Raw genomic sequence first — 69,101 nt, 5'->3', positions numbered from 1 at the left:
ATGTAAATGACGAGTTGATGGGTGCTGACGAGTTGATGGGTGCAGCACAGCAACATGGCACAAGTATACATATGTAACAAACCTGCACGTTATGCACATGTACCCTAGAACTTAAAGTACAATAATAATAAAAAATAAATAAATAAATAAAATAAAAAGGATCAATGTTAAAAAAAAAAAAAAAGAATTCTCTTCTTCAGGAACACTGATTATTCTCAGGTTTGGTCATTTAACATAATCCCAGACTTCTTGGAGATTTTGTTCATATTTTCTTATTCTTTTTTCTTTGTCTTTGTTGGATTCAGCTAATTCAAAGACTTTGTCTTCGAGCTCTGAATTTCTTTATTCTACTTGTCCAATTCTATTGCTGAGACTTTCTAGCACATTTTGCATTTCTAAAGGTGTGTCCAAAGTTTCCTAAATTTTTTACTGTTTTTTCTTTAAACAGTCTATTTCCTTGAATATTTCTCCCTTCACTTCCTGTATCATTTTTTGGATTTTCTTGCATTGGGCTTCATCTTTCTGGTACCTCTCTAATTAGCTTAATAACTAACCTCCTGAATTCTTTTTCAGGTAAATCAGGGATTTCTTCTTGGTTAGGATCCATTGCTGGTGAACTAGTGTGCCTTTTGGGGGGTGTTAAAGAGCCTTGTTTTTCCATATTATGAGGGTTGGTTTTCTGGTTCCTTCTTATTAGGGTAGGCTCTGTCAGAGGGAAGGTCTAGGGCTGAAGGTTGTTGTTCAGATTCTTTTGTCCCATGGGGTGTTCCTTTGATGTAGTGCTCTCCCCCTTTTCCTATGGATGTGGTTTCCTGTGAGCCAAACTGCAGTGATTGTTGTCTCTCTTCTGGGTCTAGCCACCCAGTAAGTCTACCCAGCTCTGAGCTGGTACTAGAGGTTGTCTGCACACAGTCCTGTGATGTGAACCATCTATGGGTCTCTCAGCCATGGATACCAGCACCTGTTCCAGTGGAGGGGGCAGGAGGGTAAAATGGGTTCTGTGAGCATTCTTAGCTTTGGTGGTTTAATGCACTGTTTTTGTGCTCGGTGGCCTTCTGCCAGGAGGTGGCACTTTCCAGAGAGCATCACCTGTAGTAGTATGGAGAGGAACCAGTTGTGGGAGGGGCCCTAGAACACCCAAGACTATATGCGCTTTGTCTTCAGTTACAAGGGTGGATAGGGAAGCACCATCAGGTAGGGGTGGAGCTTGGCGCATCTGAGCTCAGACTCTCCTTGGGCATGTCTTGCTGCAGCTGCTGTGGGGGATGGGGGTGAGGTTCCCAGGTCAATGGAGTTGTGTACCCAGTCATGCAGGTTGTCAGGGAAGTGGGAGAAGGCCGACAGTCACAGGCATCACCCATTTCACACACAAACCCAAGGGCCGGTCTCACTCCCACCATGCCCCTACAACAGCCCCAAATCCATTTCCAGGCAGAAAACAAGGTGGGCTTGAAAACTTGCTCCAGGCCACCCGCCTCCCAGCTACGAAAGAAAAGGACTTGGTTCCCTTCCCCTGCCTGTGGAATCTGCACACCAGATTTGCATCCTCCCCCTGGGTTCTGGCCAGGAGGCTTCTCATCCCATTCAAATTGTTTCAGTGTTCATCTAGAAACATCCTTCTCCCTATGGAGTTTTACCCCTGGCTCCTCTGGCCATCCTCTGGATAGGTCCCTATGGTGCCAGCAGGAATGGCCTGCTAGTGGGCTCAGCAAGCTCCCAGGACCTTTCTGTTGCTTCCTCTACCCCTGTATTTCACTTGGCTCTCCAATTTGACTCAGCTCCAGGTAAAGTCAGAAATTTCTCCCGCAAACAGACCTACAGCTTCTCTACTGTGGGTGTGTGTTTGGGAGAGGAGGGTCTTCCTTTCCTACTTCTGCAGTTGGGGTACTCACAGCATTTGGGGTGTCTCCTGGGTCCTGCAGGAGCATCTGCTTCCTTCAGAGGGTCTGTGGGTCCTCTCAGGATTTCTGGTTTCTTCTTGCAGTCAATCTGGAGCTAAAATTGACAATGCGAGCCTCCGCAAGCTGCTCTGTCTGGATCTGCAGTCTAGTCCTGCCTCCCATCCACCATGATGATCAATTTTATCAAAAATTACCAAATTGTATGTGACTTACTTAAAACCAAGTGAAAGGAAAATAAAGTCAAATGTTTACAAGTCAAAGTGAATTATATTAATACCAATTTATTGTATAGATTTATCAATGAAATTATAGTACTATAAGGTCTAATTTTTTTCTGCATGTGGATATTCAGTTTTCTCAGCATTATTTGTTGAAGAGACTATCCTTTACCTATTGGGTGTTCTTTGCACCTGTGTTAAAGATAAATTGAGAACAAATGCAGATTTGTTCCTGAACTCTGTATTCTGTAACTGGTCTATATGTCTGTTTTAATTATGATAGTTTTGTAGTATTTTGAAGTCAGACAGTGTGACACCTCTAGCTTTGATCTTGCTCAAGATTGCTTTGGCTAGCATGGGCATTGTCTGCTTCTGTACAAATTTTAGAACTCTTTTTCCATTTATTTCTGTGTAAAATGCCACTGCAATTTTGATAGGGATTCTATTGAATCTGTGGATTGCCTTCAATAGTATGGAAATTTTAACAATATCAGTTCTTCTAATTCATAAATACAAAATATCTTTACATTTGTTTGTGTCTTCTTTAGTTTTTTTCACGAATGTCTTATCGTTTTCAGTGTACCTAACTTTTACTTCCATTTATTCTTAAATGATTTATTCTTCTTGATGCTATAAGTGAAATTATTTTCTTGATTTCTTTTCAGATAATTTGTTATTAATATAGAGAAATGCAACTGATTTCTGTATATTGACTTTGTACCTTGCAACACTATTTAATTGATTTGTTAGTCCTAACAGTTTTTTTTGTGGAGTCTTTATGGTTTCCCATATATAAGATTATATCACCTGCAAACACAGACAATGTTATTTTTTCTGTCTCAAGTGCCTTTATTTCTTTTTCTTGCATAAGAGCTCCATTTAAATATTTAAAGATGAACAAATGCCAATCCTCCTCAAACTCATTCAAAAAATTAGAGACCTCTTTAAACTTATTTTACAAGGCTAGTATTGTCCTCATACCAAAGCCAAACAACAGTACTCCAAGGAAAGAGAATTACAAGTCAATATTCCTGATGAACACAGGTGCAAAAATCTTCAAAAAATACTAGCAAACTCAATTAAACAACACATTAAAATGATCATACACCATAGTCTAACAGGATTTTTTTGGCATGCAAGGATGATTTAACATAAACAAATCAGTAAGTGTGATACAGTATAGGAATGTATAGAAACACTACACTTCCAGTGGGCGACCTTGTTTTTTCCTGATCTTAGAGGAGAAGTTTCAACTTTAGACCCTTGAATACGATGTTACTGGCAGAGTGAGACCCTGTCTCAAAAATATGTATATATATAAAATAATAATATAATAAATAATGTAGAATTTTGTCAAATGAATTTTCTACATCTATTGAAATGATCATATAATCATTATCCTTCATTTTGTGAATATGGTGTATCACACTTACTGATTTGCTTATGTTAAATCATCCTTGCATGCCAAAAAAGTCCTGCTAGGTTATGGCATATGATCATTTTAACGTGCTGTTTAATTCAGTTTGCTAGTATTTTTTGAAGAATTTTGCATCTGTGTTCTTCAGGAATATTGGCCTGTAATTCTCTTTTATTGGAGTGCTGTTGTCTGGCTTTGGTATGAGGATAATGCTAGCCTTGTAAAATAAGTATGAAGGGGTCCCTGTTTAATTTTTTGAAAGAGTTTGAGGAGGATTGGAATTAACTCATCTTTAAATATTTGGTAAAATCCACCAGTGAAGCCTTCAGGTTTTTGTATTTTCTTTTATGGAATGTCTTTAATTACTGATTCAATATCTTTACTTGTTATTGGACTGCTTAGATTTTCTAATTTTCATGATTTGGTCTTGGTAGGTTGTATGTTCTTTGGAATTTGTTCATTTCTTTTAGGTTAACCAATTTATTGACATATAATTGTCCCTAGCAGTTTTCTTGTTCAAGAAATCCTTTATATTTCTGTGGTATTAGTTGTAATGCCTCCTTTTTCATTTATAATTTTATTTATTTGAGTCTTTCCTTTTTGTCTTAGTTATTCTAGCTAAAGGTTTGTCCATTTTGTCTATCTGTCAGAAAATCAGCACTCAGTTTTATCTATCTTATTTTTTCTGTTGTCTGTATTATTTATTTCTTCTCTGTTATTTCCTTATTTCTGGCAACTTTGGGCTTAGTTTTTCTTTTTCTGTTTCCTTGAGGTGTAATGTTACGTTGTATATTTTAGATCTTTTGCTTACTTTAATACAGGCATTTACTACTATAAATTTTCCTCTTAGAACTGCTTTTTCTGCATTCCATAAGTTTTTGTTGTTATCCCACATGTCATTTGTCTCACAATATTTTGTTAATTTACCTTTTGTTTTTTTTACCATTAGTTCTTCAGAAGTATGTTGCATAAATTTCCACATAACTGGGAATTTTCTAATTTTCTCCTATTATTTATTTCTATATGGATATCATTGTGGTCAGAAAAAATACTTGATATGATTTCAATCTTCTTATATTTGTTAAGAACTGTTTTGTGACACAATGTATAATCTATCATGAAGAAGGTCTGTATGTACTTGAAAAGAATGTTTCTACTGCTGTTACAGAAAATGATCTGTATGTATCACTTAGGAACATTTAGTATATATCGTTGATCAAGTTCACTATTTTCTAATTTTTTTTAGTTTGGATGATCCATCTTTTGTTAGAAATGAGGTACTAAAGTCCCCTGCTATTACTGTATTGCTGTATTTTTAAAATTTCTGTTATAATTTGCTTTATATATTTAGGTGCTCCCATATTGGGCACATGTATATTGACAAATGCTATATCCTCTTGATGAATTGACCCCTTTATCATTACATAATCACTTTTTTTTAATCTCTTGTGACCATTTTTGGATTAAAGTCTATTTTGTCAATATAAGTAAAGCCATCCTTCCTCTGTTGTAGATACCATTTTGCATTGAACTTTTCTCTCTTCACTTTCAGCGTGTGTATGTTCTTAAAACTAATGTGAGTATCTTGTAGAAAGTATATGTTTTTTTCTTTTAATCCACTCAGCCACTCTATGTGTTTGGATAGGAAAATTTAATCCATTTTTCTTAGGGTAATTAATGATAGGTAAGGACTTACTATCACAATTTGGTTATTCATTTTATGATTATGTTGTAGTTCTTTTGTTCTATTCTTTCTCTCTTGGTGTCTCCTTTGTGAATAGATGATTTTTTGTATTGGTATGCTTTGAATCCTTTGCCTGTTATCTTTTCTGTGTTGACTACAGGTTTTATTCTTTGTGGTTACCAGGAGACTTACATAAAATATCATATGGTTTTAACAGATAATTTTAAGCTAGTGACAACTTAACTTTGCATACAAAACTCTATACTTTAACTTCTTCTCCCTCCAAATTTCATGTTATTGATGTCACAGTTTACATCATTTGTATAGCATATCCATTAACAAATTATTGTAGCTATAGCTATTTTAACATTTTTGTTTCTTTAGCTTTTATACTAGAGTTAAAAGTGATTTGCACACTCCTATTATAATATTAGGGTAGTCTGAATTTGGTTATATATTTGTCTTTTAGTTAATTTTATGCTGCGCATATGTCTTTATGTTTTAAGTAGCATTTTTTTTTTCAACTTAAAGCACTATCTTTAGCATTTCTACTAAAGCAGGTCTAGTGGTGACAAACTCCCTCAGCTTTTGTTTGCCTGAGAAACTGTGTCATTCATTCATAAAGGATGGCTCTGCTAGGTATAGTATTCTTAGTTGGAAGGCTTTGTTTGTTTGTTTGTTTGTTCCAGAATTTTGAATGTATCATTCTACTATTTCTTGACCTGCAAAGTGTCTGCTGAGAAATCTACTAAGAGTCTTGTGGCAGGGAGAGGAAGGGGCTTTTTCTTGGATGTGATGACTCATTTTCTCTTGCTGCTTTCAAAATTTTCTCCTTGTCTTTGACTTTTGAAAATTTTATTGTAGTGTATCTCAGTGAAATTCTCTTTAAAAGATAAGACATTTGGGCTTCATGGGCCTGAATGTGCATTTGCCTTTCCATATTTGAGAAGTTTTCTGTCATTATTTTAAAATAAGTTTTGTAACTGTTTACTTTCTTTGCTACTTCCACAATGTTCATGATTTTTATATTGGTTTACTAGACAGAGTTTCACAAGAGTCATAGGTTTGCTTATTTTTATTTTTTATTATTCTGCATGGATAATTTCAAATGACTTATCTTTCAGGTCACTGATTCTTCATTTTGATTGAGTCTGATACTGAAGTTTTCTTATTAAATTTTAAGTTAAGTCATTGTATTCTCCAACTCTTGGATTTTTTTACATCTGTCTCGTTGTTGAAATTATCGTTTTGCTTATGTATTCTTTTCTTGATATCGTTTTGTTGTATGTGTGTGTTCTATTACACCTAGCTGAGTCCTTTAAAAATATTGTTTTGAATTATGTGTGAGACAATTCATAGATCTCCCTTTCCCCCTTCCAGAGTTTGGGCACTCACAGTATTTGGAGTGTCTCCCAGGTCCTGCAGAAAAAATCCGCTTCCTTCAGGGGATCTGTGGTTCCTCTCAGGTTTCCTCATGTATTCCTGCAGTTGTTCTGGAGCAAAAAAGTTCATGATGGGAGTCTCCACACAGTGCTCTGTCAGTCCAAGTTGGAGCTGCAATCTAGTCCTGCCTCCCGTATGCCATGATCTGCCGGAAGTTCTGTTTTGATCCTTTAGTGGTGTCATGTTTCCCTGTTTATTTATGACCCCTCATGTCTTTGTGCCATTTCCTGTATGTTTAAAGAAGTAGGCACCTCTTCCAGTATTTACAACTGAATTTGGCAGGGAAAACCCTCTAGTAGTCAGCCAATCCAGAGATTCCTGGCAGGCTGATTAGTGAGGCCTATGGTTGAGCTTGCTGCAGAAGATAGCCCTTGAATAAGTTTTCCTGATTCCTGGGTCGAGGGAAAAGAGGGCTTGGCCTGAGGGCAGACCTCTATCCTGAGTCTGTGGGTGCAGGCTTAGGTTCTGAGTCCATGAGGAAGTATCTGGTGCCAGAGTTCTCTGTGGTGGGCCTGGTGCCTGGATCTGCGAGGGAAGTTCTGAACCCTAAGTCTGTGGGAGCAGAGTGGGGCCTGGGTCTGTGGAACCAACCTGCCCGAAGCCTGGGTCTATGAGAACTGACCTGGAGCTGGGGCAGTCCTTGAGTCTAGATTGGGGGCCAGCACGGTACAGGGTGTGACTAAACCATGGTTCTTTAGGGGCTAGCCTGATGCTAGGGCAAGCCTAGAGCCTTGGTCTATAGGTGCAGGCTTGGAACTTGGATCCACAGAGGCTGGCTTGGTGCCAGGGTCTACAGTGAAGCTAGGGGCTCACTTCACTATCCTTCTCAATCACGGAGGGATCTCTGTGCTGTGGCTTTGTGGTCTTAGGGAAGAGGTGACATGAATAATGTGAAACTGTGCTTCCTACCCTCTTCAATGTGTGTCTTCTCATTTCCGTGCTCCACCCAGGTGCTGTAGTCACTCACTGGAATTCTTTTGCTCTTTTGAAGATATTTTCATGCATGGATGCCTTTTCCAAATGATGTTACTTTGAGGGGACAAGTGCAAGAAACTCCTGTTTCACCATCTTGCTTACATCACTCTTTGTGTATTTTTAAGTAAACACTTTTAATTTTGAAACATTTAGATTTACAGAAAAAATGCAGTTAGTGAAGAAAACTCCTATATATACCCCACACCTAGTTATCTTACTATTAACATCTTACATTAGTGTAATTATTTGGTTACACTTAATAAACAAATGTTGATAAATTATCTTTCGGTAGAGTTTATATTTTATTCAGATTTCCTTAGTTTTTACCTAATTTTTTTTTTTTTCAGGATCCAATTCAGTATACCACAATGCATTTATTCATCATATTTTCTTAGGTTGTAATTTTTCAGAATTTCCTTATTTTTTATGAAAAATAAGGAAAATTTTTATGACCTTCACAGTTTTGAATACTAATGTCAGGCAATTGTAAAATGTCTCTCAGTAGACAATAATGTGATAATTTTCTCATAATTAGACTTAGGTTATGGACTTAGTGGAAGAAGACCACGGAAGTATGAAAACATTCTCATCACACCATATCAAGGGTCTATGAAAGTATGGAATCAAATACGCTTATTTTATACTTAGTGTTATAACACAACACTACTTTGCTTAATTTTTGTTAAATTTTTTCAATTTTGACAATTGAGAATTATTTCAGTTGGCTCCTGTGTCCCTTTGACTTGTCTTCATCATTCTTACTGTTTTAAGCACTTCTTCACTCTCTGCTGGTACTACAAGATGCTCCAGGCTTAACTTGTGTATTTTTTGCTCCAGTCCTAGAATTTCTCCAAGAGGCCTCTATTAATTTTATTGAAGAATGGTATTAGAAACTAACTTCTCAGAAGTAGATATGCTCATTGCTACAGTGTTACTTTTGCATCTAGGATTTCTCAACTGCAAAGGCATATATATAATTGTATACTAACAATTTCTACACACATATATCTACTTATTTCTATGTGTAACCAACTGTTTTATACTAATTTAAACAAATTTATTGGATGCTTCCAACTGTAATCCATTATCACATGGATCATTCTGGTTTTGTCTCTTGCTTATTTGCAATTTTCCACTCTGATAGTGAGAAACCTAGCTTCCAACCATCTTCTATCCATTTATTTGTTTAATTCCAGTGTATACGTAGTGGTTTCAGAATTATTAACTCCCATAGAAACAACTTTTTCAAGTCTTTAGTTGAAAATAGTCCTTATGCATATTTCCTTTCCTTTCAATCCTATAGACTACTTATTTCTAAATTAACTTAAATCAGCACCTATTCCTCACCCCATTCAGTGAAGTTGTTTCTAACATTTGCAGTAGAGTTAGAATCTTTCTTCATATTCTGCTTTCCATCCTGGAAACTCATAATTAAATTTTTAAAATGTGCATAATTCAAGTTCAGTCTTTATGCTCTAAAGTTGGTTTTCAGAGGTATATTATTTACGTATGCACCATTACAGTGTAATACAGAATAGTTTCACCACCCTAAATAATTTTTGTTTTTTTTTAAGATAGAGTCTTGCTCCATTGCCCAGGCTGGAGTGTAGTGGTGCAATCTCAGGGCATTGCAACCTTTGCCTTCTGGTTCGGATGATTCTCCTGCCTCAGCCTCCTGAGTAGCTAGGATTACAGGTGTGGGCCACCAGGCCCAGCTAATTTTTTGTATTTTTAGTAGAGAGAGGGTTTTACCATGTTGGCCGGGCTGGTCTTGAACTCCTGATCTCAGGTGATTCGCCCACCTTGGCCTCCCAAAGTGCTAGGATTACACATGTTAGCCACCATGCCTGGCCCCTAAAACAATTCTCATGTTCACTTATTCCACCTTCTCACCCGCTTTGAACAGTAGCAACCACTGTTACGTTTACAAAAAGTCATATAACTGAAATCATACAGCATGTACCCATTTCAGGCTGACTTTTTTATTTAATAATAGGCATTTAATATTCCTCCATGTTGTCATTGAATTAATAAGTCATCCTTTTTTTCCACTGAGGAATATGCCATTGTCTGGCTGCTGCAGTTTTTTTATCCATTCAGCTATTAAAGGACATTTTAGTTGCTTCCAGCTACTATGAATAAAGTTTCTAATAGCACTTTTGCATACTGGTTTTGTGTGAGCATACATTTTCAAATAAATTGGGTAAATATTAAAGAACACAGTTACTGGATCATAAGAGAGACGGTATTTTAGCTCTCATATATTGCAGTTCCAGAAGCAATGGATGAGATTTTCTGTTTCCCTGCATCCTCACCAGCAATTGGTTTTGTCAGGTTTTTGGATTTTAGCCATTCTAATAGGTTTAGCAGTATCTCATTATTGTTTTAGTTTGCATTTCCCAAATGGCAAATGTTTTGTATCTTTTCACATGCTTATTTGCAATATGTATATCTTCTTTAGTGTGAGTTGTCTATTCAGATCCTTTCTCATGCTTTCATTTACTTATTTCCTTATGATTAAGATTTAAGAGTTTTCTGTATCTTGTGGATACAAGCTCTTTATTAAATATGTGTTTCTCAAATAGTGTCTCTCAGCCTGAGGCTTGCCTATCTAATCCCTTAACAATGTCTTTTACAGGACATTTTTTTTATTTTAATAAAGTGTAACAACTTTTTTCTTCTATGAATTGTGCTTTTGGCATTGTGCCTGAAAATTAATTCTAAAACCCAAGATCTCAATTTTCTGATGTTTTCTTCTAGAAGTTTTATAGTTTTGAATTTTATATTTATGTCTATTACTCTTTTGAGATAATTTTTGTGAATAGTGTAATGCATGTGTCTAGGAACATTATTGATCATATGGAGTTCTAGCTGTGAAAGAAACATTTGTTGAAAACACTATCCTTTCTCAATTAGGTTGTGTTTGTGCCTTTGTCTCTTCATGTATTTTTAATCACAGATGTGAAAAATATTCTAAAACTTTTTGATATAAGAAAAATAGATCTAGACCAGTTTTATTGTTAAATAAGCAATTGTTCATCTCACCAATGGTCTTGGCATTGAACAAAAGTACATACAGTTTCTAGGTATTCATTTTTTGTTGTGTTCACTACTCCCTTGAATGTGATTTTCTATCTTTACCGTTGCTTTACTCCACATCTTTTCCACCCTGCAGTAATAAGGAGCTTCCAAAACTGCAAATCAAATATTGTCTCTCTTCCAACATCATCTGCTTCTCAGGGACAGTTTTTTTTTTTTTTTTTTCTGACAGACACTAAACTGTGTACTAAAGGAAAAATATTGAGCAAAGTAACTCAAATTACGAACAAACAGAGCTAATGGTCTGTAATGAAAAATAGAATATTAGTAAGCAATTACCACAGAGTGACAAGTTGTATAAAAGAAATGCAGGTGATTGGAAGTGCAGAAAAGGTGTACTATAGCATAGAGTGATCAGAAAGAATCTTCTGAAGTGATATTCAAGTGTTATCTTTATGTTGATTCAGAGTGATCCATGTGAAAACTTGAAATGGGAGAGGTGGAGGTAGAAATGTTGCTCTTGGAGAGAAACATCTTTTGTACTGACAAAGCATAGAATATTTTTTACCAGATAAAAATGAAAGATAAAATTAAATGTGTCAGTGGCAAGAGGTAAAGCTAAAGAGCTAGGCAGGAATGGCCCCCCAAAATATTACAGCTATTATTCCAGTGATGATGTTGGAAGAGAGACAATATTTGATTTGCAGTTTTGGAAGCTCCTTATTACTGCAGGGCGGAAAAGATGTAGAGTAAAGCAACAGTAAAGACAGAAAATCACATTCAAAGGTTGTGTGGTAATCTAGGTAGCCTGGTGTTGACGTTAAGAGTTGAAATTCAAGTAGTAATAACAGGATAAATCAACAGGACTTGTTGATTCATTGGAAATTGGGGGAAAAAGAAGAAAGCAAGATGACTTGAAGTTCTCTTAATTGCAGAATGATTGCAATATAATGCCATTGCTGTGTTAGTAAACAGCAAAATAAGTACAGATTTGGGAAGATCACAAGATAAGTCCTGGCCATGTTGAGTTTGATGTGCCTGGGACATATTAAAGTGAATATTTTCAATAGTCAGAAGGTCCTAGATCTCAGAAGAGAAGTTTTGAATTAAAGGTGTAGGCCTGGAGATTCTCAATGATGTAACTGAAATTGAAATAGCTGAGATTGTTAAGACTTGGGTAAAGAATGAAAAGACTATGGCATAGGACATAGTTCTTAGAAGTACTAGTATAGAATGAAGGGTTGAAAAAGAGGGCCTTGGTTAAAAGGTACTGGGGACAGCCAAAGAAATAGGAAGAGAAATAGAAGATTGTGATGCTTAAAAATCAAGAGAAAATAAAGTTTTAAATGCATAAGTTGACCATCAGAATTAAATTATGTTGAGAGGTCCAATTAGGTAAGACATGAAAAATGTCCACTGGTTTATTTTGCAAGAACGTTTTTAGTCACCTTGGTGAAATAAGTTTCAGTGAATTTCTGTTGGCTCAATCCTGATTACACTGGATTAAGTCATGAATGGAAAATGGATGTATTATAAAAGGGAAAGCCATCTGAGAACCAACCTAAGTTCGGCCCATAAAGACCATTTGGGAAATAAGGCAACACCAACAGAGTCTGTGTGGAGTGAGCCACAGGGCAACAGAACAGCTGGAAACCACCCCTGGGGAACCTGCATCAGCTGCCTTGAGTCCTGTGACCATTGTCAGGTTGGTCCTTTGCCCTCTCCCTTCTCCGGGCCTGCTGTCTGGAATGTAGATGTGGCCACATTGAACCACAAAGACGAGGACCACATTCAGCCTCTCTCAGACTTCAGAGAGCAGACTGTCAGAAAAGCCTTGAATCTCTCTGACCTCCAGACATTGTTTGTGTGAAAGGGAAATGAAGTTCAGTCTTGCTTAAGGTGTTATTTGGGGGGTTTCGTCACTCTGAACATAATTTAATTCTTACTAATAAACCTGCTGTCTTACAGTGCTAGCTTCACTCCTGCAGGTAAGTTTTTGTGTTTGGTGACAGAAAGCTGAAGGAGCTTTCCTTCTATAGCCTCTATCGAATATTTAGAGCAGCAATAGTGGGTGTCTTGGGTGTCTTTATATCACAAAAGGAGAGCTCTTGAGGCTGAAGGAAGAGGTAGCTGGCAAGAGTATGAAATAGTAACTGTGGAGAGTGGAGAGTGAACCAAGTAAGGGATTATTAGATTTACAATTATTACTTTGAAAATAATAGTTAATAGATTTATAATTATTGCTATTAAAATAATAGTGTTACAAGCAACACCAAGGGCCCATTCGAGACTACTAAGAATGAGTGTTTCATGATATCAGTTTAATGGTAATGGTTTTGAATTTCTTTTTTTTTTAATTAAAGAAAACATAAATGTCCAGATCAACAAATCAACACATAGAACACCCATAGAACAAGTTCCCAGGTCAAGAAATAGAATATGATGAGACCCGCTGGGCCCCTACCCACATGACACCCCTTTCGCTTTTCCAGTATTTATTTCTATCACTATAGTATAGCTCTACCTGGTTTTAAAACTTTATTGAATGGTACCATAGAGTATGTACTCTTCTGTGTCTAACCTCCTGTGTTCAATACATTTATGAGACTTACCAATTTTGTTGTCTATAGGTATACTTATTGATTTTCTTTGATGTCTGATATTTAATTATATGAATATGCCACAACTTATTAAGCTGTAGATAGACATTAGGGTTATTTACAGTTTTGACCACTTAAATATAATTATCATGGATTATGCCAGGTAATTATTGTGATATTATTGCATAAGTTTCTTAGTGTACAGATACACAAATTCCTACTGCATATATACCTAGGAGTGGAATTAGAGTTCATAGTTAGTGTAAGTACATCTTACACTTAGCAGACACGTTAAACTGTGTTCCAAAGTGCTAGTACTAATTTGGTGGTATTCCCACCACATTGCATGAGCCTTCCTATATTGCTTCACATATTCCTTCACAGGTCAACACTTGAAATAATACTCGAAAATAACAATCTTCTAAATTTGGCGATTCTAATGGGAGCATACTATCTCAATGTGCTTTCATTTATATTTGAGTTGCTACTAAAGAGATGAAATGTCTTCATGTATTTATTCACCTTTTTGATATTCTCTTTTGTGAGGTGAGTGTAAAGTGTTTTGCTGATTTTAAAAAATAGTTTGCCTTTTCTTATTGATCTATAGAAATTTTTAATATATTCTGAATATGAGCTTTTCTATTCTACTCTACATCTTTCATTCTTAATTAATAGTGTCTTTTGGTGAACAGAACTTAATTTTAATGGAGTTCAGTTAGTCAATATTTTCCTTTATGGGTGGTAATTTTAGCCCCATTTAAGCAATACTTCCCTATACCAAAATAAAGAGTATTTTCCTCTATGTTATTGCTAGGAACTTTAATGTTTTGGTGTTCTCATTTCGATCATATTAAACCTAGGTTTTTTTCTGAACAGAGTTTGAAGTTAGGAATCATATTTTCCTTTGTTTCCATGCAGCCATCCAAATGACCGACCATTATTTATAGAAAATATCTTCCTTTGATTATTTACCTCAAATCTCACCTTTATCATATATAAAAGTCCACGTATACACCTTCAGATGCCTAAATTCTCTCCTTTAATATCATTTGTTCATTTCTCTAAGCTCATGCTAATATGACAAAGTCCTAACAATTCTTTATATTGTCTTAATACCTAGTAGATCAAGGCTTCATAGCTGCTATAGTCTGAATATTTATGTCCTCTACAAAATTCTTATGTTACAGTCTAATCCCCAATGCGATGGCATTTGGAGGTGGGGCTTTTAGAAGATGATTGGGTTATGAAAGTGAACACCTCATGAATGGAATTGGTGTCCTTATAAAAGAAACCCGAGAGCTCTTTCACCATGTCTATTCAGGCAAAGACACAGTGAGAAGACAATAATCTATAAATCGGGAAGTGCACCCTCACCATCTGCCAGTGCCTTCATCTTGGATTTCCCAGCCTCCAGAATTATGGGGAGTAAATTTCTGTTGTTTATAAGCCACCCAGCCTTATGGTATCCTGTTGTAGCAGCCCATATTGACTAAGGCAATATCTCTTCTTTAAACAAATATTTGCTATTCTTTATCCTCAAGAATTTCCAGAAGAAATGTAAAATTGCTTGTCAATCACCACAAATGACCTCTTGAGATTTTTATTAGATTGCATAAATACATAAACTCATGTGTCTTCCAGTCAATGAAGATGAAAATACCCTCATTTTATTTAGATATTCTTATATTTCTCTCAACACATTAATAGTTCTCTATATAGAGATCCTGCACTTTTTCATTGGATTTATTCACGAGTGTTTGATAATTTTATTCTTTTGTAAATTTTATCTTTTTAAACGATTTTAATAGTCAATCTTTGTTGGCAGGATATGGAACTACAATTTATTTGATACATTGACCTTATATGCAACAATTTTTTCTAAATTTATATATAAATTCTGACAATTTATCTTTAGGTTTTGAATTTTCTACGTATATAATCATATCAACTGTAAATATTGTCAGTTTTATTTCAACTTTTTTGATTCTTACATATTTTATTCATTATTCTTGACTTAACGTGCTGTTAGCTAGTACCTCCAGTACAATGTTGAATGGTTCTGAAGGTTGTGGGCATTCTCTCTAAGTCCCAAACTCAGAGGCACACACCAACATTTTGCTGTTAAATGTGATATTTGATTTTGATATGTAATAGATGTCCTTCTTAATATTAAGACAGTTCTTATATTTTTGTGTTAAGAAATTTTTTAAATAATAATCACAAATAGATATTTAATTTCATTACATGTGTTAAGAAATTTTTAAAATAATAATCACAAATGGATATTTAATTTTATTACATTTTCATTAACTTCTTAAAGTGGTTCACTAAATGAGATCCAAGATTTACCATGCTAGCATTAGAAGTTGAAAGTGGTTCTAAGAGTTTGCTTGGCTGGGTAACTGAAACTTAGATTTAAAGATGGCTTATATTTAAGGAAGTTAAAATTATTAACTTCCATAGTATAATATGGAGAAAGATACCAAAGATTCAGGAAGACAGGAATGCTGTATGTATTTATTATGTGAAACATGTTTACATTCCCACTGTTTCCTGGGAGGGCTCAGAAGACACTCTATTTGCTAAGACATTACCAAGGATCAGTGAAGCATCACTAGCTTCCATAAAGCCAGCTCTGTGGGGTCAGCCTTCTGTAGTGCACCATTGTAATGGGCTCCTTTTTTGATGGGGTTGACTTCTTCAAGGCAGCACTTAAACATTTAACTAAGCCACAAAAGTACAGTAATAAGCCAATTTAATCTGTATGGATCTCTGTTTGTGGCCTATTAATCACAATGAACCTAGAAAATAAATAGGTAACTACTGATACATAGTATTACCCAATATATGCAACTGGGAAAAAACATAAAATACTTTAGATCTGGAAACTTTAGATCTAGAAACTTCATAGAGAAGTTTCTCTATGTCTCTAATCTTAGAAGAGAGAACTCTAGGCTGGAAACAGTAGCTTAGGCCTGTAATCCCAGCACTTTGGGAGGCCAAGGCAGGTGGATCACCTGAGGTCAGGAGTTCAAGACCAACCTGACCAGCATGGCGAAACCCCATCTCTACTAAAAGAAAAAAAAAATAGCTGATCGTGGTGGCACTATGCCTGTAGTCCCAGCTACTCGGGAGGCTGAGGCAGGAGAATCACTTGAACCCAGGAGGCAGAGTTTGCAGTGAGCCGAGATCGTGCCACTGCACTCTAGCCTGGACCACAGAGTGAGACATCATCTCAAAAAAAAGAATAAAAGAAGAAGAAGAGATAACTCTAAGATGCAATGGAGAGAACTGGAGAAGGTCTGGAGCAGTATGGAAAAGAGAGGGCCCCACAGAGTACAGAAGGCTGGTACATCTTGCTTGGAGAATGAGGGTATCTAGCACATGTGGTCCAATCATGTTGTCTAACTAAAAGATTGCAACTAAAAGAATGCCAGCTACAGTTTTCCCTTTAATCTTACATTTACTCCCTTGTCCCCAGTTCTATCACACCCCTGAAATTCACTGCCACAGCACACCATGCCTGTGTACGTGCATTCATGCACACAACACACACATCCGCCATTCTCAGTATGGAGCAGCAAACATAATATTCACAATTAGTAACCAAGCCCTCTGAATATAGCACAAATCCCAGGAAATTTTGAAGACTTGCTTTATCTTTTTCTTTTCTGCTTCTTAAATTGCAGTGCAGTTTCCAAAGTATAGTTTCCTGTACCCATGTTTCCTTACATCTAAAGTGTCTTTGCCCAATCTTAGCAATTACCAAGACTAATTGATGATCCAGCCCAGCCACTGGGGTCATTCCCACAGGACCTATAGGTCTCTCCAAAGAGAATGTGAGCCGACTCCTACTCTCTGAATTTAGAAGACTCTGACTCGGGATCAAAATTTTCTTTTATCCACCTCAAATAACCTCCCAACTAAATTCTGACTATTATATGACTATTTTATTTTATTTTATTTTATTTTATTTGAGATGGAGTATTGCTCTGTCGCCCAGGCTGCAGTGCAAAGGCGCGATCTCAGCTCACTGCAACCTCCGCCTCTTGGGTTCAAGCAATTCTCCTGCCTCAGCCTCCTGAGTAGCTGGGATTACAGGTGCGTGCCAGCACTCCCGGCTAATTTTTGTGTTTTTAGTAAAGACAGGGTTTCACCATGTTGGTCAGGCTGGTCTTGAACTCCTGACCTCATGAGCCGCCCACCTCAGCCTCCCAAAGTACTGAGATTACAGGCACGAGCTACTGCGCCCGGCCTGTAAGACTCTTAAATGATCTTTCATCTTGTACCTTGACAATTACGCAGTCATGATTCCTAATTTGATATCAGATCTAAGGCCTTCATGTTACTCTTCAGCTAGGGTAGTCATATCATTTACCATCCAAAAGGCACAGCTTTTGACAGTGTAATAAAAGTGTGTGCTATTAGTAATTCCGATGGGACAACTGGCATAAACTAGGACCATTCTAGTTGTGTAACATTTTTAACCAACCTAGGATTTCCAAGATGCTCCACTGATTCTCAGGATTCTAAGAGTCCAGGGACTACACAGAGCTCTGTGATGACTAGGATCCCTTACCTAAGCCACTGAGCCCTTCCTACTCTGACCCAGTTAACTCCAATCAAGTTTATTATTATAAAGAGTCACTTCATCGCCATTTCATAACATATCTGGCTCAGTTTACTTTAGGATGGGTGGAAGCTCCATACATACTGGAGTCATACCAAAACCCTTTTCCCAAAATAACTCTGCTAGAACACTGCTAAATCAAATATAGAACTCCAGACTGTTGCCCTGCCCCTCTTCTCACACATATCTCATAAATATAGTCTCAAGGCCCTAGTGTATTTTTTATGTAGTCTTGTTTTGAACTAATTTCAGCTTTTCTTTCAAATATTAGTTCTTAATTCTTCAATATCCACAGAGTATACTTACCATAGTTTGCCTCAGGAGCTCAGAATATTCCCATGCATTCTCCTAAAAATATCACTATAAGGTTTAATGGGACTTCCCTTTTCATTCCATCTGAAGTTTACAAAGCCTCAGGTTCATGCGTCAAAGATAGGGATAAATGATAATAAAAATAAGTTAACTTTTATTGAACACTACTGTATACCTGACAGTGTGATCAAGCATTTGCATGCATTATCTCACTGGATCTGCACAAAATATAAAACGGGAACTATTATTTACAGGGAAAGTGGGTGAGATCTAGGAAGCGTAAGTCACTTGCTGAAGAACATATAGATAATAAATACTGAATGGAAATTTAAGCCCAGGTTTGTAGAACTCAGAAACCACTAATTTTTTTTAGAGATGGAGTCTCACTCTGTCACCCGGGCTGGAGTGCAATGGCATGCTCTCGGCTCACTACAACCTCTGCCTCCCGGTTTCAAGCGATTCTCCTGCCTCAGCCTCCTGAGTAGCTGGGATTACAGGCATGTACCACCACACCTGGCTAATTTTTGTATTTTTAGTAGAGACAGGGTTTCTGCATGTTGTAAGACTGGTCTCGAACTCCTGACCTTATGATCTGCCTGCCTTGGGCTCCCAAAGTGCTGAGATTACAGGCGTGAGCCACTGCGCCCGGCCCAGAAACAACTTTTAACTGAGAATGTGTATGCTTAAAAATGTAAGGCTAGCTAAATGTTTATAACGTGTTTTGTTTCTTGAAAGATTTTCACAAGCATTGTTTTAAGTCATTACTTACATTCATTCAAACTGTAAATAGAGGTATAGAACCATAGGCAAACTTAGAAATTACAGACTTTATAAAAAATTGCTGCTTTTCTCATAGTTTTGTTTTCTTTCTCTAAATAATGATCTGCTGCACAAAAATAGATATGGAAGGTGGTTACTTGGTTATTCATGCTAAAAACCCGTAACAGAATTTTTAATGAGAAACACATATATTGAAATTATTAAATATCACAAATCCTGAGCTTTAACTGCAGCATAATTCTGAAACAGGAAGGAGCATTCCTGAGACAGTACATTCAGCCACAACATCCTCAGCTTTTCTTATCTGGTGGTCTCCAGCTGAAGATATTTTTCACAAAGGAATGGACACATAATATTGATGCTAACTGGGTTGCGAATGAAGAAATTGAGAGGCACAGCTTAGTTTTGATCATGAGCCCATTTTGATTTCTCATAAGAGAAAAGAAAATATGAATGTAAGTGGCCATGAGTTTTGTACAGGGCATCTAAGCAGATTGTGATATTGAGGCTTCCCTTTGCCTTTCCTGGATGTTGCCTCTAGGCCAGACATTACGATTTAAAATGACATAACATGACCTCATGAATAATTTGAGGTCTAACTTCATGAACTCCAGTTACAAAGTTACAGTGAGTTCCACAGAAGGAAAGCCAGATGTAAGTAATTTACATTTTAGTCATGTATAAAAGGAAGAGATAAAAGGAGAAGTGCCATCTGGAAGATTAAAACCAACAGTAGCCACGTAATGGGCGGTTAGTGTCCACATAGGTCACCTGCCTCTTTAAAATGTTTGACACTTCCAGTGGCCAGCAGTTATTCTCTCTCTCCAAATTGTTTACTTACTAAAACACAAACTCTGAGAAAACAAGTTGTGTTGAGATGTTTAAAAGACTTGTTTACCAGTGTCTAGAAAAGAGTTTGGGTGCAATTAATTTTGTTTTATGTGGTACTTTTCCTAGTAAACAACAACTTTTATTTGCTTGCCTCAAGATACTTAATGTTTTACCCTACCTTGAAAGCATTTTAGATCTTAGAATCCTGAAGAAATAAAATATTGATTTGCTTCTGTGACACAAGTGACTAATTATGGCAGGTTCCTTATATGTAGAATGAGTGGTTTGTATTAATTGCTTATTAAATTCTATTCCAATTCTGAAATTCACACATGCTGTGAAGACATTGTACACATATGGAAAGAGGCATTATTCATGCTGCTTCTTCCGTCATTATCACATGACAGACTCTCTTGTGTCTTTTAAACTACAACAGGGAGAGACTGATACATTCAGCAGGCCAAAGCATTGACTGGTATAACTAAGTGGAAAGCAAATATGCAAAGCTCATCTTTGGTTAGTGTGAGTTAGCAGCTTTCTCCTGCACTCTTATTTTCTTCAATTGAAATAGAATTTCTTTGTGGATATTTTTATATTGCTTCAACATTTAAAGACCCTGTACTATTTCCTTTCATTTCCTGAAGTGAGAAAAGAATTTAATCCAGGAATGAGATTGTGAGTGAAAATGTTTCTCAATACCCTGAAATATTCTCTCTTATGCAGTTTTGATCATCTGTAAAGAAAGCGTTCAAGAACACAGTAGGATACACATCGAAGGGCATGGACAGGAACAGCTCATCTAACCCAGTGAGGATTGTCTTCCAATTCTTTAGATGGCCATTTTAAAAGTTATTTCTAAAGGAAATATCTAATTTTGTATCTTCCAGTTACTTATGAAAAACTTTTAAAGTTTACATTTGGCTCTTAAGCCTCAACTTAGGACAAATTTTGAAAGTGTGATATGGAAAGCCATTCTATCATGAGCCTATGGGAGTAAAATACAGTGATCTCCTTCAACGTTAAGATGGAAAAATGTCCCCGAATCCTTAGGAGAAAAGGGCATAGCCACAAAATGTAAAGACCCTCCCCTTCGCCAGTTTAGCTCTTACGTGGATCAATTGCTCTGAAAGTTTATGTAGAAGCCTACAGACATCACAAAGAAAGTGTTTGAAAGAGTAAGTTGACCAAGTTTGAATATGTAAAAAAATGAATAAATATAATCTAAACATGATGCCAAAGGAACACAATGGAATGATCTCCAACAGATTGTATTATGCTTGAGGAAAGAGCATATTCAAATAAACATTCCTATTTTAGGTTTTGGGGGAAAATGTCTGAATTTTTAAGAAGCAAAATAATGACCAAAAGCTAATTAACAGGGCAAGAAAGCAATCAAAAAGTGAGATGGTAGAATTTGATTGTTGGAGCACTATCAATAGGTATTTTTTAAGAAGAGATGTGCAATTATTATTATAGGATAAGGCATCAGCAATCATTTTGGCAAAGGAGAAATGGGCAGGAAATATTTCTCTTATATCTGGATGCAGACAAATTTTCTTTCCTGATAATTTACTTCCAATCTTGTGGGAGAGTACAGTGTTTTACAAGGACTTGTATAAAGAATTGGACCTAGTCTCAGAACTGTGATCATGTGATATATTGAATATATTTACTTCTTAATTAAATTTTCTCATTTCAAACTGTTAATATAGAGACAGTTTATCGTTAACAAGGCAAATGACCTATAGAAGATAATGCATACATGCTTATTAGCACTATTTACAGTCCTTGATATGATATAACAGATATTTAAGAAAAAAGTGTTGGTCTACATTGGCAAAACTAAAATATCTATTAGGCACTTTTTGTAAGCAGAACAAAAGGTTTTTCCAATTTCATCTTTCTCCTTCCTTTCTTTCTTCCCTCCTTTCTTCTTTGTTTCCTTCATAGCTTAAATGCTTATAACTTTCTTTTAAAGTAATTCAATGGTTTATTTTACTAAAAAAGATTTCTCACACTTTATTTTTCACACTCTTAAGCTTATTTTTATTGTACTTTTATTGTTACAGTGATCAAGTACTTCTTTAAAATAGTTGAAATGCTTTGCTAAATTAATTTAGAACTCCTCTTACTTAAAATAAATGCCCTTTATGTTGAGAACTGTTTTAACAGCAGATAACCTTGAGGTCAGGTCATTTCCATGACATATTATACTCATGTTTATGCTAAAGGTTGAAATAAAGCCAAAATCATGCTAGCACATTGAAAACATCCTGTTAGGCATAACATTTAAAGCATATACAAGGTTTTGTTGTTTACTTTCCAAGTAATGCTTAGTATGGTTCAGGTGTATTAACTTAGATTATGTTTCTGTGTTCTGAACTCATTGTCCATGAATGTTTGAACATAAAGAGATTCCTTTTCTTAGAATGATAAACTTCAAAATCCTTTGCTAAATACAAGGAGGATACAGAGTCTGGTTGGCCTAAACATGAACAGATGTAAAATATCTCCCATGATTGTCTCCAAATCCCATATTCTGACCCTACTTACAGTGAAAAATAAATATATTTTCAGAAAATAAACAATATTGTGATGAAGTTATTGTGTCTTTAGTTTTCTGAGCTTTAAGTTATTGCTGCATTCAGCGATAGAAGATAAGTGATTTAAAATGCAACCACTATGTTAATTTTTTCCTGACTAGTAAAGGTATTAGGCAACTACAAATTCTTTATCTGTTAAATGAAAATACATACCCTACATTAGCTTCCTGATAGCACCGTTAAGATTAATTCATATTTCCAACTAATACTGAAAATTTGTGGTATAGTTGCATAGAAATAATAATGGGAATAAAAAATGTGTACTCTTCTTAGATGGTAAATGCTATTAATTTTGTTAAAAAGATTTAAATCCAGTAATAGTTGAGTCGTTAACATAATATACATTGTTGTTTCAGTTCTTAATAAAAAACAGAATGTATATCTCAAATCTTCACCAAGGCAGATAAGTAGATTTCTTCCACATTCTGAAACTTACTGTGATTTTTTGTGTCTAAAATGAGATTCTTTATTCACTTAGTCCCAGGGAACATTACATAATTATTGTGCTATGCAAACGAAAAGCAAATAAACAAAACAAAATCACGTAAAGAAGACCTTATGGTATGTAAAACCCCTCCCCCCTCCAAAATACATGGCAGATGAAGGAAAGGAAGGCAAGAGGTATAAAATTTTTTAAAAAGTAAACATAGTATGGTGGGCTTTTGTTTCGAGAAAATTCCCTTAATGCGTGACTTTTTGTACTTTTTCTCTTTTCCGTCTGCCAGCTGGAGCGATATGGCTCCTGCATGAGCTGCTTGTACTGAAGGCTGTTCAGCAAGAAATTCGTGTGAAATCGTAGCATGTGATGCTCCTGGTTGGAGCAGTTAATAACTGGTTAAGCGGCATTTCCCTAAATGGCTGTTTTCCTCGGCCCAGCCGTCTTTCCCCCATCCCATTGCTCCCAGGTCCTCAGCAATGCCCCAACTCCCTCCCGGAACCTCTCGCTCTGAGCCCCCCGCCAGCGCCGCAATCCCGCCACTGTATTGTCCTCCTCGGCACCGAGCGATCTGATCCGCCGAGCCAGAAAGACACCCGATGGGGGAGAGAAGCAAAGTGGAAAAAAACCAACGTCCCTGCTCTCCCGAAGGGAGACCCCGGCGGCGCCGCGGTGCCCTGAGCCCTCCGCGGCCGCCCGGCGCGAGCTCCCGGGCGGGGCGCTGTCCAGCGCGCACAGAGTTAAAGGCATCATCGCAGCCATTAGAGGGAAAAGTTGCGGCGCCGCGAGCCCAGCGAAGTCCTCAGCCCGCCCCACTTGCCCACTCCCCACTTCCCGAGCCGGCTCCGTGTTTAGGGAGGGCAGTGATCACGCAAGCCGGAGCGGCGGGCTGACGTTGGACGAGCTGCCAGGTAGCTGGAAGCAGGCAGCCAGGCAGCCGAGACACTTCGCAGCGATTCCAGCCTGGGCTCCGCTGGAAGCCTCGCTGAATCCCAGCCAGCTGGTTCTAACCTTCCAGAATCGCAGTCCCTTCTCCCCACAGCCAGCCCTCGCCGAGCAAGCAGCAGGATGTTTGCAGTGTCGCGCCCAGGGCTCTGAGACAGAGCCTGCCATCCACTCGCACGCCTTTCTTTCAGGGCTTTTCGGCTGTTGGCTACACTGATGTGACCCCCCCTCCCTTTTTGGAATGATGGGGATCTTTTTGGCGTATGTTGGATTTGTTTTCTTTTCCGTTTTATATGTACAACAAGGGCTTTCTTCTCAAGGTAAGTCTGTGCTCAATGGCAAATATACATTTGCTCGCGTGTGTGTGTGTGTGTTTCTTACACTCAAAAAGAATGGACAGGCAGATAGAATAAGCTTCCTAGCAAGTAACAGTGGGCTTAGGCTGTATAAATAGTGTTCTGTTTGACGATTTTCTTTAAAGTTTATTAAACTGTAGACAAGCTAGGCTGGAGAGAAAATCTAGCTGGTGCCTGACAATGAGGTGGGCTCCTCGGTGAGCACAAACACAGGGTCGATGTGGTGTGTGTGTGTGTGTGCGTGTGTGTGTGTGCTTTCTATCTGTGTGCATGCACAGGGTAGCCACTCATGCATACATAATCATCACAAACAAACACAGGGCTGGATATGGGGACTCTCCATTACCAGTCCCTCTTCCTTGGGTAGTCAGACTGAGCTTAGAGTTTCCCTTTTCTAGGTCCGTGTGACTCCTTTTGTATGTGTGTTTATCAAAGGACAGACTCCTCTGAGGACCCATAAAAAGCCACAACTTGCATGACAAGCAGCAGCAGCCTGCTGAAGCCGATTATTCAGGACTTCGTAGGCTGCAGTGGTCGTTTCAGCACCATGAACAGATCACATCTCTGCTGCCAAAAGACTGCATCACTTCTGCAAGCAGAAATGCCATACTCCTTCTGCCAGCTAGAATAGAAAAGTCCTTTTCCGATCAGAATGTCTCCTTAATAGCTTCCCTGTTTTAGGTATAAATACAGTTTCATATCACTAGAGATTATTTTTGGGATTTCATAAAATGTTGAAAAGAGACCATGTCTCTCTTTAAAACGGGGGTGAGGTGAGGGGCGGAGGAGTGCATCCACCCTAAATCATTTCTGCAGTCCTCACAGCCCTCCTCTCCGTAAGTGTGCATTGTGGTTGTGCATTGCCATTGGCCATACAAATCTTTCCAAGACTACTTTTAGGGAACCATCAGCTCTTTGCAAAGTACCCCTTAGATAAGATAAGAACAACCATGTTGGTAACAAGATAAGAGCATTGTATGTTCAAGAAATGCCTTTAGGAGGAAGGAAACATATTTTTGTGAGTTTCACCATGGTTTCATGAATCATGCAAACTAGCAGTGTCAATGTTGGTAATGAAAAGGCTGAGAAACATCTCCATAGTGACTTCTAAATAATATTTAATCTGAACTCAATCTAGATGTGTGATCATTACATCTTAGGATGTATGGCAGTTCGAAATACAGTGACTTGATGGGAACAAATAAAGGTTGATTTGGAGAGAAGGAAACATACACAGTTTATAAAGTGTGCAACTTGTTTCACTACTGCAGGCATGTTTCACTGGTGTTGCTAATAACTGTTTTGCTGTATCAGGAATGTGCATTTTGACAGATAATCATGATCTACTCTGTTACATGAAACGTCCAGTTAGTAGTAGATTGTTTAGAAACTTAGAGGCAAGAGACTCTCCTCATATATCAACTTGACAGATTGTCTAAATTGTATCTCACTAACTCTCTCAGTAAATTTTGCGGAATACTGCAATCTGACAAAAGGTATTTGGATCTACCTGCGGGCATCTTGGCTAACAGAGTTATTGGCAAGCTTGTTAACCTTTCCGTTATCTGGATTTGATCAACAACATAGTGATTTAGGTATGATACCAAAAGTTAGACAGGAAAGAGGCAAAGGAAGGGGGCTGGGGGAACCAGACGAAGCCGGGGATGTAGGAGAGGGGTTTTGTTATTTAAGTCCAGGAAAAATGCAGCGAGCTCTCAAGGAAAGAGACTCTGGCAAGAGAGGTGTGGATATTCCAAAAGGATGCCTTTCTGTTTTGCAGCAAAATTTACCGAGTTTCCGCGGAACGTGACGGCGACCGAGGGGCAGAATGTGGAGATGTCCTGCGCCTTCCAGAGCGGCTCCGCCTCGGTATATCTGGAGATCCAGTGGTGGTTCCTGCGGGGGCCGGAGGAAATGGAACCCGGGGCCGAGGGGGCCGGCGCGCAGGTAGCGGAGCCCGCCGACCCCGCGTCTCCCCTTCGCTTGCCGGGTCCTCAGGGTGTCCGGCCCGGGACTGAGGGCCGAGGTGCTGCCTGGGCACCCCTGGGGAACCGCCCGGTTCTGTGGAAGCGAGTGACCCCCAGGGCTTCCAGGGAAGGAGAGGGAATTTGTCCTGGGGACGCGAAGTTAAAACCCAGAAGGAAGTCCTGCTGCCCATTTTCTTCCTGTTAAACCGGGAAGCGCCTCCTCCTATAAGTTCTGGTTCTTAGGAAGATGCCCGCCTTGCCCCTGCCGCGCTGCCACTTCCCGGGACATCCGCAAGCCCCTTTCCAGGACGGAAGGAGGGGGAGGGGAAGCGGTGGGCGGCCTCCACCCCCCGCCCCACCCCGTCTCCCTTCTCTGGGCACCAGGCACCATCTGGGACCCCAGTCCCCGGGCTGAACAACCAGAGAACCAGAGCGGCCAGCTCCTCTCACCTCCACCTCTAACAGATACGTGGGGTGTCGGGAAGAGAGGGAGAGAGAAGGAAAGGGGAAAATGGAGGAGGGAGAGAGGGAGAGAAGAAAGGGGGAGACCGGGAGAGGCACAGAGAAGGAGAAAGAGACGGAGAGAGGGAGGGGGAAAAAAGGGGAGAGAGGGAAGGGAAAGAGAAGGGAGGGAGAAAGAAGGTAGAAGAGAAGAGAGGGAAGGGGAAGAGGGAGAGAGGGAGTGAGGAGAGGGAGAAAGAGAAGGGAAAGGGGAAGGAGGGAAGGGAGAATTGGAGTGGGGAGGGGAGAAGGAGAGGGGGAGAGGGAGAAAGAAAGGGGGGAGGGGGAAGGGGTGGGAAACAGGGAAGGGGAGATGGGAAGAGAGAGTGAAGGGGAAAGAGAGAGAGGGAAGGGGAAAAGGGAGAGAGGGAAGGAAAAGAGAGGGAAGGGAGAGAGAAAGGAGAAGAGAGGGAGAGAGGGTAGGGGAAAAGGAGGCAGGGGGTGAGAGGGAGAGAGAGAAGGGGAGGGGGAAGGAAGGGAGGGAGGATTGAAGTAGAAAGAAGAGAAAGAAAGGGGTAGAGGGAGAAAGAAGGGAGAGAGGGGGAGAGAGGTAAGAGAGGGGGAAGGGGTGGGAGAGGAGAGAGAATGAGAGGTGGAAGAGGGGAGGAAGAGACGGAGAAGGAGAGAGATGGGGGAGACAGGGCACAGAAGGGAGAGAGGGAGGGAGAGGGAAGGGAGAGAGGGAGGCAGGGGAAAGGGACAGAAGGAGGGAGAGGGAAGGGAGAGGGATGGAAAGGAAGAGAGGAAGAGAAGGAGAGAGAGAAGGAGTAGAGAAGGGGCAGAGAGAAGAGAGAAGGAGGAGAGTGGAGAAGGGAAAGAAGAGGAGAGAAGAGAGGAAGCAGGAGAGAAGGGACTACGGGAGTGGGGAGCATGGAGGGGACGGAGGGTGACTTGGGAAGAGGCAGGAGAGAGGGTGGTGAGGTGGGAAAGGAGGGGGAGAAAGGAGAAGAGGAAAAGGAAAATAGTGGGAGGAGGGGAGAAGGGAAGGGGGTCCGGGCGAGAAGGGAGACCTAGTTGAGCGAGAGGCGGAGCCCCTATGAGCCTGCAAGAGAATCTGTGGCCAGGAGCCCGGGGCGGGACGGCGGGCGGGATGGCCGCCGGGGCAAAGGCGAGGAAATTCGTCCCGGGGCACTTCACCCTTACTCACGCCGGCCGCCCCACCCCCGGCGCCCGCGCCACCTCCGGGCCAGCGTCCGCACGGGTCAACCCGCGAAAAAGACCCGGCGGCTCCCGGCCCCGCCTCCCGAGCGCAGCCTCCGAGCTGCGGGGACAGCGCCGGGACGGTTCCGGGGACAGCGCCGGGAGGGCGCAGTGGACAGCATGGGGACGGCGCGGGGACGGCGTGGGGGCGGTGCGGTCGGGGCCTGGACGGGGGTGGCCACGCCCCTAGTCGCTCCCTGTCCCCAGGTCACCCTGGGGGCCCTGCCCGGAGCGGCGAAGGCTGTGCTCGCTTGGGGGCGGGCGGTCGGGCGGGCCTGGCGCGGGACTGAGCGTTCGCTCCTTGCCCGCAGGTGGAGCTCTTGCCAGACAGAGACCCGGACAGCGACGGGACCAAGATCAGCGTGAGTTAGGGGCCGCGCCGGGGGCCGCGAGCCCAGGCCCGGGACGCACAGCCCTTCCCTGTCCCCGAGAAGGCAGCTTGCCAGTGCTGCAGGAAAGCCCGGTGCCCCTTGCTTGCCTCACTAGATACATACAAATGGAAGCACGTTTAGAGTCCCTACAGAAAATTACATATTTTAGTCACGTAAATATCCAAACATTCTAGAGAATCGTTTGCTATCCAGAGAGGTTGTGTGACACTTTCTTTCATTGCTTTTTGTAACTTACCTAAGAGTAAGAGTAAATACAATGCTAACATCTATTCAAATTATGGAAATAATTATATTTTAGTAGAAAGTAAAACACTAGCAGAGGAAAATATATTTAGGGAGAAAAATATAAAGCATCCAACAGGATACTGAAATTGTGATTAAATTAAGCAACTAAATTTTGAATGTCACTTTAATGCATGGAACGTATTTCCAGTGCTGTTATTCAGAATCATATAAATATAATGCCAAAAGCCAATATAAATGTAAAACCATTATTATAGGAGCTTGACCTATTGAAAATGTAAACTTACAGTTCTACTCTATTGCTTCTTACTTTTAATAAGTGTGTGTAAAATTTAAAAAATGAAAGTCTTATTTTTTTACTCTACCTCAAATGAAGCCACATAGCATCAGTTAATATTAATAATACTGCTTCATTTGATAAATAGAAACGAAATAGTTATGTAATACAACAGGAGGAAATCTGTTAAGCATAAACATATCGTTATTATATGTTTTTAGAAATCTAAAATCCCAATGACCTACATTTTAAAAGAAAATGTATTTTAAGGCTCTTACAATAGCATAAAGTGGTAGAAGATTGGAGTTACATCATAACTAAAAATGTACAAATATATTGTACATAGAATCTAATTCTGTGATCTAAATGTGTAATCTCAACATGGAAGAAAAAATGACAAAGATGAAATATCAACCATAAACTCTGATTTAAAACTCATAAAATTACTGACTTTTTAGGATACTTCAATTATTCTTATATTACAGAAACTGTTGTTTTCCTACAATATTAGAAAAGCTTTATTGGTGAAATCTAGTTTTTTCTTAATTATTTTATTTTTCACATACATATACAACTAGATAGATTGCTTGGTGACCATTCTTCCTTCAGCCTTCACCCGTACCCCTATCATCTAAAGGCCAGTAACAAAAATAGTCTCATACATCCTGACCTCTGATGCATACAATGAGAAATATGATTACACACACAACTGTTGATGGTATTACCTATGCCAATAGTGCATAAAAGTTAACGAGTGGAAGAGAGTTTTAGACACAAACTGAGGCAGAAAGTAGTTTGTTCCCTGTTTACCCACTGTGTGACCTTGAACATATGTTCTCAACCAACAGTTATTAACTTTGAATTCCCAGGAGAGTTGTTATAAAATACTGATATAAGCTCCACCCTCTAGAGATGCAGACTTAGTATTTCTGTATTACTCCACATGACAGTATTTTTAACTGCACCCCAGGTGATTCTAATGTACACTCAGTGTTGAAAATCACTGACCCAAACACCCCAAGCCTCAGTTTACTCAACTATAAAATGGGATAATAATATAAATACTCTAGCTACCTCAAACTTTATTCGGAGATTTAACCCAGAATAAATGTGGAAGTATTCATTTCCATTTTTATAGTATTAGTGTATTTATATGTAATTTTATATGCACTTAAACCCATAGGGTTCAATTGTTGGAAATTATTTGTATATATACCTCTATATGTAAAAACAGATGAGTGCTTCTCAGGTTTTTCTAATAATTTATGGCTGTTTGAAAGTGTAGTGTAGTGGCCATTAGCAGAAAAAATAACTTTCGGCCTCCTTCATTTCTTTTCTGTATCTTTCAAAATCAACCAAATTCTTGAATCCCAAACGTCTTATGAAACCTATAATTGTCTCAGTTATGAAGAACACGTGATTGTGTATTAAACCTAACTGTTCTGATAAAGATGCTTATATATACAATATATGACATATAATAGAAAATCATATATTATATCTAGTATATCTATCAGATATCTGATCTTGCTATTAGTCTGGAATAAAATTTATTAGAAGAAATAAGAAAGCCAATTTCAATTTTGAAAATCAAGCCAATGTTTTATCGATGGCATCCCAAGTCCCTGTAGCATAAAGTCCCTATAATGGCGTGGGATACATACTTTGAGCAACAAGACTTCAGGTGATAGGAAGCTGTACCCCCAAGTCATGCCACCCCATGACTAGAGGCAAGACTGCATATAAAATTTAAGAAGAAAAAATAGTAATATCCAAGTTCATTACCAGCACCTTTAGTAGTCATCCCAGTGTGGGGATACAAGTGCTTTCTCACTCAAACCCATGACCAACAAAATATTTTTGTGATGTCTCAGAGTTGAGGGTGTTAGTTTATAGCCCACAGGGAAGGAAAGAGGTTGTTTCACCTATAGAGTTGGCATTATTGGTTTGTGCTTCATTGAACTGAGTTAAGCAGGCAGAGGCCAATCCCATAATGGAAAAATGACAGAGCTGCTACTGGCCTGTGGACAATGGGGGGCATATGGCTGACAGAATCTGGCACTGGCTGCATTGAACTTATTATCCCCTGAGTCTGCAAGTGCAGTGCTTGGTGGAATAGGATAACCAAGGCCTTCAGATGTGATGTTAAGGAAATAAAAAGCTCCTTCACTATGGCTATGGGCCCATTAAGACCCTTTAGCTTTCCAATGTTAGCAAGCTCAGGGGGAAAAAATGGGAACAAAATCATTTGATGTAGCACTTTATTTTTTTTTTACCTGCAATCTTTCAGACAGTGAAAGTCCAAGGCAATGACATCTCCCACAAGCTTCAGATTTCCAAAGTGAGGAAAAAGGATGAAGGCTTATACGAGTGCAGGGTGACTGATGCCAACTACGGGGAGCTTCAGGAACACAAGGCCCAGGCCTATCTGAAAGTCAATGCCAACAGCCATGCCCGCAGAATGCAGGCCTTCGAAGCCTCTCCCATGTGGCTGCAGGATATGAAGCCCCGCAAGAACGTCTCTGCAGCCGTCCCCAGCAGCATCCATGGCTCTGCCAACCAACGAACGCACTCCACCTCCAGCCCTCAAGCGGTAGCCAAAATGCCCAAACAAAGTCCACAATCAGGTATGGAAACCCATTTCGAGCCTTTTATTTTACCACTCACGACCCCTCCACAGAAAGGTCAGTCGTATAGAGTAGACACATTTGTGAATGATGGTTTTTAAAATCGGATACCTAGTTCAGTGCAAGTGATTATGAGAGGTGACTGCTGAGCCTGCACCGATTCACTCAGAGCTCAAAGCATGTGGGTGCGCCCCGTGAGTCCCCTAGTGGTGCTGCATTTCCAGAGCATCTGAGAGCTGGACTCTGGTTTTTTTCCTTTCTGTATTTACACATTATAAGAACAATAAATCATGTAATGTTGGTTACATTACAAATGCATGTTCATTTTCTCTACAGATTTATGTATCGATAATGACCCAAATTAAGAGGCTTTCACTTAATCAAAATGTAAATGAGAGAGACATGCCATATCATGCATTTTCAGCGACCCATAGCTCTAAGCAGGACTATTCTCCAAGGGCTTTTGATTTTGAAGGCGAAACCTCAGCTGCCTGTGATGATGATAATGGAAGGACAGAGGGGGGATTGAAGACAGTAAGTGGTGCAGAGATAAGGCAACTCCTGTGAATGTGCCTTCCAGGCCAATTTAGAAGCTTAGTCACAGGATTCTGAAGGCAGCTGTGCAAGTTAAAGCTGTTCTGAATGGCATTAATGTATGCAGTCATTCAGCCAATGGAAATGCATAGAAGTTTTAACCTTGATGTGGGATAAAGGCTTCGTGGAATGAGCAGAACCCTGCACAACCCCGCGGCCATCACGATTTCCTCAAACACATGACATGGGATGAAGGGAGCACAAACATACCGACTTCATCCTTCTTTAGGTTTTTCCCTTTATATTTTATCACTGAAGAAGTATTGATGCTACCATCAGTAATGGAAAATTACATTGCTAATATTATTTAAGATCTCTTCAGCCATTAAATTAAAAAGTCTGATTACTTCACCAGGATGCTTTCTGAGAGCTCATCTCATATCATCTTGAATATGCGCACACACACACACACACACACACATCTCAGAAATCATCCTAATCAAATATAGACTTTAATATGTATATCAAATATATATATACATGTAGAAATACATATAGGTTTGTATCTTTAAGTCCTTACAATGCTTTTAAATGTTTTTAAAATACTGTATGCCAAAATAGGTTTTCTGTTAATGCTTTACTTCCTAATGGATGTGATTTGCACATTTGTAGGGCACTTGGATTAGGGTTCTCTGAGTTTGCCCTGCCTTATAATGTAGATGAGCAACTCTCCTGGCATGCCTTGGTCATTGCAATTTATGTCAGTCTGATGAATAGATGGCTTAGCCTCTCTGAAGCCCAGTGTGTGTGGATGTGTCTAATTTTTTTTCTTTATCATCTTTTCTGTTTCCCAAATTAAAGGACAAACTAATATAGCTGGAACATACGTGTGTGTATCCATACACACAAAACTCACAGGTATATGCTAAATTATAATGGTAACCAAATGATAGTTACAACTTTGTGACTATTATTTCAGGAAGATTTCTTCACATTATCAGAAAAGAAGTTAGACACTACAGGCAAGATTACAGAGTAGACTAAGCAGACAGTTTACAACCTAATTAGCAAGAACTCCAATCATGGAAGTGAAATTATTAATATTATCCTACATAGACTGTTCCAAGTTAGATGTCATCAATCTGTTCGGCAGAATAAAATCAAACAGCTTATCTATTCCAAGTGAAGAATTTGGAATAGAGTGGTACAGTGAAATGCTTTATCTATTTCTAGAATATTTTCTTAGCTTTTGGGGTTTAATAATGCAATCTAAAAATATCTATTTCTTTTATTTTAATATCTCTTAGCGCTGTGATTAGTGCTAAATGATAAACTCTAGATCTCTTCTAACAATTTTCAAATGAAAATTACTGCTCTTTTTTCATCCCATTGCCAGCCTTGCTGTTAGATACAAAATTGCTTTTTCTAGAGTTAAAGATAGAAGGAGAGAAACAAATGACTCATGAAGTTTATATTCATTAAAAGTCCTGTTCACTAAAAGTATCTGCTTGTATCAAAGAGTAACCTGAAATACCTCAAAATATTTAATTTCAATATTTCCAACCAGTGAATACTGGATCATATTTTTATATACTTCTATCGACATTTTCTAATTTCTATTTCAGAAGCTGGGGCAGTCCAGCCACTGACTTATGTGTAAGTTCCTATACTTGCACAATTATTATATATAATTCAGTATCGGGGTGGATATTTATATATTATATTCACTGTAATACCCACATCCTGATTTATGATTTTTGCCTTAAAATTTTCAGATTATATTCAAATAAAGCTTATTTCAATACCCATGTTTCATTTATTCATTCATTTATTCACCTTCCATTCCTCCCAGGAACTCACATACCAAGCATAGGGACGCAAACAAGGAAGACACGCTTCTTCTCCTCAAGGAGTTTGTATTTTAGTTTGCAAGAAAACAAAATATTTGTACATTCCATTTATCATGCATCTTTATTTCATTATTCTGTGAAAGGCAAGATGTGGTGAAGGCACAAAAATCAAAATCTTACTTTTGGAAGTCAATAGCTATATTGTACTAGCCTTTTATCTTTTATTGTTTGACACAAACAGGCATCCTTCATCTATGGTATATGGGACACTGTCATATCAACCTCTGTCACAAAAAACTGGCCTGTTTGGCCCTTTATTTTCATCATAATCTTTGACTTAGTTGACTAAATTATTTAAACTGAAGCACTCACCTCTTAATTGATACTATTTTTCCGTCGAATTTCTGTTTTATGAAGGAAAACGTATTAGCTGAAAATAATTTTATATAAAATCTTCAAATTTTCATACAATTAATTTAACCAGTTTTTCTAGAGCAGAGATTTACATGAATAGAGGAAGATGGAAAAGATAGTCTATGACCATCTACCTATCACAAGATAAAGCTAACTATTATTTAAGGTATTTTCCAACAGTTTTTGAGCATATGACTTTCCCCTTCCACTTAAAATTGTTTCTTTTTTATCTTTGTGAATCCTTTACTTGTAAAATTATTTGAATTCTACCTCCATTTTGTGATCAACAATTAAAACAAAATATTGAAGCAAAACGGTTAGGCAAACAGATAAACAAAACTTGGCTGTTGCAATCCCTTTAAAGTTTGCCGTCTTCAATTGTTCTGGACACGCTCCAGTTTTGTGTACCATGACCGGCTTAGATCATATCAAACCTATTCCCCTCTGCCCACTTTTTTTGGCTCTATTTGCAAGAAGCTTATCAAGAGAGGATGCCAATAAATACGATGTTATCAGGAAAGCAATACATAAAGTTAGAAGCAGAAGAAATGTTCTATAGATGTTCTGAGAAGGTGAATTCTTGCTTCTTGCTGGAGGAGTCAGGGAGGGCAACCTGGATGAAGGGGCTTGGAGGATAGGGAGAGCTCACACAAGCAAATACGGTGAAGAAAGGCCTTTCGGAGACGAGGGTGGCACCAAGCATAACTGACTGTGGAAGTCCCAGGATCTTGACCAGGATGGGGTGGTTTAGGTCCCTCTTTGCAGAGAACACAGGACTCAATGCCACTCCACTGTGCCCCCAAATACCCCAGTATACTAAGCCATTCTCTACTTGTTTCTTCCTGTCTCTTCCAGTGTCTCCAATCCTTCCAGAAGTCAAACATCTCCTCCACAGACCACCTCTACCAGTCCTTCCTTTCTTCTCTCTGTCTTCATTTTTTTCTACTGACCCCCTCCCCACCTTCCCAAGGTCACACAGAACTGTGAAGCAGCTTCCTGCTCTTCCTCCCCAACCTGGCCGTGGATCAACCCCTGCTGTGCAGAGCTGCATGCTGGCTCCTCCAGGTCAATTGCCCAGGTCACTTGCACTCCCAATGCTGTCATGCAAGTCACTGGTGTCTCCTGCTTCCAATTCCCTGCCCTCTCACATCTCATCCTTCCCAGTCTCTAGGTGACCTTTCTCCCTTGATCGCTCTTTCCTGACACTCTTACCTCCCTTCTCTTTGCTGGCTGGTCCCCTATTTACTGGCTCCTAGCATTGCCCTCTCTCCTTTATTGGCCTCCCCCACTAAATTCCTCTCTTAAATATAGTTCTTTTCCCATTGTCAACTCCCTGATCTTCTCATCCACTTCCATGTTTTGACTGCTAAATTTTCTTAGAAAATTGTTCCATTCACCTTTGTACTTCTGACTCATTTCTGTAGATCCAGACTCATATTCACTCTTGTCCCCAGAGCATCTACATATATGTCCTGCAAGAACTGTGGCAGAGTAAGAATGTCTACACACTTGTCTCCATCCCACCCAACGAAGCCTATTTTCCTTCCCCTGAGCGTTGGCTGGCCTGTGACCACTCTGTCCAATAAAGTAGGAAGAAGTGAGCTGTGCCAATTATAAACCTATCCTTTACAGGGGCAGGCAGGACCTGCTGAGCCCTCCTGGAGGCCAGCCACTGTGGAGGCAGTGCAGCCACCTTACTGACTGAAGCTCAGCCATGGCCCTTGGTGTGCGAGCCTGGAAGCAGCCTTGGGTATCCAGCCACTCCAGCCTTCCTCCAGTCACAGCTCCAGTGGCTGTCTCACTGCAGCATGAGGGAGCCCAAGTGAGCACTGCCCAGCTAAGCACAGACAACACGCAGAACAGAGACAGATGATGATCTCCTGTCACTTTAAGGCACTAGGTTGTAGTGAGGTTTGTTTCGTAGTAGATGCTCAGATAAGACATCTAAAACTCAAATATTCAAAACTGAATTTATCTGAGCTTTCTCACCAAAAAGAAATGTTCTTCCTCCTATGATCGCAAACTGTTTTAATAACATTCATCACAGTCGTTGGTCTTGAGGAAGCCTTTAAAATGTTCTCATCTCTTCTGTCAGCTGACACACTGAATTGTCCTAGTAATTGTCTCCCTAAAACATCCCTGAGAAACTGCATCTTTTCTGTTCTAACCAATACTGGTTTATTGTCAGCACAGGCTCTTTTCATTTTCCTAATCTAATCCAATCTATTCCAATAAGAATTTCTTGTTTTAACTCTAATACAAGGGGCATATCACAACAGAGCATGTATGAAATGATTATTATTTTCAAAGTGCCAACATTAGTTTTCGTAGTCTAACTCCAGCCTTGTTTCTTCTGAGTTACTAATCTCATTCAGTCTTTCCATTTGGTATTGCAGGAATGTTTTCAGATATTTTGTTACCTCTATGGCTTTGCAAATGCTGTTTCCTTTCCCTATTTGCTGAGTTCCTACAAAAATGAAAACTCCTTTATTAAAGCTTTCTCCTTTTCTCTTTGTCAGAACTGGTTACTCATCAAGTTCTCAGCAATTTGTTTATACTTACTTTGAAGCCCTCACTGTGCCTTGTATTGTTGAATCTTTAGTGCTGAAAGTCACACATTCTGGAAAACCTCTTAGTTTTAAGCAAACCGGGACAGTTGATCACCCTAACTGTAACTTCTTGGCTACAAATATCGTAACTTGCTTTTGCAATTCCTCTATGTGCCCTGAACAAGTGGGGCTCATGTTCTTTTTTTTTTTTTTTTTTGTATAATTATGTTTTCGTAATTAGATAATTTTGCCACTACTCCAGAACTGATCAAGACTCCCAAACTGTGTTTCTGAAAGTGAGTTGTGCAGCCTACCTATGCCAGACTGGTCAGGGACCTTATTAACAATTCATATTCCAGGACTCCACCCAGTGCCTACTGAACCAGCATGACTGTAGAACCAGAAATAAGCATGCTATGTTCCAAAAGTTAAAAGAATCATTAGCTTTTTGAAGTTTTTCAGGGTAAAAAAAAATTTCTTATCATTTACTATGAGATATATGTCTGGATGTCTATCTGTGTCATGCTACAAAATTCTTTTTTTAGAGGCTCTGCTCTGTTGCTCTTATTGTTTCCAGTATTGGGGTGGACTTTTGTGAATCTGTTCACTCATGTGATCAACAGCTGGTATTTGTAAGGAAACTGGCTGCAGTGAAGGTGGTACTTGTGTCTCCATGTGTGGAGTCTGTAGTAGTTCAGCAGGAATGCTGATTCTCCGAACTCCAAAATACAATTATTGTGTGTTCACCGTGATATGAACCTGACTGTTAAGAGGCAGCTGCTGCAACAGCTGCCAGGAGCCCAGAGTGGCCACATTCAGCAGGATTCGTCTTAACACGGGATGGCAAAGCCATTGGGAGGAGGGAGATGAGAGGCTGAGGGTCTTTGCAGGAAGATTGCTTGTCTCATTTAATATGTGAGTAAATGATGCACTGCTTTGAGGTAGAGTCAGTCATATAATTCAGCCCTTACTGCTGATTTTTGTTTAAATGATCCAACTTGGCTGCTTACACAGGTTAAATTAATTTCATCATTGTAATTCTATCATATAAATGGCAACTATGTAAATCAAGTGTCTATGAATAAGACAAAAAATAGATATGAAGGAATGATTTGGATAATACAGGCCAAGGAATCTGGTAGGGCTATATTTGAACCAGAATTATGTGGATTAAGATTCTATACTGGTTAAATTCTCCTGCAAACCATATTTAATTTTACTCATTGAAGTTGAGAACTATTTGGGCCTAGAATGTCAAGGCCTTGCTGTAGGTTGGATGGGCTTTTCCATTCATAACTGGCCACACGAAGGCTTGCTTGTGACTCCTAGTTCCTCTGTAGTTAAGGAGACATGAAACAGAATTTGCCAATGTTCTAAGTTCTTGTCTCAAGTGATTCCATGGTGTCTGCGACTTCAGGAAGCTACCAGAGGACCAGCTTCCTGGCTAGATGGCCAAAGTGTTGAGAAATTGCTAGAAAGGCTTCACTCTGTTAGTCACAATAACACACACCCTAAAAGAGCAACAAAGGTCAAGAGCTCCTTCTTCCAAGGACCACTTCTGCCACTGATAGGCTGAACCAGTGCCTTCATCTGAGCAGTGAAGGGGCGTAAATTGAGTTCCTACAAAAATGAAAACTCCTTTATTAAAGCTTTCTCCTTTTCTCTTTGTCAGAATTGGTTACTCATCAAGTTCTCAGCAATTTGTTTATACTTACTTTGAAGCCCTCACTGTGCCTTGTATTGTTGAATCTTTAGTGCTGAAAGTCACACATTCGAAAACCTCTTAGTTTTAAGCAAACCGGGACAGTTGATCACCCTAACTGTAACTTCTTGGCTACAAATATCGTAACTTGCTTTTGCAATTCCTCTATGTGCCCTGAACAAGTGGGGCTCAAAGCCTACGGCTTTGCCTACTAATTGGTAGAGGCACTAGCACACAGCGGTTAAAGAGGAAGGCTGCTTCACATCTCAGCTCCATCACTCATAGCGCTGTATGTCTGTTTCCTCATTTCCTTCTTTTTTTTTGGTTTTGTTTCTGTTTTTGTTTTTGTTTTGAAACGGAGTTTTGCTCTGTCTGTCGCCCAGGCTAGAGTGCAATGGTGTGATTCCAGCTCATTACAACCTCCACCTCCCGGGTTCAAGCAATTCTCCTGCCTCAGCTTCCTGAGTAGCTTGGACTACAGGTGCGCACCACCACGCCCGGCTAATTTTTGTATTTTCAGTAGAGACAGCATTTCACTATGTTGGCCAGGCTGGTCTCAAACTCCTGACCTCAAGTGATCCACCCTTCTTGGCTTCCCACAGTGCTGGGATTACAGGCGTGAGTTACTGTGCCCAGCCTGTTTCCTCATTTCTTAAATGAGAACTATACTACAATCCTCACAGGGTTTTGACAGTTAAAGGAAATGATGTACATATGAAGATTGGCACTTAATAATCCCTGAATAAACGGTGGCTAGTTGCTGTAAAAATATGACTATTATTGCATATGCTTATATACCATTATCAGCAATGAAATGATTAGAGTTAATGGTCTTTACCACCTGGTTCTTCTAGGCAAATATTTTCCTTCCTGAGTGTGTGGAAGTGATGGGTTAAGGAAGGAAAACTAGATCTCCATTTCTGGCTTATGTTTTGTGGTTTATAATTTCAGAGCTTTCTTTTTTTTCTTCTGTCACAATGCCATTAATTGATGATAAATTTTCCTCTAAATAAACACAACATATTAGCCACCAGCTGTCTTGCCCAAGGTTGTAACTAGATCTTTATTATAAAACATGATAAAATTCCAAAGGATTTTTAAGAATTTAAACTGCAACCTGAATAAATAACAGGTATTCTAAAGCCATAATTATACAAACTGGTGTTCATCTTAATTAAATTCAAGCTTTCAAAAAAGGTTTTCTGAGTTTTTAAAATCACAAAGTAATTAGTAATACATCTGAAAACATAAACAAGTTAGAATATTATTTAAAGACTTAAAAAGAAACAAAAATAAAATAGGAATATAAATTAATAATAAAAATTTCATAGTTTATGGTACCAGGTAGATATAGATTTGATTCCTAGATTTGCTATCTACCAGCATGTTACTTTGGGTGAGCTGCTCACAAAATGTCTCTGAACTTCAAAATCTTATGTATAAAACTGATATGGTAATACTTATCTACCAAGGATCATTTTTAACATTAAATGAAATAATGAATTTTAAAAATCTAGCAGAGTAAACCTAGCACATGAGTGAGCTCAGCAATGCCCTAGTTCTCTATCTCTTTACCTACCAGATAAGAAATTATGCTACAAAATAACCATTATTTAAGAGGACAACAAAGAAACAGAAATATGAATAGAGAATAAAGCAAATAAAAACAAACTTGGAAAGCTCAAAAATTATACAAAATAATATCTAATGAATTTTAAAATGTAACAATTAATGAAGGATTTATTTAATTAATAATGCCAAAAGGAGACATATAATCACAGTTTACAATATATATCCAAATGAACGCCAGTTAAAGAGCTAAGCAGAAAATAAAAATCAAATATAGGAAGATTAGCATAAAATAAGATACTTGTGACTTTGAAGGTTAAAAGTTACAAAATCATTTGCAAGTGAATATTTAGCTATAACTTTAAAATTTTATTTAACTAAATAATATGTAACTAAAAAGTAAAGCATCAAACAAGGAAATATTTGTGTCTAATACTTAGAAAAATAATAAATGTCAATGTTTACAGATGCTATGATTTTATAACCCACTCCTAGTCACTTAGAGATATTAAAAGTGATCATATAATATGAATAAAATTAAGATAAAAGTGTAAACTTAGGTCAACCTTCTACATAACTCCAATACCAAAGTAGAAAATAATTTTAGGAATAATATTGAATCCTCAATAGTAGCAACAAGTAAAAGATGTAAAATATATAATCATTTTTTGAAAAAGTATGGTTGCAAATCAGTAGTATGAATATGATGACCACTAAAACACTTCATTGAGAGAGTTTAGGTTTGAATAAATGAGTTACAATGCTATGTTTTTGGATGGCCCATCTCAGAATTGCAAGCATGTCAGGTTTTTCAGAAGTATTTATAGATTTGATGCAGTCCCAGTCAAAACCCTTTGTCATTAAAAAAAATTTGACAGATATAATCTTGGCAAAAGTTTTCTAAATCAGCAAGCATCATAAAGGTTACAGTGAATCAGACATTCTGCTACATTGCCATTGGCATGGTGAATCAGTACTTCCCTTGTGAAGGAAAATTTGTCAGGGAAGAGTCATCACGAGGCTTTAGATTATGCAACCCGTATGTCCCTGAAATTATACTTTCAGGAGGAAATTCCAAGGATATCATAGTGAGTCATGAAGTGCAATGCTTATCATGGAGTTTTTCATACACCTGGAAATACACAGATGACCAAAAGGCAGGTTACCTAGTGAATGTGTTAAAGCATACAGTGAACATTAAGCAGTTTCTAGAATCATGTTCTCAAATAATGTTTAGAGACATTAGAAAGGACTCAGTACATAACATCACATGAAAAAATATAGGATACAAAACTTTAAGGTGAAAAAATGTAGCGTACAAAGCTTTAAATCAGTCTGAGCCATGTGCACAGAAAAATAAAAGAAAAAAAGAAAATGTACAGCAGTCAATATGTTATTGTTTTTAATTTTTTATTGTTTTGCTTGTTTATAACACTTGTAAAATGATAATGTATTACTTTGTTATAAGCAGAAAAAGAAAATTTAAATTTTTTCCAATTAAAAATGGTAAACAGTTGTCTCATGAGAGAGAAAATAAATTAGCAAACACATAAAATATTTCAACAAAGAGAAGCAAAGTAAAATAATGGTGTGTAATTATAGAGTTCATGACAAAATCTTAAAAATATCTACACATGTACATATATGTACGTAAAGTACTGTTATGAAAATGGTCTACTCAGAAAATGCATTGAAATTAGGAACTTTGTATTTTATTATATCTTATTTCCTGGAGTCTGGGTGGAGAATCCGACCATCAAGTTAGTCTTGTTTTTCTAAGCAAATAGGTGTGATCTTGATGAATTCACATTGATTAAATAAATCAAACACATACAAGTAAATAAAATATCATGCAATCATTTTTCCTGTCAATGAGATGATTCACACAGCCCCCAATTCCAAGGGAGATCAAAGTGAGGATACTCCCATTGTCTTTGGGAGTATCAAGGGAAATCAGACACAGGAAGATTTATAAATGAGTATTATGTTTTACTTAATGCAACTGCTTCAAAACAGACTCTGAGAGAGCATTTTTGCATGAATTCAGAATCCTATAGGTATAAAACATACCTGATATAGGTTAAACAGTGCTTGAATTAAAGCAAATAGTAAAATCTAGGAGTTATGGTTTCTTAGTCCATGAAGCTGACAAATATGAAGCTGTAGAGAAAATTTTAAAGATGAAATTAAGTCTAGCAATTTTATTATTATCTTCACAGAGAAACATTTTAATGAAGTTAAATAATGCAGTGAAATACTTCAAATGTTAAAATGTAAAGGTGTCAAGCACTGTGCAGCGAAGGGCTCTGTTATGAGATCAGTGTTTTTCTTGCTTCATTTTGATGGCTTCTGTTACAGACACACCCTGAGGAGCCTGCTCTTCAGCCATGCATATAACCTTTTACCTTTAGTTTTTCTGATTAAACAAATTCATATGCTATGAAGGCAATTCTCTAACTTCTAGCATTGTAAATAGTTAATTTGAAAAATCTAACATTTAGGGATTGAGCAATAGAATCACAATCACTAAACAGAAAAAAAACAAAAAAACTTTAGAATTTAAAACCTCACTCTATTTCAAACTATCTGAAAATATTATAAGGATTGTGAAGATAGGAATTGTGTCTTGAACTTTAAGTGTTATTGCAGCACTTAGCATTGTGTTTAGCATGTACTTAGAGTTAAATGTTTAGGGATAGAAAATTACGTTTTGGTTTATGTATAGTGCAAAACACTTCTGAGGATAATACCACTGCTAAGAATATACTTGAAGTTTAATGTAATTTGGTGAATGTTTAAGAAAACAACCCCAGACTGCCTATGTAGCAGTGGTCAGAAAAGATTAAAAAACATCCCTTGGACTATCCTTCATTACATATTCATGATGATACTATTAATTTATTTAAAATGATATTTAATGATAAATGATGTCTGGGAAGTTTGATGAACAAATCCCAGGCAATGGCTTACTTCTGTCCTTTTATTTGTATATCTTGATAAATGAGATGTGAATTTTTAAAATCTTGCTTCAAATATTTCTAATTACTTAACGCTGATAGCTAAGAAGATAACTTCTACTAATGAAGGTAATTAATAAAGCATTCTAATTAAGAAAACTTGAAATAGCTAGATTAAGGAAAACGGTAAAGCCACTGGCTCAAACTTGGAAAAAATATGGGTAAAATCTTAAGACATTTTCCTTGTGTTAAAACAGGTGTGTTTTCTGAAGCCATATAATTTATGCTTTTTTAGGTCCTATTGACATTAGGTCCTCCAATGATTCCTTCCTCAAAGTCAGACATTAATTAACCATAAAAATTTGTTTTTTAGTTTTTTGTTGTTTTTTGTTTTTGAGACAGAGTCTTACTCTGTCACCCAGGCTGGAGTGCAGTGGCGTGATCTCAGCTCACTGCAGCCTCCACCTCCTGGGTTCAAACAATTCTCTGTGTCAGCCAAGTAGCTGGGACTACAGGCATGCGCCCAGCTAATTTTTGTATTTTTAGTAGAGACGGGGTTTCACCATGTTGGCCAGGATGTTCTTGATCTCTAGACCTGGTGATCTGCCTGCCTCGGCCTCCCAAAGTGCTGGGATTACAGGCGTGAGCCACCACTCCCGGTCTTTAGTTTTTATATTTATAAATCATGGCTATATCTTTATTTTTCAATTTACCTAAGAAGATATGTGGGAAATGAAATCACATATTTGCAGCTATGTGTCTTTCCTTCTTTCTTTTTCTTCTATTTTTTTCACTCTGAGTTCCTCAGTTGCCATTTCTTTAAAAATATGAGATGTTTTTCCTGCTTTGATGAGAGATTTTTCTCTGACAGTATTGGCAGCGGAGGTCTATAGCAACATGCAAAGAGGACGTGGATAAGGAGAGGTATTCTTTATTTCACCAACTGATGAGCGATTTCTCAGATATTCAGCCAAACTGACCCCTGTTTCCTCAACTCACGAGTTATTCTTTTCTCTGCCCTTTTCAGTTAGTAGTCAACAATACTAGCTGTGATGCACTTCTGTTGGCTTTCTAATTCAGGGCAAGCTGTCCTCACTGAGCCAGGGAAGGGTTCTGGGTGCACGATCGCTGAAAGGATGCCAGGGCACATGGATGCCATTTGTCTCTACTGCGTTCCCCAACTTGAATACACTTTCTGAAACCCTTAGTCAAATTTAGCACCATTCATGATCAGGGCAACAAAACCACATGTGGAATTCCTAATATGAAATTTGTGATTTTTGAAGTAAATCCTGGATTAATAACTACCTATACATGATTAATAAAGAGAATGCTAATGAATAATGAAAGCAAGCAGGCAGGAAGCATTTTTAAACTCTGTGACTAAATAGTTTCAAGCATTTTAGCAACATTTGTCTATATACCAGTAAATGTAGTGCTAATTATAAATCATTCTTTTTTATGCATTAAAGCAGTTATTAAATATATGCAGTATTAGAATTTCATTCTTGGAAAGGTTTCTGTTTGTTTTTCCACCAATTTATATTGTTCTCCTTTACATTTTGCCAAAGCCATTCATATCTCTATATATTTTTAATAGGCAGAATTGGAAAAGTATAAAGTTTTCAGATATGAGGAATTGCCATATGAAATTATGATGCAAATATTTGTACCATCGTAGCTCTACAGTCAAACAGAAACCGGATTTGAATCTCACCTGTACCACCTACTAGTTGAATAAACTCCAATAAGTTACATAATCTCCTCCAGTTTCAGTTCCCATTCAGTAAAATGATTATGGTTAACTCCTGGGATCATAGCCAGAGGTAAAGAAATCATAAGTGTTCAAAATTATTGGCAACTTCTATCATAACCATCATCCCATCTGCACAAAATCAGTTCTTGCTTGTAGGGGTGTGCTACCATGAAAATGTGCTGTTTTCAGATGTGCCGTGTCCCCAGCAAGAAGAAGGCAGCATTGCTTGCACACATCCACTCTTCAGTTGCTGCAGGAGGTAGAAAGGCCTGACAGCTGCAGAGGAGGGTTCTAAGCAACAGAAGAGAACGGTCTTTGGTGAATGGAGTGGCACCCATGCACCCTGTCCTGTAGACCTGCGTTCATGGGCAACTGCACTCCCCCTCAGCTACAGTAAGAGCCCTCATAACTAGAACAGAGCTGTAAATTTGCTGACTAAAGGAAAGCAAGAAGGGAAATTTAAACAGCTGCTACCAGCATGCCGGGGCACATTAAATAGGCAATTTATGTATTAGGTCAAAGTGAAGCACATTTCTTTTAAAAAGCAGATTTCTGGAAGAAATTGGCACCAGACGCATAAGCATTCTAATAAAAAGATACTCTTCTCAAAAAATTATGGGATAAAATCATTCTATTATTTGACCTTTCCCCTTAAACAGTGATTTAGTATGTTCAAACCTGAATAAAAATTGCATTAGAAGCTAGCTCAGTTTTTCTCACACAGCGATTTTCATTTCTGAAGCTGGCACCTGTAATAAATGAGAAATATGTTGAAGGGGCCCGTCTGCTCGAAGAGCTGTAATGGACACTCAGTTCCTCATAAGCTGGACTTCTTCACAGACAGAAAAGTATTTGGCTGTTGCTACTTTTACTGTTGGAGGATTTCTAGTTTTAAGTTTGTGGTTATGAGCCTCACTCATATTCACTTTTACAAAACAAGGATTCTGGAGTCAGACCATGCAGCCACAGTGGGGTGGCGGGTGGGAGTAGAAAATGTTTTCTTTCTTTTTCCTTGCTCCTTTTGATTCCATTAGATACCCAAACAAGAAGAGAAAGAAGAGAAAAGCCAATCAGGAATCACGCCTAACTCTGCAGAACGATGACCCAAAAATACTGATGGTACCCCATATCTAAGCCAGCTAAACTTGTGTTTACATAGGAAATTAATCCATCAGAAAATATTCAAAGCCAAGAGAAAGTGGATATTTGGAGAATTGGTCAAATGTACATGGAATAAGTGGTTTATTTAGTTTTCTTCACTCAGCACTTTGAATTAAATACCCACATCCCCTTCTGGGATCTTTCCTAGAGCCCAAAAGTCTGGTTCTCATCCCCCACCTGCCACTAACTAATGATGGTACTATGATCCATCAATGTAACCTTTCCTGGGCCCAGACTACCAAATTTGAATAAAAAGCTTGGAAAAGAGATTTTTGAAAAGAAGAAGGAATGCTAGAATAATAGTGGAGCCAGATATTAAATGAATATTTAAAGGAATTCAGAGGAACCTTTGTAAGCTGTAAAAGTCTATGCTATGAAAAGTTAAAAATATTGTTATATCATAAGAAATTTGGTACATTATGAAGAATAAACAGGCTTTACATTTTATTAATGCATAGAAAAACCAAGAGGCTGGTAATGTTTTCATATTCAATATTTATCAGTTCAGAGTTAGGGAAAAGTTAAGTTTTATATCAAGTATGAAGTATGTTATATGCGAACTATGTTACACGTGGTGCATTTCCTCTGAAAAGATGAGTATACATTCAAATGATAGCTGCGCATCTCAATTTAACAAATGTGGGGTATTGGAGCAAGGTCGCTTGTCTCAAGGGGTTTCAGAAAGCAGCAGATTTCTGCTCTGTGCTGATGGACCACACTGCTGTTTCTTCATTTCTGTGTCTTTGCGTCACTCCCTGCTAGGATGAGTTATTTCACATTGTTGGGTTACATATTCCTGATCTGCATATTTGCCACACAGGGTTGTTGTGAGGATTAACCAGTATGATGGAGACACAGTGCCTACTGCATGTTGCCTGGCACCTAGCAGGTCCCCAGTAGTTTCAGCCGTTTTGGAGGGTAAGGTGTGGGCACGCGGAAAGATGCAGCACTGTTCATCCTGCCCACTGTCTCCCAGCCTGGTGACTGCAGACGCAGGGAAAAAATGGTAGCACAGACGGAGGTCTAAACTGAAAAGGAAGGTGCTGAAAGGCAGCCAAGCACTTCTACCTGGCGGACATATGAGGGGGGCATGGAAGGGCAAGAGGCATGAGAACAGGAGCTGGTGGCACTCAGGCAGTGACGCAGAAGCAGACCCTGACCTCTCCAGGCAGTGGCCCTCTCTGGCTGGCAACAGGCAGTCCACTTGAGGCGGGCAGCCCCACACCGTTTCCGCCAGACTGCTGAGGCTACCAAGGTCTCAACTACTATGCTTTGATTGTTTTTAATTTTCCTTTCTTTTTGTAATGAAATATATGGAATTTCTGTTATTCTCTGAAATCATAACCATAGTGAAGTTAATACCTGGAAGGCTTTTTCCATGTTTCTCCTCGGCCGGGCTTTCATTTGTCACACTCTCTTGAGAAATGCTTGCCTGCTGCATCTCAGGAGAGGCGAGGCCCACACCACTCTTGCATGAGGAAGAGAGAAGGATGAGAAATGGAAGCCAAGCTTCTGCCCTGCTGAGACTTCTAAGACTTCTCAGACTCTTCCATTTACAAAATGAAGAAAATACCTCCTCCGCCTTACAAAAACGGGGGATTACACTTGCGAGAGCACTATGAAAATCTTTAAGCGTAGAAACAAAGCAAATGAAAGGCATCATGATTAAACAGATGTCGAAGGACATTATGAAACGGCAGTCTGTGTCCAAGAGAAACCTCTAGGTCCTATTAGGCCTATCTTCATCTAAGCCTACTGCCTGTAAATTTTCTTCACATAATTTAGATAATAGCATCTTCCTTTCTTCTTCACAGAGCATTTTATGTTGGGGGTAAAGTTTGAAAACTCTCGAGGCCTTGCTTTACACATTGAAAGTAATTTTTAAAATTGCAAAAAATTTTACTCCTTGCTTTTAATGAGCTAATAGCATAATCAGTGAGGTAAGACAAATATGATTAATTACACACAATGTAGGCCTGGTAAAGAACCTAGCAAAAGAAAATACTGCTGAAGTTCAGAGGAGGGAGAGATTACAACTAGCTACTAGGAACAGATAAATGGACAGGCAATTATCTGAGGGCAATAGCTGCTTAAACGTGTGACTGTATTAAGGGGATGACAGATTATCCTGCTTGGCCTCAGCAGAGAACAAAAGAAATCAAATAAAACAAAACAGGCAATCCTATCACAACACAATACCTGGCATACTAATATGACGAGAATAAGACAATTCTACACAGTTATTATGCTCACTTTAGGAAACATGGGGAAATAGTATCTCATTTAAGATCTCAAAAGTGAGTGGCAGCAGAGGAAATCAGAACTCAGGGGTCCTGACGGCAACCCTGGCTCTGAGTATTTCACAAAAGTAAAGCATTTCTATCTGTAAAATGAGCACAGAGTGGCCGAAGTTTACTTGTTACATAAAAGTTAATATTTCCATACAATAAACCATAACATGTTTGATAAGAAGTAATGGCATTATGTAATTAGTATAAATCTGAATGAAAATGACTATGATGATTATTTGTTAAAATTACACAGGACAAATTATAGCATTTTAGATTCTCAGATGTCACTTCTAAAAGTCTTTGGGCCTACAAAGATAAAGAAGTACATATCTTTTCATTCAAGACATAAAAAACAGAAAGGAGAGAAACACAGTAATTTGATGACAATACACATTTGCTTTAGAATTCACTATATAGGAAAAAATCTTTGTAATTTTCCTGGTGAAAATGAATTGTATTTAATTAAAAATATGCTAGTAAATGCATGCACCTAGAGTGGTTGAATGATTACAATCTGAAAACAAAAGCACCATGCTTCAATAGTTTATTACATATCTGATGGAAGTTCAAAATTTTAGTAGGCTCAAAATATTCTTTACACTGCATCATTGGGTTTCCTTTTAGTTATAATACTCATATAAATTATGCTTTAACTTGCACATGCTGGATATAGTATGATAGGAAATGGTGGGTCAAAATGAAGCAGCTGTTTCCATAATATCTCACTGGGCTAATGGGATCGGGCATGTCCTGTGAAGGGTTGATTAATTAAGAAAAGGGACGACATAAGTTATGGTGCAGTTTCAACAAATTCGAGCCAATCTGCAATGCCCATGTTGAAAAGAAAATCATTATTTCACAAAATACATTTTAAATAGCGAATTATTTTACCAAGTTGTATTTGCTTTCAGCATTCTAAAACTTGTATTCAATACCAGACATACTTTGTGTGAAATCAGGGACCATTGCCTATTTGGGGAAGCATTTAATAATTTATTTTTCTGTCTTTTTTTTTCATTAAATGAATCCCTGTCAAAGAGTTTCTCTTCAAAAGATAATGAGAATACGTGTTTAATTTTGGAAAGCTCTGATGTTATTGGTTCTACATAGATTGTGTACATTTTCCTTGCAAAATCTCTGTACTTAGAACTGCATGTGAACTGAGCTATCACTGTTGCATTTTTTGAAATTTGTCACCCAACTTGAATAGAGGACCATTCTGCAGAGCCCCACTACTAACCTCTGGGTCTTCGTCCAGTCACTGGGTTTCTGTGAGGAGATACTGTATACTGGTAAATATATAGCCCTCCTACCAGTAAGGCAACTCAATGACAACACTAAAGTAACCTAGCAGAAATACAGTAATGTGAGTTTACTAAATGGCTACTTTGGAAGCCCCAAATATTTATTCTACATACAGTGACTTTTAGAGAAAAAGGGGTTCTGCCACAATTTTTATCATTGTCAATGTGGACCCAAACATGATTTAGATGAAGTATTCAAAAGATTGCATTTCCCCACGCTTACCCCCTTCAAACACATTTAATCTTTGTCCAGTTAAAGATGAAAGAAGGTAATGCTTTGATCCTCATCACATTTTTGTTCTTTACTAATAAAGGTATTCAATATGTAGCTAGAAGCTTATTGAATAAAATATATGAAAAAAAATGCAAAACTACAATTTCTTCCCTGAGATAGTCTTGGAGCTCTTTCAGGAGTTTCCAATTCTTGATAGCACTAACTTTCTCCAAGATTTTGAAGATTTAAAAAAAAAAAAAATCTCACTCTAAAAGTAAATGCCCAAATGCACCCACCCTAGAACAAGTTCCCCCCTCGTTGAGGAACCTGCTGTTCTCAGGTTGTGTCATATGCCCTGTGGATTTATGCTTATGCAGTAGGAAAAAAAAGGGATGTGTTTTTAGGTACCAGTATAGGAAGAACCAGATGACTTTAGGGAATGATCCTCAAGGAATTACTTGAGGGAAAAGTATCTGGATTTGCCCCTCTCAGTGTTCCCAGCCATGGGATGGCATTGTTTGAAAACAGACAAAACAAACAACACCAACTTCCTGGGACTGAAATCCTTTGTATGTGTTGTTGTTTGCAGTGCATGCCAAGACATTCATGAGCACCAGAGCCAAGCTGGCGAGCTAATTAAATATATATATGTATGTGTTTAAAACAGCCTAATAAGGAGCGTTGGAAATCTTCAAGATGAGCGAATATCTTATAACTTCTTCCGCAGGTGCGAGGATAGCTACAAGCCATGGACTTTCTGTCCTGCTTCTTGTTTGTGGCTTTGTGAAGGGTGCTTTGCTTTAATCTAAAGTGCTGACTTTTTTCCAATATCACTTTCTCTTCTTAAAGCAAAGAGCAAATCGCCTGTAAAATCTACGGAGCGGACAGCAAAGTTGACCCTAAACTCCAAGCACCACCCTGCACCCACTGTACTCTAATTCACTACACAAGGAGCGCCTGCTTCCGGAAGCATAAATGAAGAGGCTATGACATGCTTTGTTGATCATATTTTCTTTGGCAAAACACTGATCTTTTATTTTAAGAGAATTAGTGTGAAGCGATAGAACGTTTTCTAATAGCAAGATCTATTTTTTTCCCTTTTCTTTTGGCGACTAAAATCATCTCACTGACTGCTCGAGGGTTGGCCTGAATGTCATCAGGATAGGGAATATTTACTATGGATACCACTGATTTCCTACTAAAGGACCCAGTATCTTCAGGAAGCAAACAGAGATCAAAACGCTACAGACCAGAAGCTATCATCAAACAAAACCCCCTTTTTAGGGCAAGAACAAAACTATCAACACTGCAAGTCAACAAGGAGGACATTACTTTAAATAAGGAATAACACAAGAAAGAATTTTTTTTTATTTTCCCCTTTTTTCTTGGATTTTTCTTCTTTTTCTTGATTACAGTTCTTATTCAATGGTGGCAAGTGCTGGTTATGGCCAATCTCCGTCAATCCTAGGAGGTTTACAGAACTACATTTTGAGTGCTCTATATTTCAATGTATTTTAATTCATTTTGCAATTCCTGTATATGCAAACCTGACAAATTCTGTAAATTGCTTATAGTATATGTGCTATAACTTCAAAGTAGATGTACTGCGACCCTCATGCAAGCTAATTTTTATCATTATATATATAAATATATACTTAAGAATATCTACGTGTTGGGCCACTGACCAACTTTTTTTGACCAAGTGTTTGTTTTTCGTTGATAATTCATACACTGCGTGAATTTTGTAATCCATTGTTTCACTTCCACAGGTTTGACAGCTGCAGATGGTCTCTGTTGTCCTCTGCTTCATTCTGGAAAGTGCATATTCAAAATTGTATCAGTCTCTGATCGATTAATTAATTTTGTTATATCTGTGCTAAGTTGGAATTTGCTATGTTCCTTTATACATGGGATAAAGGTTTATTGAGGTTTGAGAGTCTCTTGACTCGGAAGAATGTACACTCTCTGGTTTTGACAGCTATTTCTGTATTATTATCATTATACTCTTGTCAAATAGAAATGTTGCTTCTAGAAAATTTGCCTTGGAGGTGAATGTGGGGAAGGTGAAGCACTCACCATAATTCCCAAAATTCATGTTAGACCATTTCTTGCTATGGCTAAAAATGCTGCTTTCTTTGACCTTTATGAATTTCTGTACCTTTGTCATTCTGTTATTTGCTGCTAATTATATTTTAATGTCTCCTAATTAAAAATTAAAATTTGGTTGTTGGCTAAATACAATATGCAAAAGATGATGGCAGGTCCCCGACTAAAGAAGATTAATGTGTTCAGTTTTCACTGGTTAAGTGAGTTATAATTTTAAATATTCCATTCTTATTTTTGGCTTTATGATAATTCGGACTATTTTATTTTGAACCTGTTTTCTACTCTGGCAAGAAAGATAGGCAGAAATATTAAAGTGTTCCATATACATTATGGAATAGATAGAGCTTGAGAGATAAATGACCTAAGTTTTCCTTCCAGAGAGATTCTTCCATTTTCTCTCATTACAAAACCAGAAGATCAGATATGTGGGGCCATCAGCTCCCAGCCTAAGGTCCTATAACCCGAAGCTTGAAGGCAATCAGTACCTCTGCTTTTCCAAGGTAAATGCATTCGTTTTCTTTGATTCAGTTATAAGCAAGTATATATTTTCATAATATTCTTGACATTACCTGAGAAATAATATTTCATGCTAAATCTTTTACTGCCATTTTTCTCATTCATTTGGTTTATCATTTCAGTTTAATGAGAAAAATTAATAAAGGTTTTGACTGCGCTATTTTATTAATCTAGAAATGTATTTTCTTTCAAAGTTTAATACTTAAAAATGCATAAAATAATGGTAAGATAAATACCATCTATTAAGTTTAGCTGGGCCTTAAAGATTGCACACATTAAAGCATAAGTATACTGTTTCAAATTCAGTCAAATTGGAAAAAATGTACTTTTACTCAAAATTTAGGTCATGAGATTGGTCATTTCTAAAGCAACAAAGACTTGTACCTGTATCAGCAATGTTTGCCATGCTCATAATCAAATACATATGCTAGTTTGGAATGAGCCACTGGCTCATTGTATCGGTGTCCAAAAGAATGAAGATTTATCTGTCACTGTGCCACCAAGAGTCCAACTCACTGGCCACTTTGAGAAAGAACATGGTGCACTATTTGCTTCAAACTCAAGAAGTTAATATGGAACCTTAAGAACTGGAACAGAAACTAAAACAAATTAAGGAGATCTTTCAGAGATTTTTAACCTTATAGTTTGTCTCTGCAAGTATAACTTTGTAAATAACCATAACTATGAACATGAATAAAGATTTAAAAATAAGTTAGCAGACATTCTCAACCTTGTTTCCAAGATTATGTAATGTTTATCATAAGAGAGAATCCTAAAATACTAAAATTGCTTACTTGAATTTAAGTTGAATGCTTTTGTTCTTTCTTAAAGACTTATAAATTGCTTGCAATAAAATAATGCAAATGAAAACAGATGAGGATAAAATAATAAAATAAGATAAAAATTATTTAAAGCAAAAGCCGCTAGACGGGGTTAGTAAATAAGCTTAGTGGAGTTCGTGAACCCACTGAAATTCCATGTATATTTTTGCATATTTGTTTTATGGAGATGGTCCTTCATATGGCCAATCAATTCATTGATTCTGAGTGATTTGATTATGATTTGCTGGCCTAAAAGAAGAATGTTTAGATGATTTTGAGCATCTAAGAAAACCTGATAATTATCATTTTGAACTGGTTTGCCTTAAAGTTCTTGAATATAATTTAGGAAGATATGCTAAGGCACACATATGTGTGGGTGTGTGCAGGGGGGACAAAAAAACACATTTTTAAGTTCAGAAAAAAAATTATTGCAATTGTTAACAGCATAGACTAATGATACAGGATGATGTTGGCTGAATTTTCAGGAATAGTAATGTAATTTTGCAATGGATACGTAGATGCCATTCAAATAAATGGTTCTGTTATTTATCCTATATTTTTTTAAAGTGAAAATAGTAAACATAACTTAGTTTGTATAAGAAAAAATTATTGCAGGAGGTCAATGCAACCTGTCTGAGATAACACATAAAACTCTGATGATTATATTTTGGAGTTAAGACTATGAAGCTAAAAAAATATGTGTGCACATAATTTCAAACATTAGGCCCAAGTAATTTTATTTTCAGAACTGCTCACTAATTATGGGAGCACTCAGTGTTTCAGGAAGTGTGAAGACTTCAGGGTTTCAGCAATGAAATTGATAAGGCTCTTCCCTAGATCTAGGGAGAGATAGTAAACATTCAAAAGCAAGAACATGTAAGATACTGATACATTCTAAGAAGAAAACCCAATAGGATGATATACAGGGGTGTGACCCTGTATCTCAGGGAGGTCAGAGGAGGCTGCTCCGAGGAGGTGATATTTATGCAAATCTGAATGATAGGAAGCCGGGCAAGATATCTGGGAGCAGAGCCTTACAGGGAAAGGGAAGGACTTGTGGAAAACCCCAGAGGCGAAGTCCATCTAGGCTTGCTCAAGGACGAGAAAGAGGACAAGAGCATTAAGTGTGGGGAGAGTGGCGAGAGGCAAGATCATCAGGCAAGGGCGCCTTAGACAAGACCACGCCAAGGGGAGAGCACAGGACAGAGCAGGAGTGTGTGGAAATTCCAACATGAATGACTTGCAAAATCAGGACACAGGCTCTCTCCCCAGCCTGACCTCTTCTGGTGCTTAACTAACTTGTTAGCAAAACTGCTTGGGGCACAGCACTGAGTCTTCCAGCCAGGCTGCCCCTTTGTATTGACATGGCAGGGATACAGGAGGCAGTAGAGACTAACTTTCTAGAGTTACAATGTCTCTCGAATTACTAGAGACATTCTATGCTGATTTACAATTGATCTGGCAAAGAAAGATAGGCAGAACTATTAAAGTGTTCAGTTTCCTTCCAGAGAGATTCTTCCATGTTCTCTCATTACAAAACCAGAAGATCAGTTATGTGGGGCCATCAGCTCCCAGCCAAAGGTCCTATAACCCGAAGCTTGAAGGCAATCAGTACCTCTGCTTTACAGTTGATCACTTTGAGGAGCCAAAGCAAAGAGCGAAAGATTGGGACCACTTTGAGTGGACGTGGCACTGAACTCGTTGTAATAACTACAAATGCAATTCAAAATAAAAGCATGAGTATATAAATTGAAAGGGTAGGTGGACAGAAAGAAGAGACTGACTCCTAGACAGGTGCTGAGAAAGCAGTGTAATTAAAAAGGTAAAGAAAGGAAAGAAGCTACAACATGTACACCACACACACACGTGTGCGCGCACACACACACACACACGTTATCAGATATTCAAAAAAACTAGATCTTAGACCCCACAATACAAACCCTAGAGGACAATGCATTACAGTCTTGTCAGGGAGAAATATTGTGATAAAATCATTGCATACTTAGCTATGTTTTCATTGTTAAAGAAATAAACAGACCATTTTGAGGTAGTTAAAGCTCAGAGGAGAATAGCACGTATTTACTCGTCTTGAAATCTATGTCGGCTTTATGCTCCAGCTAAGATAGGAATCAAAGGTGAGGTTGAAAATAAATAGGCATAATATAAACTGTCCACCAGATTGTGTTAAATCTAAAGAATGGGTCAGTATTTTATTGTATCTCACTGTATGTGAAAAGAAACAAAAGTTTCACAAAATAATACCCTTATTTTGTATATGCAGTGCATTATAATATTTTCTATTTTGTCCTGTCTCTTTTTTTGTTCATGCTTGACACAAAACATTAAATTGGTTTTGCAACCTACAATTTGAAATAAAAATCACAGATGTATTTATTCCAAAATAGAATACCAATAGCAAACATAATTAAGTGAGAATATATCATAGAAAATGATAACTTTAGTTTTACACTCTTATTATGTTATTAAAAGCCAGGGGCCGGGCGCGGTGGCTCACGCCTGTAATCCCAGCACTTTGGGAGGCCGAGGCCGGCGGATCACAAGGTCAGGAGATCGAGACCACGGTGAAACCCCGTCTCTACTAAAAATACAGAAAATTAGCCGGGCGCGGTTGTGGGCGCCTGTAGTCCCAGCTACTCGGGAGGCTGAGGCAGCAGAATGGCGTGAACCCGGGAGGCGGAGCTTGCAGTGAGCCGAGATCGCGCCACTGCACTCCAGCCTGGGCGACAGAGCGAGACTCCGTCTCAAAAAAAAAAAAAAAAAAAAAAAAAAGCCAGGAAGTCAGAAATGATTCAAAGAAGAAAAAATGCATTATTTGCCCCCTGCTATAAGTGGTTGTGACTCTTGTTGGCATTGGGAGGCGATGGGGCTGCTTTCCATGTCTGTGGTCTTTCCTGTTGTTTCGGGTTTCTTTCTTTCTTTTCTGGCTTATCATCCTCTGAACTCCTTCCTATTTTGAGTTATCCCCAACCCCTAGTGACAACTCATGGGGTCTTCCAGAAGACACTTCCTTCTTCAAAGCTTGAAGAATGAACTGGAGAATAGCATGCCAGCCCGTGAGTCCACCTGTGCTATCCCCAGTACCCAGAGAGTGAGCAGACTTTGATGAAGTTCTGGGTAATCACTAGTCTGACCAACTTTGAATGGTACGTGGCCCAAGGGGCTACTAGGGAGGAAAGAGAAGGACAACCTTCTTGAAGACACGCTTGATTTGTATAACCTCATAAGAATGGTTCTTCAGTTCTTGAAAGCAGAGTTATGGGCCACCACAATAAAGTCACACCCCCTGATCCAAACCCACCAGCAGAGTTTATAAGCCTAGAGCACCATCACTGAAGAGCGCATTGGCCCCAACGATAATATGTCCTGTGTGTACTGGGAGTATTACTCTCAGCCTCCCACAGAGAGAGGCCTTTTGGAGACTATTAGAGAAAAAAAAATACTCACACCTCGCCGTGTGACCAGACAGTGGCTCAGAACTAATACTATATCTTGGGGTCACTAGGGTGCCTTAGTCAAAGATTTAGGGGGCAAGTACTTAGACCCCCTTAAGCCCTAGGAGACCACTATACCCACATGTAATATTTCTGCAGCTTCTAAACATACAGTTGAAAGGTATATCTTAAAGATGGAAGAAAATCTGCATTGGTTCTCTGTCCTGTAAAGGCTGTAATTTTATGAAAGGGCCGGGAATTTCTCCTCTTTACCAAAATAGTCAGTAAAAAGCAGTGTCTTGTCCATGGAGGAAACGTGGATCTCCCTCTTTCTTTGGTAGTACCCAGGGCAGCGGAGTCCTCACTCTGGACCATCACAGACTTGCTTCCATGCTGAGCACAGTGGTTGCTGCTGGTCCTCATGTAGGCTACTTACTGGAGCAAATTAGCAGAGTTCCTGGCTCCTGTCCTGTAGTCTATAATTGGTAATTTTCTACCTTACTGCAGTTAGAATTTTAGAAAAAGGTGTCTGACTTGTTTTTTGTTGTTTTCTATTTGTTTACCTGGAAGGGATGGAAGTACTTTTACATTATAATTTTGCCTCCAAGTTGCATTGATTTTCCAGATCTGAGCCATAATTTAGTCAGCCTGACCATCCCCTACGATGTCCTATTGATGAGATCTGGAGATCAGGAAGAAGCAGCACCTTAGAGGCCTTTATGTATTTATATACACACTCAACAGGATGGAAAAACTTTATAAAATATGCGAAGCCGTGGATGGCTCCAAACATATCTTTAAACATTCAAGGAAGTAATAATTCCAGTCTTTCACCAACTATTGCAGTCAATAGGAAGACAAGGAATGCTCTCCAATACATTTTATAAGGCAAGCATTATCTTGCTAGAGGGTCTGACCATGACTGTGAGAGAAAAGGCCATTACAGGTTAATCTAACTCATGGATGTAGGAGCAAAAATCATCCATAGAATAATGGCAGAACAAACCCAGCAATATACAATATATCACTTGAAATAAACATGGTTTATTCCAGGAATGCAAAGTTGGAAAAACCAACAGTAAAATGCTCAACAGTCTTAGATTGGATTTCCCCCAGAAGCAGACACAAGATAAGAATATGAATCGAATCAATTTATTTAGTAGTTTCAGGAACCACCAGCAGAAGAGGACGAAATAGGATTAAAAAAATTTAGGCAGAATGTGTTATCAAACTCGCTACCACTGCATGCAACTGAGTTTACTCCCACAGAGGTTTCAGACAGCATGAAACACACCCCTCAGGGTTATCCCCAGCCGAAGGAGAATCTGGAAAATATATAAATACCAGCTCCTGTCAGTCATCGGTTGAGGGTGCTGGCCCTGGGAGGGAAAAAAAGAAAGTTGGAGGTTGATACCCAGGCACTTCAAGCCTGCCTTATGAGGACAGAGAACAGTTTTCTGCAGCTTCCAGGACAGTCTTCAGGAGGAGAATTTCAGATGGTGGCAGCTGGAGACTCGCTTACATATTGACGTGCTCAATTCACAGAATAAAAGAAAAAAGCATACATAGATCTCATTAGATGAGGGAAAGGCATTTGATGAAATTCATTATCCATTCATGATTAGAAAACTATAGGAACAGAAAAGCATTCATCTTTACCCTGGTAAAGGGTATTTTTTTAAAATGTTAGCAAACATTGTTCTTAATTATGACACATGGAATATTGTTCCTTTTATAATCGGAAATGAGGAACAAAACAATGATGCCCATTACCCCACATCTATCTCCCATGTGAAACTGTTCTTAGAATTATTTTACTAATCCACAATTGGGAAGAACATAAATAACAATCATTAACAGTAGAATATATAAGCAAGTAGTATATTCACCAAAAGGAAGACTGGGCAGTAAAGAAAATAAATAAATTAGGGCTATTTACAGCATTATGAATGAATAATTGATGGACTCTTTGAAAAAAATCTAGCAAAGTAAAATCTAAATGAGAAAAGAGTAAATAACAGTACAGCACCTAAATTTTAAGTAGGTAAAGATTCAACATCAAAAGATATAAAACTAAGGGGAAAAAACCAACATACATAATTGTCAAAAATCAAGTATCCTCACATATTAATTTAAAAACTCTTATTTCAATAAACAGGGGGAAATTTCTCAGTAATTTAAAATTTGGGCAAATTATAACTTTTCTTGAAAAACATAGCCAGTACATGAAAATTGTCAGCGTCACTGAAAGTAAAAGAAAGGAATTACACCATGACCATGATGGACTAAATATTGGTGAAACATCAATTCATAAATTGAAATTCTAATTCTAAAGTGAGGGTATTTGGAGCTAAGGCATTTGAGAAATAATTAGGTCATGAGAGTGGAGTCTATGAAAAGGGATTCCTGCTCTTATAAAAGAGAAGCAGAGACCTGCCTCTTCCTTTTTAACCATGTGAGGACACATTGAGAAGACAGCTGACTATGAACATATGAACCGGAAGCAAATCCTCAGCAAATCTGCGAACTTCCCAGCCTGTAGAACCATGGGAAGTCAGTGTTTGATTAAGTCATCCAGTCTATGGTATTCTTATTTTCACAGCCTGAACAAACTAAAACAAAGAGTTATTAATGTTTTGTATATATAATTCTGAATTTTAGAAAAATGGATGTTCTCAAATATTTTATTTCCAAATAAGAAAGAAATTATATAAATTATATTCTCAACCTCAGAAGGTAACAATTACCATTTAAATGAACCACAGGATAAGAAGAAATAATAAAGATAAAAACAATAAACTATATAAAGGAAAAACTTTAAAGAACAGATATGAGAAAGTTGTTGGACAAATAATAGCGAAATAAGTAAAACTCCAGGTAATAAATTCAAGAAAAAATAATTCAAGAAAAAAGAAATCAATTTTTAAGACTTATAAGAAGAGATCAGCCAGGCGCGGTGGCTCATGCCTGTAATCCCAGCACTTTGGGAGACTGAGGCGGGAGGATCATGAGGTCAGGAGATCGAGACCATCCTGGCTAACATGATGAATCCCCATCTCTACTAAAAATACAAAAATTAGCTGGGTGTGGTGGTGTGTGCCTGTAATTCCAGCTAGTTGGAAGGCTGAAGCAGGAGAATCACTTGAACTCAGAGGTGGAGCTTGCAGTGAGCCAAGATCGCGCCATTTCACTCCAGCCTGGCGACAGAGCAAGACTGCATCTCAAAAAAAAGAAAGAGATGAAACATGAAAAGACTACACAAGAATATAAGTTACATGTCATGATACTCTACAGCATATTCAGTAGCATATAAAGTTTAAAATGGCAGGGAGTAATCTCCACTTTCAGTTAAATGAAACTAGTGCTTTCACCTGGTAGAGGCATGCTTCCATTGGAACCAAAGGTAGTGGAGGAAGAAGATAAAAGTCCTGTGAGTGAGAAATCTTGTGTAACAGTGGAGGAAACACTCCCACTTGGTCCTTGATTCCTGGACCCATATATTCAAGTTTTGGAAAAATCAGCACCCCATGTCAGATGCTGATTCAAATCATCTACTATCTTTAGGACAGTGCTTCTTTATTTCTGGGTGTTGGTTCCAATTAGGGTACAGCTAAGTCTTCCGGAGGCCAGGCCATTTGTTTCATCAGGTTAGCTGCTTCTGGGTGAGAAGGAGGCTAGGTATAGCATGGTGAGTCCTCTGGGACTGAGTCCTTCAACACGTGTTCTCTGTGCAATAAGCACATTAATCAGACGCCATGTTGGAATAATAGTGCCGGCAAAGGCATGACTACAGAGAGGAGAACCCACATGCAGAAAGCCTGTGTGTTCCCAAGCAAAGGCCCACCCCCTCCCTGATGGAAAGAATCCAGTGTCACCAACTGAATACCAGAGCATCCTGGGAGTGTGGGGGTCTCAGCGCCAGTTTCTACTATCAGCAAGTTGGTCACTCAACAGTTGTAGCAACTGAAACAACCCCTGTGTGGCGGAGCCCCAGGCATTGAGCCCAAGCATATTATACACTTAAAATACGATGAAGTTAGGTAAGATAGTACAAGACTGCAATACACTAGAAAAATGGAAATCACCTCCATAGACAATAAATGGTATTCGATAACATTTAAAATATTTTTAAAATAACCTTATAAACTTGAATTTGAAAGATACTTTCTCAATAAAACAAATCAAATCTATTTAAAACTAACAACAAACCACATTTTTAACATTTAAACACTACAAACACTTCTATTAAGCTTAGAAACAACCAGAATCTCTGCTATTAATGTTTAATATTTAATATTGATCTAATAATCTAGTGAGCACAAAAGAGAGAAACAAGAAACAAAAACTGGAAAGAGTATAATCATTACAATTGGAATGTAATATAATTATCTGCTGAAAGCCACAATAGAATAAACTGACATTTTTAGGGCTAGTAATTGACTCTAGTATGGTAAAAGATAAAATATTAATATACAAAACAGCATTTTCCTCTATGTTAGTTAGAAAAAACATAATGGAAATGGAAATGCATTCGCAATGAGAACACACACACATGAATTTAACAAGAATAACAATGTCAAGAAATATGTTACACCTAAATGAAGAAAACAAAACAAAGCAAAATACTGAGGGCACAAAGGAAGACTAATTATAGGAAAATTATACACTATTTCAGAATGAGTCTCTATAAAGATAACAATCCTTCCTAAAGTCGTGCATCTCCAAATATATCCTAGATACTTTTTGTGGATTTTTTCTTTTTTGGAATTTTGCCAAATTACTTTAAGCTTGATCTTAGAGAAGAAATGAAGGAAAATAGCCAAAGAAGATTTTTAAAGATAAATGAATGGAGAGTTAACCACCAAGATAATGAAAGTAGAATAATTAAAAGATTGTGGTGCAGTTCCAAAAATTGACAGGAAGACGAATGAAACACATCAAATGGTCTAGAAAGTGCTTGATTGTATTTAAATAATAATACATGATAAAGGTGAGATGGACAGGAACTGGGAAGGTGGGGTATTCAATGATTATGATTTGATTAAAAAGGCAGTTGAATAGTCCCTATTCACCACAAACGCATGAACATTCTAGAGGATTAGACAATTACATGGAAAAATCAAGACATTCGAAATTGGTGGCAAAAAAAACTTCAAAGCATGAAGCACTGGGAATAAGCAATTACAAGGGAAAGTAATAAACTATGTTGAAACATAAAATTTCTGTAAGTAAACAAAAAATTGAAAGACAACAACTTGAAAAAAGGAAAAAAAAGAAACACACAGATAAGTGAATTATACCCTTAATATTAAGGAGATTATAAATAAGAAAAGAACTAATTAGTTGGAAAATGGGCTAAAGATACATACAGCTAGCAGACAAAAGAAAAAATATATTTAAAATAGGAAGAAAGGGACACAGAAGTGATATAGAAGGAATTAAAATTATAAGAGAATATATAAATCCATGCAAATATATTTGAAAATACAGACATAGTGAGGATATAGGCATTAAATGCTCTTTCCATCCACTCAATACTCTGCAGACATTCATTGCCTAGGTGGTCTCTGGTATTTGTCATTATAAAGAAAATGCCTGAAGACAGTCTGAATTTTATCTCAGGGTTGCTCCAACTTTTTTTCTAAAAGCTTTTAGGGTTTTTAATTTTATTCCTTAATGTTAAATATTGTGAAAATATTTTGCTCACAAATTATCTATTTAACTTTTATCTAAATATTAGCGCTCTCTGCCATTTTTGTTGCTGTAAGATGTGATGGTAGTTTTTTGGCAGCAAAAACTGCCTCCAGGAGCCTATATACACATACGGCAAAACTATCAAGGATCTGCCTGAGAATGAACGGTTTAGACATTCACTTTAAACTGCTTTTGCTCAAGTTTCCCAAGTGACTTGCTCAGCATCCAGCACAAAGCAGATGAAAATAAATATTTCCTTCTGTAGTTTCTCTTGATGACAAGATCATTTCATGATTGGTCCAGACTTCCATTGTGGTTTAATCAGCATGCAGTTTCTCCTCTGATATGGTGGGCAAATCCACAATGGGAAAGTATAATGCAAATTATGAAAGAATGACTCAAGTTAATGCAGCACTGAAGCAGGGCACAGGTGAAGGACTGATACTTCCTAAGTCCAAGACTCACTATAAAGCTATTAACAAAATAGACAAATTGATCAATGGAGTGAAAAAGAGAACTCAGAAATAGAGTCACACATTTATAGCCAATTGACCTCTGACAAAAGAGCAAAGGTAATACTTTGGAGCAACTATAGTCTTTTTACCCATGGTGCTGGAATAACCAGACACTCAAATGCCAAAAAGAAAAGAAAAGAATCTAGACCTAGACCTTACACCTTTCACAAAAATTAACTCAAAATGGATTGCAATGTAAGACTTGTAAAACTTTAACTATAAAACTCTTAGAAGAAAACTTAGGGAAAGTTGTCCTGGATTTGGCAATTTGTTTTTAGATACAATACCAAAAGCATAGTCCTTGAAAGGAAAAAAAGTGATAAGTTGAACTTTGCTAAAATTAAAAACTTCTGTGAAAGAAACTATTTTTAAAAAAGGTAAAAACAAGCCACATACTAAGAGAAAATATTTTCAAAACCCATATCTGATAAAAGAGTTGTATCCCAAATATACAGAAAACAATTAAAAATGACTCATTTGAAAAATGGTTAAGGCATCTGAACAGTCACTTTACCAAAGAAAATATGGCATCTTTCCAAAAGAAAATATGATGACAACGGCAACAGGACCTATGAAAACATGCTCAGCATCATATACCACTGGGGAATTCCAAATTAAAACAATGGGATCCACTACATAACTGTGAGAATAGCTAAACCCAAAACACTGACACCACCAAATGCTAGTGAAGATGTGGAGCAATAGGAATTTTCATTCAATGCAGGTAGGAATGCAACATGGTACAACCTCTTGGGAAGACAATGTGGCAGTTTCTTGGAAAACTAACATGCTTGTCCCATATGATCCAACAATTATTCTCCTTAGTATTTACCCAAACGAGTTGAAAACTTCATCCACACAAAACTCTGCACAAAGATGTTTATAGCAGCTTTATTAATAATTACCCAAATTATAAACAACCAAGATGTCCTTCAGTAGACGAACAGATAAACAAACTGTGGTTTGCCAACAATCAAATATTATTCAGTACTAAAAAGAAATGAGCTATCATGTCATGAAAAGACATGGAAGAAACTTAAATGCATATTACTAAGTGAAAGACACCAATCTAAAAAGGCCACATACTATAGGATTCCAAATATATGACAGGCTGGCAAAAGCCAAACTATGGAGACAACAAAAAGATCAGTTGTTGCCAAGTGTTGGGGGGAGGGTGGGGTAAGTAAGTGAAACACTGGGGATTTTAGCACAGTAAAACTACTCTGTAGGACACTATATTGATGGACACACAGCATTCTGGCTTTGTCAATACCCACAGAATGGACAACACCAAGTGTTAACCCTAATGTAAAGCATGGCCTTTAGCTGATAATGGTGTGTCAATGCTGGTTCATCAAGTTGGTAGGGGATGTTGATAGTGGGGGAGGCTATGCATGCATGGGGCAGGTGGCATATGGAAACTCTCTGTACTTTCTGCTCAGTTTTACTGTGAACCTAGAAATCAGTACATAAAAGGGATACTTGCACTCACATGCTTATTGCAGCACTATTCAAAACCGCAAAGATAAGGAATCAATCCTAAGTGTCCATCGACAGAAAAGTGGACAAAGAAAATGTGGTCTACACACAAGAGAATAGTATTCTGCCATAAAAAAGAAGGAAATCATGTCATTTGCAGCAACATAGATGGAATTGGAGGTCATTATGTTAAATGAAATAAGCTATAAAGGCAAATATATAGCATGTTCTCAGATGTGGGCAATAAAAAAGATGATCTCATGCAGATACAGAGAATGATGGATACCAGAGGTTGAGAAGGGTGTGTGGGTTGGGGGAATGAAGAGACATTGATCAGTGGATACAAACATATAGTTAGATAGGCGATATGAGTTCTAATGTTCCATAGCAGAGTAGGATCACCATAGTTAGCAGGAACGTATTGCATATTTCAAAGTAGCTAGAAGAGAGGACTTGAAATATTTCCAAAGCATAGAAATGATAACTACTCAAGGTGCTGGACACCTCAAATATCCTGACTTGATCATTACACACTATATGCATGTAACAAATATTCACATGTACCCCATATATATGGAAAATATTATGTATGAATTTTTTTAAAGCCTATTAACAAAAAGAAATGTGTTATGAAGTCACAAAAAAGACATGGGGGAACCTTAAATGCATATTACTTAGTGAAATAAGTCAATCTAAAAAGGGTGCATACTGTATTATTCCAACTATATGACATTCTGGAAAAGCAAAACTATAGAGACTGAGAAGGATTAATGGTTGCCAGGAATTCATGGGTACAGGGGAAATATGAAGAGGTGAAGCACAGGGGTTTTGTTACAGTGGAACTATTCTGTATGATACTATAATAGTGAGTACATGAAGTACATTTTTAGAACTACACAAGACAAAGTGTGAACCCTAATGTAAACTACAGACTTTAGTTAATAATTACATATCAATATTAGCTTATCAATATTTACAAATGTACACCAGTGCACGATGGTAATAATAGGAGAAAACGTAGAGGAGAGAGAGGGTATGTTAGAGCTCTCTGTACTATCTGTTCAATTTTCTGTAAACCTAAAACTGCTCTAAAAAACAAAAGCTATTAATCTTTTTTTAAAAGGTGACTCTGATTCTGTAAAATATGTCAACACACTTTACTGTGTTTCAAAAAAATTTTGAGACACTCTAACCACTCAGCATGATTGAGGTCAAGGATTTGGACAGGGTTGCAGCAATCACTTTGCTATTACTCTTATGTCTTTAATGTCAAATGCCAATGTCACCAAGTAATTATGAAGTCAATATCTTCAACTAAAAATCAAGACAAACAATAATTATATCTTCACCACTGAGATGCAAAATATACACTAAACCTTATGCTACTAAAAATGTTATGATTATGTTGACTATGCAAAGAAAACTATAATGGAAGCAATGAGCCCTTAAAGTACATCATACACATTTTCTACATGATGCCAAGTTAGGAATTTTTGCTATAAGATTTCATTCTGTCTGCAAGTCAAATTCAAAGGTTTGAAAATGTGAATCACAGACCTATGGGTGGATGCCAGTGGCCCATTTCATAAGTCTCTCTAAAGTATATCTATCTCTAGCCGTAGTGTAGGCTCTTGGAGTTGAAATGGAGTATAAATACAATGCATGCATATAAAGAAAGAGGAAACAAGGGAGGAGGGAAGCAAAAGAACATAAAGGAAAGAATGAAGATTCCTTGATTGAGCTGTGTGTGAAAATGCCTAAATTCCTTGTTTAAGCCTGAGAGAGTTCTGAGTATTCTCCATCCTATAGAATTTCAGGAATCAGGAAGACAGTCAAACTCTTTTGTATCTGACTTATATTTCAAATTTCTCAGAATATCAGAAAGTGTTAGATACAGCACTGGTTGCCTTGAAACTAAGCTCATTTTCCCCAGAACCTCTTGCAGATTTTTCTTAAAGAATCTGTTTTGTATGTATTTGCTTCAATGACAGTTATGGATAAGGCTGACGTGCCTAAAGTATTTTAATGTTCCAAGACAGGAATGCATCAAATGTTTAATAAGAGCCTCACTTCATTTTTAAATTGGCAGCAACAGCACACATTCTCATATTCCCCAGCATTAACACATACCGGTTCCCTTTATTATAGCAACAGCATGGTTGGAATGAACAGCATTGTCACATCATTTTAGATGTTTATTATGGTGCAACGTTGCATTTTATTATCCACAGTTTCAGGTAGTGAATGAAAATGATTTATACAAGCTTCTTAAATTATACCTATCTGTAGAAACATGACTATGCTTTTAGTTGACAATGATGCTTCTTTTTGTTACATATTAATTTGATCTCCTTTCTTCTCTTTTATCTTCCTTTTATGCTCTTTCAGGGAGTGAGAGGGTAGAAAAGAGACACTCATAAATTTGAGAAGAGTGGGTATGGGCGTTGGGAAAGAACAGATAAAATTGCAAAAATAGGGCATCCTCTTGGTACCAGACAACAATAAAGATGGCCCCAGGAGAACCAATCTTAAAGCATGATAGGGAAGAATTCCATCAAAAATTTCTAAAATCAAAATACTAATTATATTGACAGGAAAACTAGAAGAGGTAAAGTTACTGATGTCACCATTAAACTCAGCAAAATTAGAATCCAAAATGAATGCTGATGCACCCTAATTCATCTTAGGTCCTGTATTATTTTCCCACAATATACAGTAGAGAATGTACATATTGAATAGTTTCATGAACTATTGCCATAAGGCATTAACCTATATATTCTTTATAATATCTACATATTTATTATAAACTTCTAACAAATTAAGAAAATGTACACAATTATCATAATACACAAACCATATAATGTAAATAGTTTCCAATTTTAAAGTCACTTAGCTTGTTAAATCCACTTGGTAACCAATGAACCCATCCAATGAATGCACAGTATAATTTTGCTCAACACTTTTCAATATTTCCCATGTGTCCATAAAACATAAATTACATAAGTAGGCAATTAGAAGTCTTCATGGCCTGGACTCACCCTATGGTCCTGGCCCCATCCCGTACTGATTCTTCCCAGATACTCTCTGGTTCAACAAAAACCCTATTTACCACACCCCAGTGCTCTGTAAGTTGTCATTAGTGACACAACCCAGAAACACATCATTCAAGCCTCAGGATGGTACACCTCAGGCTATTTTTTAAATGTCTCTTCACAAAAAAAATAAAACAGAAAAACCTGTTCATCCAATTATTTTCAAGAAGTGGCAGATACTATGGGAAAAGGTAATAATGTCCAAAACAATAAGGTCCACGTATTCTTCAGCACAAAATATGTCAGAGGTCTTCATCAATTATATATACAGATAAGTGTTTCAACAGAGGAAATAATCACAAATACAGTCATGTGTCACTTAACTGGGTATATATTCTGAGAAATACATCCTCAGGTGATTTCATCATCGTATGAACATCATAGAGTGTACTTAACACAAACCTAGCTGGTAGAGCCCACTACACACCTAGACTATATGGTGTGACCTATTGTTCCTAGGCTACAAACCTGCACAGCATGCTACTATCCTGAATACTGTAGGCAGTTGTAACATAATAGTAGGTATTTCTGTATATAAACATATCTAAACATAGAAAAGGTACAATAAAAATATAGTATAAAAGATAAAACATGGTACACCAGCATAGGGCACTTACCACTTGAAGGACTGGAAGTTGCTCTGGGCGAGTCAATGAGTGAGTGATGAGTGAATGGAAAGGCCTGGGACATTACGGTGCACTGCTGTAGACTTCATGAACACTGTATAATTAGGCTACATTCAATTTATAAAGAAATATTTTTTCAATAATAAATTCACTTTAGTTTACTTTTTGTACACAAACTTAAATTTTTTAACCCTTTTGTAATAACATGTTGCTTAAAATACACATTACATAGGTTTTATATATACATATACATATATATAAAAGATTTTCTTTATATCCTTATTCTATAAACTTTTTCAATTTAAATTTTTATTTAATTTTACTTCTTAAATTGTTTTTAATGTCTTACAAACACACACATTAGCCTAGGCCTACAGAGGTCAGGATCATCAATATCACCATCTTCCACCTCCACATCTTGTCCCACTGGAGGGTCTTCAGGGCCAATAACACACAGGAGGCTGTCACCTCCTGTGATAACAATGCTTTCTTCTAGATACCTCCTGGAGGACCTGCCTGAGGCTGTTTTACAGCTAACTTTTTTAATAAGTAGAAGTATACTCTAAAATAACAGTAGCTGGGTGCAGTGGCCCACGCATGTAATCCCAGCACTTTGGAAGGCAGGTGGATCACCTGAAGTCAGGAGTTTGAGACCAGCCTGGCCAACATGATGAAACCCTGTCTCTACTAAAAATACAAAAATTAGCTAGGCGTGATGGCAGGCACCTGTAATCCCAGCTGCTTGGGAGGCTGAGGTGGGAGAATTGCTTGAACTTGGGAGGTGGAGGTTGCAATGAGCGGAGATCACACCACTGCACTCCAGCCTGGGTGACAAAGCGAGACCGTCTCAAAAAAATAAAATAAAATAATAACAATAAAAGTATAGTACATCAATATATAAACTAGTAACATAGTCGTTTATTATGATCAAGTATTAGGTACTGTACATCATTGTATTGCTAGACTTTCCTACGACAGGCAGCACAGCGATTTGTTTACACCAGTGTCACCACAAATGCCTGAGGAATGTGTGTGCTGCAACACTGGGAAGGCTAAGCCACTAGGAGATAGGGATTTTTCAGTTCCACTATAATCTTCAGGGACCACCATCATACTTGCAGG

General features: G+C 37.9%; 1 protein-coding gene across 5 annotated transcripts; it reads left to right on the top strand.

Moving 5' to 3' along the window:
• Nucleotides 1–23,648: 23,648 nt before the first annotated feature.
• On the top strand, nucleotides 23,649–52,473 carry VSTM2A (V-set and transmembrane domain containing 2A). 5 transcript variants are annotated; one of them, XM_025379789.1, is made up of 6 exons: nucleotides 23,649–24,134; nucleotides 25,951–26,117; nucleotides 28,150–28,200; nucleotides 31,041–31,377; nucleotides 35,031–35,240; nucleotides 50,528–52,473. In XM_025379789.1, exons 1-6 carry the CDS (start codon nucleotides 24,056–24,058, stop codon nucleotides 50,614–50,616), a joined length of 933 nt encoding a protein of 310 aa, XP_025235574.1. In that variant the 5' UTR covers nucleotides 23,649–24,055; the 3' UTR covers nucleotides 50,617–52,473. The 5 variants fall into 5 exon arrangements, with proteins under 5 accessions (XP_025235574.1, XP_025235576.1, XP_025235577.1 ...); XM_025379791.1 differs by lacking the exon at nucleotides 35,031–35,240; XM_025379792.1 differs by lacking the exon at nucleotides 35,031–35,240 and having other exon boundaries at nucleotides 50,406–52,473.
• The last annotated feature ends 16,628 nt before the right edge of the window (nucleotides 52,474–69,101 follow it).

The sequence above is a fragment of the Theropithecus gelada genome, chromosome 3 (assembly GCF_003255815.1).
Source record: "Theropithecus gelada isolate Dixy chromosome 3, Tgel_1.0, whole genome shotgun sequence".
NCBI classification, from domain to species: domain Eukaryota; kingdom Metazoa; phylum Chordata; class Mammalia; order Primates; family Cercopithecidae; genus Theropithecus; species Theropithecus gelada.
Note: the sequence above shows the minus strand (reverse complement) of the source record. Positions and strands in the feature narration are given on the sequence as shown.

Excerpts from the sequence above, each read along its gene's own strand:
- VSTM2A (XM_025379789.1), top strand. The coding sequence starts at position 24,056 with ATGATGGGGATCTTTTTGGCGTATGTTGGATTTGTTTTCTTTTCCGTT. Across the intron at positions 26,118-28,149 it reads CCGAGGGGGCCGGCGCGCAG|GTGGAGCTCTTGCCAGACAG; the intron begins GTAGCGGAGCCC and ends CCTTGCCCGCAG. Across the intron at positions 28,201-31,040 it reads GCGACGGGACCAAGATCAGC|ACAGTGAAAGTCCAAGGCAA; the intron begins GTGAGTTAGGGG and ends GCAATCTTTCAG.